The sequence below is a fragment of the Oryctolagus cuniculus genome, chromosome 7 (genome assembly GCF_964237555.1).
Source record: "Oryctolagus cuniculus chromosome 7, mOryCun1.1, whole genome shotgun sequence".
Lineage (NCBI taxonomy): Eukaryota > Metazoa > Chordata > Mammalia > Lagomorpha > Leporidae > Oryctolagus > Oryctolagus cuniculus.
Window position 1 is genome coordinate 58808794 of NC_091438.1, and position 71387 is coordinate 58880180.

Sequence of the window (71387 nt, forward strand, 5' to 3'; positions counted from 1 at the left end):
CCTGTCTGTAAATGGACACAGGCGAGATCAGGGCTCAACACAAGAATCTGGGGATGGGCAAGGGGACACAATTCAGTCCATGATAGGGTTGTCACTTTTCTTTATGGCTTTACCATTCAGAGTTCTACTTTTGGCTGAAAAACTGCACACCTTCAGGGAACACAAAATATTATCCTGAAGATGTTTTCTACATAGTGTTTAAGTAATCAGCACATCTTACACACACACCCCCCCCCAACACACACACCCCGCCGCACTAGGAAGATGCCCTTAGGTGGGTGTGTGGAGTGTCTCTTTTCTCTGCACCCGTATCCTCTGGGGGCGGAGCTCTCTCATCCTTGCACTGGTAATGTAACTTCACAGTGACCTGTCTGCCTGCCTCCTCCTCTAAGGGGGCTTTCTCGAGGGCAGGACCAAGTCTGCTTTCATTCCTGTTTTTTCCCGGTGCCCTTCTCAGTTTCCGTCCGTAAGCCGTTGCATAGTTGGTACATGTTTGATGGATGGAGACAATGGCCTCCTGAAACTACTGATACTAAGCAGATCTAACATAAAGATAACGAAGCTTCAATATCAGGGTGCCTCACTTGCATGAGGACCTGTTTAGTAATTTTGATCTTCAAAATTTGGTATTCTTTTTCTTAAAGAGATCCTCCCCACCCCCTCTCAAAGTAACAACCAACAACTGCATAAATCATAAGCTGGCTATGCCTCCAGGCTGCTGAGATGGAGCCTGGCTTTCTCCCGTATTTCATATTCCTTTCCTGTGTGCGCTGTAGGGAGGGAAGCACCTCAAACACATTGCTCCTTCCCTGAGACTATTTTGGAGAGATATCGTCTTGTCACTCAGCCATCCTTTGAGCGGAAGAGCTGGGTGTCTGACAGCAGGGAACACACCGACTTCCAAAAACTCATGGTGATGAAGACAAAACAAGACGCTCTAGCGTGATTCCGGGGGGGTTTTCTTCCCGGCGTCTCTGACTGGTAATCTTTACAGAGAGCGGAAGCATGGCCGCTTGGGTCAGTCCTTGGAGCCCCTGTTTCTTCAGGAGCTCAGTGGTTCACCCAAGCACTCCGCTCTGGGGGTGGGGGTGGGGCAGTGGTTTCTGCCCCGCCAGGGCCTGCAGCAGCAGGGCTGATGGGAAGCCCTCCTTTCGCCCTTGCCCTGCTCTCCTGCTCAGTACTAAGGCTGCCAGCCTGTGCACTTGGTAAAGTCTCTCATGAGCCCACTCCCCTCGTCCACTGCCGCTGGACGCCCGCCTCCTGTCTTTGCAGCCAGGGCTCACTGGTGCTCCTTCTTCTTTCCTGCTGTGCTCAGCTCTTGCCGAACACAGTAGCCAGAGCAACCTTTCCAACAGTTCCAGCTGACCAGGTAGCTCCCTGGCTTGGATCCCGCAGTAGCTCCTCATCTACGCATGAGAAAGCTCAGTGCGTGGTGTTCTACCCGAGGCCCTCACATCTGGCTGCGGTTTGCCTTTCCTTCTCCTCTCCTCTGGCCCATGTTTGCTTCCGGACTCACCACACTGAGTAACTTGTGATTCCTTGAAGCTCTCTCTATGACCCGAGTTCTCGCTCGTGCAGCTCCCTCTGCCCAGATGCCTCCTGTGCTTCCCATCTCTTCCACCTTTGGCTTAGGGCAGTGCTGTCTAATAGGAAGGTACGAGACACACACCTGTGAGTCTTCTAGTGGCCACATAAAAAGACACAAAACACTCGAATATCACAAAACAACGACAAAATCTTACATGACACAAAGGCAAAAGGACATGTAGTCTTACCAAAATGGTAGGCTTGTGTTTAATGGAAAACTGTTTTATATTTAAATTAATTAATTTTAAACATTTGGTTCCACAGTCAGACTGGTCACATTTCACACCCTTAGTAACACCATTAAACTAGTGACCACCCTATTAAATAGCACAGGTTTGGAGAGAGAGAGAGCGAGAGAGAGAGAGAGAGAGAGAGCTCCCCCTCTTGCCAGTTTACTCCTCACATGCCTGCAACGGCCGGGCTGGAGCTGGGAGCTGGGAACCTGATCCAGGCCTCCCCTGTGGGTGGCAGGGACTCAACCAATTGAGCTACGACCTGCTGCCTCCCAGGGTCCACACCAGCAGGAAGCTGAAATCAGGAGCTATGGCAAGGACTCCATCCCAGGCACTCTGATACGGAACACAGGCATCACAAGTGGCATCTTAACTGCTAGGCCGAGCACTTCTGCTGGATAGCAGTTCTTGGACCTCCTCTGACTGCATTGAGTACCCTCTGTTACGTCGCTACACTGTTCTGGGCTTAACCTAATCCCAGTACTTAGTACTGTGTGATACAGCTGCCTGCTTATTTGCTTCTGATCTTTGTTAGACTCTGAGTTTCTCGATCATGAAGGCTTGTTCTTATTCATCTCTGCTGTCAGTGCCCAATGATTCTAGCCTAAAACAGTTTCTTGGTTTGTTTGGATGAGGTTGCAAGCCTGAACAGCAACAATCCTCTATGGGCCTACAAGGCACACAAGATCGGCTCAGCTCCTCACTGTCTCTGATCTTATCTCCTATCACCCTTCCCCTTGTTAACTCTGCTCTAGCCACACAGCTTTCCTTCCTATTCCTTAAATAGCCTGAACCACAGCTAACCTCAGGGCCTTTGCACTATGTTCTTCTTTTTTTTTTTTTTTTAACCATTTCATTTGAGAGGTAGAATTACAGACAGAGAGAGGGAGAAACAGAGAGAAAGGTCTTCCATCTGCTGGTTCACTCCCTATATGGCTGTGGCCAGAGCTGGGCCAATTCAAAGCCAGGAACCAGGAGCTTTTTCCACTTGGGTGCAGGGGCCTAAACATTTGGGCCATCTTCCATTGCTTTCCCATGTCATAGCAGAGAGCTGGATTGGAGGAGGAAGAGTCAGGACTGGAACTGGTGCCCATATGGGATGCAGGCACCGTAGGCAGAGGCTTAGCCCACTATACCACAGTGCCAGCCCCACACTATGTTCTCTGTGTCCAGAAAGCCCTTGGCTTGGAGAGCCAATTGGCTTTGTTTGATCTTTCATTGCCTTTTGATACTTAATTAAGCTTCCGTCTCAGGTCAACCTTTCTAAAACAGACCCCTAACTTACCCCTTAACTTTTTCACAGAGTGCCTATCACCATTTGGCAAGCTATTTATTTATTGTGACTCCGCCCACCAAGATGCAAGATTCATGACAGCGAGCACTTCTGCAGAGTTCAGTGACATATACTCTGTATTCAGCATCATCCCCAACACCTAACAGGTGCTCAATATTTATTGCCTGCAAGAAAGTTAGACTAACTTAGAGAAGGGGAAAAAGCCGGCGCTGCGGCTCACTAGGCTAATCCTCCGCCTAGCGGCGCCGGCACACCGGGTTCTAGTCCCGGTCAGGGCGCCGGATTCTGTCCCGGTTGCCCCTCTTCCAGGCCAGCTCTCTGCTGTGGCCAGGGAGTGCAGTGGAGGATGGCCCAAGTGCTTGGGCCCTGCACCCCATGGGAGACCAGGAGAAGCACCTGGCTCCTGCCTTCAGATCAGCGCAGTGCGCCGGCCGCAGCTCGCTCGCCGGCCGCGGCGGCCATTGGAGGGTGAACCAACGGCAAAGGAAGACCTTTCTCTCTGTGTCTCTCTCTCACTGTCCTCTCTGCCTGTAAAAATAAAAAAAAATAAAGTAAAATAAAAAAAATAAATAAAAAGAGAAGGGGAAAAGACACCCAGATACTCAGAAGCAAAGTTCCAAAAATTTCAGCATTTACCCCATTTAGAGTTCCACCATGTCTACATAGCTTGGAAAGTCACCCAATGACCAGCTTTTCTCAGTTTATGGTGCATACGTTGCTGCAGGAGAGAAATAGTAACCATGAGTTTCAGGAGCTTGAGGCTTCATGAGTCCATCCAATTCTGTGCCCCAGAACTACAGGATGCCTGATTTTCTCAAGGTAGGAGGATGGGGGAGGGGTGGAATGCGGCTCCTGGAAGCTTCCATGGCAGTTGGTAAAGGCACCAGTTGGACTGATGGCAGAGACTCCAGCAGGACCTACTGAACAGAAGGGACCAGGTAGGGAAGCTCCTGGGAAGAGCAGCCAGACTGGACGCTAGGCTGCTTGAGTTCAGAGTGTAGGGAGTCACCGAAGGCAGTGTAGGGGCTGGGAGGCAGAGACCCCGGCCTGAGTCTGTCTGCTGATCACTTTGCAACATCACCTGGTGATGCAGGCCCAGTTACTTAGTCAAAGCTTTGTCCTCACTTATAAAACAGTATTTTGTATTTGTATTTCCCAGGGATGTTGTGAAGATGTCATGACATATATACGTGTACCAAGAAGTGTTTGACAAACACAAGTTATTAGCTCTGGAGGCATTTTCCCATGAGTTTTCTTGTCTGCCCACCCTACACCTTCAATCATTGAATTTATTGATTACATACACCTCAGGACTCTGGTAACTTCTGTTTCATTATAAAACTCAGGTTCATTCTTTCTAAATATCCCTCAGGCTTCAGGAAAACAAATCTCATTCTGACTTTGGAGAACCACCATAATTTGTGGCTTAATGATCCACATCTTGGCATCTCAATGAATACTGTTTTCTGATTAGTTCATACATGAGTCTTATCTCCACGGACAGTAAACATCTTGTTGTCGAGAGCACAGACTCCTGAGTCATTTAGTACTGGGTTTAAAGCTTGGCTTTGATGCTTACTTACTAGCTGTGTGGGAGTTTGGGTAGGTGACTTAATCTCTTTAAGCATTAGTCTTCTCATCCACAATATTGACATCATAATAATATCATCTGTAAAGGGCTATGAGAATTAAGAGACAATTCGTCCGACATTCATAAGCTAGGACCTGGTCCTTCGTAAGACACTAGCCAATTGTACCTTCTTAACAATAGTTGCCAGTGCAAGGGTAGACATACACCAGTCTTGGTTTTCCCAAGACACTTGAATGATTGAGCACTGGGAATAAAGCAAAGAAGGCAGAGCAAATCCAGCCCAATTCTGGTTTCAGTCTCCAAGCCTACCAGTAGGCATTGAAAGGTTTATGGCTTGCTGACCCAAGCAGAGACTTGAACAGCAATATAAAAGCAATCTGTTTCATTGTCTTGACAGCTGACAAATATCATTTAGAAATATGGCAGCAGGGTTAGGTAGAGCAAGGGGATATTGGCAATATTAATCCTGAAAGGTCGATGGTGTGGTGTGGGACACAGGTCTGGGGCAAGCACGACACATTTTCTAGGACATTTCCCAGTTTCAAATTCTCTGCCCCACTTCCAAACCACATATTGATTTTTGCTCAGAACATTTGACACGAATATAGGTGTACTCTTATGCAACGCTAAGCTTGAGCAGCATCCTATTTATTTAGTTAGTTAATTTATTCACATAGTCAGCAATTTTTAAACTCATGCTAGGCTCCGTGCTAGGTTCCAGGGGTCAAAGATAAGGCACAGTTCTTGATTTCAAGCTCTGACTGTAGAGACAGACGCATCAACAACTGTACTGAAATGCTGACTGTGCTACTGGTATACAAAGTAATGTGGAGTGTGGCATATGGGGAAGGCAGAGAAGGCATGGCGAAGTCGGGACAGACTTCCCAGAAGAAATGGCCAACGTGAAGAGTCGCCAAATTTTGTCATGTTTCCAGGAGGCAAAGACAAGCTCATTGGGAGGAGCTGGTACCAGCAGAGGCTCATGGGATGCTGTTGAATCTCAGGGTGGGTAGGTTGTTGGGAAAGAAGACCAAAAAGTTAATTTGAGTTCAGAATGTAGAGGGTCTTGAATTCCATCCCAGGCAGAACTCGACTCAGAAGGCAACGTGAAACTGTTGGTGGATTTTAAACTGGGGATGGCCAGTTGCCAAAGGAGGTGTTGGGAGTAGTGAAGAGAAATGGGGTGGGAAAGGCAGGTGCAGGGAGTGTATAGGGGGAATGGGAAATGTCGAGGCCAAGGAGCGCTGGCTCTGAGTGAGGACTGTGTGTATCCATGGGATGGAGACAGGGAGTCAATTTCAAGACATCTTTCTGATAGAATCAACCTAACTCAGGGTCCCTTTCAAATTATGTACATATAGACACACACCCGACACCCCACACATGAGAACAAGTCCACTCAGAAAGAATTCTGTAACAATGAGAAGCAGAAACCACAGAAATTGCAGCGGTAGTGAGTGGTAGGAAAGAATAGTAGCGGTCTATGGTCTATGATTGAATGCAACTCCCCGAGCATCTGTTCTGTCTTTGACCTGAACACAGTGGCCTTGATAGGGAGCCCATAACCTCTATTTCCCTCTCTCCCACCCCCAGCACACTCACAATCTGCTTCTCTGCCAGATAGGAAATTAATAATAGCAGCCAGCTGCTCACCAGATCGTCCATCTAAAATTAACGATAGGGTAGGGAGGAGCTCTGAACAGGGGAAGTCCTGTCATTTTCTCCTTTGAGGGTGTGGTCCTCTTCCAAGTCAGCTTTGTACGCCGTACACAAGGCAAAGCTCAGCCTAGTATGGGATGGGTGTTTAGAGGCTGACAGAGCTCTGTTCATGTGGCTTCTGGACCAGTCTGGGACCCAGTGCTGATCTGACAGGGGGAGCACAGGGGAGATAATGGGGCCAAGGGTCCTGAGATAGGAGAGGGAGGCCTGGCAAGAGTTTGGTAGGGTGGAGGGAAGCTGGCTACATTCAATATGTCTTCTTTGGTCTCCAAGGCAAGCAGTGTTTACCAGGAATTGTGTTCCTGCTACCAGGGCCTTCTTTCATTATGATCTGCATGACCCATGTATGCATTTGCTTAGCAAGTATTTGTTAAGAACCTGCGGAGCAGCAGACCTGCGCAGGCTTTAGGAACATGGCAACAGTAAATGAAACAGCACTGTCTCCATCTGCCCTGCTTCTCTTTGTTAGTTCTACTCCCAGTCTGGTAAACTTGTGCGAGAGAGCGAGAGAATGCTGTGGGGCTTGATCAGCCTCGCCCACGAAATTGTCATCTCTGAGCTTCCGCTGCTTAGATTATTGCCTAGCACTAAGAAATGCTCAGCACGGGCAGGTGTTGTGGCCCAGCAGGTTCAGCCATTGCCTGGGACACCTGCAGCCTGAATGGGGGTCCTGGGATGGAGTCCTGGCTACTCTGGCTTCTGATCCAGCTTCCTAATAATGCACCTGGGAGGTAGTGGATGATGGCCCAAGTACTTGGGTTCCTGTCACCCATGTGGGAGATTCAGATGGAGTCCCTGGCTTCTGGCTTTGTCCTGGCCCAGCCCTGGCTGTTTCAGGCATTTGGGAAGTGAATCAGATGGAGATACCTCTTTCTTTCTCTTTTATTTTGCCTTAAAAATAAATGAAAAATCTTTTAAAAAAGAAGTGCTCAGTGAAAGAATGCCAAATCAAAAAATTTACATTTTCTGAGAGGTATTTTTTAACCCAGTGCTTCATGTACCAAGAATCTTTGATCTTGAAGTGAGGGACAGGGCAATTGACAAGTGTGTTGTAGAGCTGGGAGAATCACGCTGGTCAGAGTCGAGGACATAGGCGGCACACGTGAGAGCAGATTTGGTCATTTATGCTGTGTCTTTGATTCTGCAGCATCAGGTAGCCAAGCACCCAGTCTCTCCCAGCATCATATTTAAAGATGTAATTATTTATTTGAAAGGCAGAGTCACACAGAGACAGACAAACAGACAGAGACAGAGATCTTTCATCTGCTGGTTCACTCCCCAAATGTCTGCAGTGGGCAGGGCTGGGCCAGGCTGAAGCCAGAAACCAGGAGCTCTATTTGGGTCTCCCATGTTGGGGCAGGGCCCAAGCACTTGAGCCATCTTCCACTGCTCTCCCAGGTGCATTAGCAGGGAGCTGGATCAGAATTGGAGGAGCTAGGTCTTGCACTGGTGCCCATGGGGGATGCTGGCACTGCAGGGGTGGCTTAACCCACTGGCCACAAGATGGACCTCTCCTAGCATAAGGATTTGCTGAGAGACCGCTTTGTACAAAGACCCATTTCATGGCCTTAGCCAACAAAGAAAGGAGAATTTTAAATCAAGCTGGCATTGTATTTCTCCAAGACCAAGAAGACATTGATAGCAAATGGAATGTGGATGTTTTAAATATAAAAAATAATCATTTTATATGTGTACTTTTGTATATATAAATTGTATATTCATTATATTTATATTTATGCTTATACTTTTCCAAAGCATATGGTTATGGATAGGATAGATATTATGATCTCCTTTCTAGATAAGGAAAGGGAGGCTAAGTGAGAATAAGTGATTTACCGAAGCTGCACAGCTGTTTGCTGGGGAAGTGGAGACATAATCCCTTGGCCAATATTATGCTCATTCCCACATTTAGTGACAAAGATTCTCGTTTAGGTCACTGCTACGTCTACAAAGCCTAACGTTACATGGCCAGTAAACATCAGCTTAATTAACTGATAAATTATTTCCTTCTGGCCGGCGCCGCGGCTCACTAGGCTAATCCTCCGCCTAGCGGCGCCGGCACCCCGGGTTCTAGTCCTGGTCGGGGCGCCGGATTCTGTCCCGGTTGCCCCTCTTCCAGGCCAGCTCTCTGCTGTGGCCAGGGAGTGCAGTGGAGGATGGCCCAAGTGCTTGGGCCCTGCACCCCATGGGAGACCAGGAAAAGCACCTGGCTCCTGGCTCCTGCCATCAGATCAGCGCGGTGCGCCGGCCGCAGCGCGCCGGCCGTGGCAGCCATTGGAGGGTGAACCAACGGCAAAGGAAGACCTTTCTCTGTGTCTCTCTCTCTCACTGTCCACTCTGCCTGTTAAAAAAAAAAATTATTTCCTTCTGACTCTTTGAATCTATTTTAATTGCTGTGTTTCTAACTTCTTAAAGTAGTTGACTAGCTCATTAACTTTTGCCTTTTTCCCTCGATAATCTGGGCAATTAAACTGTACATATCCTGCTAAATATTGATTTAGTTGAATCTAACAAATATTGTTTATGTTTTCATTGTTAGTTTTATGTATCATTCTAGTTTAAACATTTTCAAATTCAAAACTTCAAATACATGATTAAAAAAAATTTATGTGTGATTAAATCATATTATGTTCAGAGAATTTGGTCTGTATAATATTGATTATGTAAAATACATTAGTACCTAATTTATGATCTAGCAAGCAAATGCTCAATTTTTATAAAACTATAATCTTTATTTACTGGGGCTGTTTTTAAATATATAATAATTTGTTTAAGCTTATTGAGTTGTTTGAATAATCCCTTATTGGTATTTTAGTCAGCTGTTCTATTGGTTACTGTAAAAAGTGTATTAGGGGCTGGCGCTGTGGCGTAGTGGGTAAGACCTGCAGTGCTGGCATCCCATATGGGCACCAGTTTGGGTCCTGGCTGCAACACCAGATTCCCTATGGGTGCTGTTTGTGTCCCGGCTGCTCCACTTCCGATCCAGCTCTGTGCCATGGCCTGGGAAGGCACTCAAAGATGGCCCAAGTCCTTGGTCCTCTGCATCGGCGTAGGAGAACTGGAGGAAGCTCTTGGCTCCTGGCTTTGGATCTGCCCAGCTCCGGCCACTTGTGGCCAATTAGGGGTGAGCCAGCAGATGGAAGACCTCTCTCTCTCTCTCTTTCTTTCTCTCCCTGCCTCTCCTTCTCTCTCTGCGTAACGCTGACTTTCAAATAAATAAATCAACTTTTTTTTTAAAGATTTATTTTATTTATTTGAAAGACAGAGTTACAGAGAGAGGTGGAGACAGAGAGAGAGGGAGAGAGAGAGAGAGGTCTTCCATCTGCTGGTTCACTCTCTAGATGGTTGCCAACAGCCAGAGCTGCGCCGATCCTAAGCCAGGAGCCAGGAGTTTCTTCCTGGTCTCCCATGCAGGTGCAGGGGCCCAAGGGCTTGGGCCATCTTCAATTGCTTTCCCAGGCCATAGCAGAGAGCTGAATCAGAAGTGGAGCAGCCGGGATTAGAACCAGTGCCCATATGGGATGCCGGCGCCTCAGACCATGGCTTTAACTCGCTGCGCCACAACGCTGGCCCCAATAAATCGATCTTTGGGAAAAAAAAAAAAAAAGTGTTCTAGACTCTGTCACTAGTGGCTTTGTCCAGGGTGTTTTTTTTTTTTTTCTTTATATAGTTAGAAGTGATGTTGTTAGGTACATAGAGTTTAGAAGTTTATATCTGGCTGGCGCCGCGGCTCACTAGGCTAATCCTCCGCCTTGCGGCGCCGGCACCCCGGGTTCTAGTCCTGGTCGGGGCGCCGGATTCTGTCCCGGTTGCCCCTCTTCCAGGCCAGCTCTCTGCTGTGGCCAGGGAGTGCAGTGGAGGATGGCCCAAGTGCTTGGGCCCTGCACCCCATGGGAGACCAGGAAAAGCACCTGGCTCCTGGCTCCTGCCATCGGATCAGCGCGGTGCGCCGGCCGCAGCGCGCCAGCCGCGGCGGCCATTGGAGGGTGAACCAACGGCAAAGGAAGACCTTTCTCTGTGTCTCTCTCTCTCACTGTCCACTCTGCCTGTCAAAAAAAAAGTTTATATCTTTCTGAGAAATGGAAATATTGATGATTTGGTAGTGATTCCATTTATTTTGGTGGTGTTTTGTCCTCTGATAGTACAGCTACACCAGCTTTTTTTAAGTTTCAACCTTTCATTGTCTCTGTGTTTCAAGCATTTACCTTATAAACAACAAATAAGTGGGTTTTAAAAAATACTTGAAAAAATTCCTTTCATATTGACTTTTAACCTACAGAGTTTGGTCTGTTTATTGGAATTACTGTTATTTTTAGATTCATTTTTACTTATGCTGCTTTTTCTGTTTCCTTATTCCCACTCAATTCTTGCTTTTCTTTGAATTGAGCCTCTCTCCCCACTGCATTTTTCTCCCTTTAGTGGAAGTTCAATTCTAGACCTGCATTTTTACATGCATAATTTACTTGATACAGATTAAAACTAATTAATAGGTTTCTCCTCCCATCTAAATATAAAAAAGCTTAGAGTGTTGTTACTTCAAATCAGTCTCCCTTACTCATGCTATGAGTTTACATTTCTGTTTAATTGTTTTATCTCATAAAAATTCTCTTTATTATTGTTTTATAGGGTCAATTGTTGTTAGACTTACCTACATATATGTCCGGTTCTTTTGCTTATCATATCTTCTGGCATCTCAAATCTATTTTTCTGATATTCTACTTGTTTTCAAAGTGTGTATGTGTGTGTGTGTTTTTTTTTCCTAAAGATTTATTTGTTTGAAAAGCAGTGTAGCAGAAAGAGAGCAAGACAGAGAGAGAGAGAGAGAGAGAGAGAGAGAGAGAGACAGAGATCTTCTATCCACTACTTCACTCCCCAAATGCCCACAACAGATAAGGCTGGGCCAGGCAGAGGCCAGGAGCCAGCAACTTCATCTAGATCTCCCACGTGGGTGGCAGGGGCCCAGGGACTTGGGTCATCATCTGCTATATCCCAGGTGTATTAGCAGGAAACTGGACCAGCAGCGTAGAGTTGCCAGAACGCAACCTCAGGCACTGATACAGGATGCAGCATCCCACGCTGTGGCTTAACATCTATGCCACGACATCTGCCCTCAGAATGTGTTATTCAAAAGTTCACTTGGTGCTTGTGGGTACATTTCCAGTGTTTGACTACCTGAAATTTTCTTTATTCCCCCTTATTTCTGTTAAGTCTTTTTTTTTAACAAGATATACATTTTTGGATAGACTTGTTTTTCATTCAGTCTTTTTTTTTCTTAAGATTCTTATTTATTTGTTTGAAAGTCAGAGTTATATATATATATATGTGTGTGTGTGTGTGTGCATATATATGTATATATATATAGAGAGAGAGAGAGTGAGAGAGAGAGATTTTACATCCTCTGGGTCACTCCCCAGATGGCTGTGACAGCCCAGGCTGGGCCAGGCTGGGCCAGGCTAAAGCCAAGAGCCAGGAGCTTCATCCAGATCCCTGACATGGGTAGCAGGGCCCTCAGCAATTGGGCCATCCTCCGCTGCCTGCGCAGTCCATTAAGAGGGAGCTGGATTGGTCGTGGAGCAGCTGGGACATGAACCAGAGCCCATATGGAATGCCAGCAGTGCGGGTAGTGGATTAACCCACTAGGTCACAATACCAGCACCCATTAAGCCTTTTTTTTTAAACTTTTACTTAATGAATATAAATTTCCAAAGTACAGAATATGGATTACAATGGCTTCCCCCCCATAACGTCCCTCCAACCCACAACCCTCCCCTTATCCACTCCCTCTCCCCTTCCATTCACATCAAGATTCATTTTCGATTCTCTTTATATACAGAAGATCAGTTTAGCATACATTAAGTAAAGATTTCAACAGTTTGCTCCCACACAGAAACATAAAGTGAAAAATACTGTTTGAGTACTAGTTATAGCATTAAATCTCAATGTACAGAACACTAAGGACAAAGATCCTACATGAGGAGTAAGTGCACAGTGACTCCTGTTGTTGACTTAACAAATTGACACTCTTGTTTATGGCATCAGTAATCACCCTAGGCTCTTGTCATGAGCTGCCAAGGCTATGGAAGCCCCCTGAGTTCACTGACTCTGATCATATTTAGACAAGGCCATCGTCAAAGTGGAAGTTCTCTCCTCCCTTCAGAGAAAGGTACCTCCCTCTTTGATGACCCATGAACACTATGAGAAACGGTGACTTGATCAGCCCTCACCCTGACTGTCGATGAGCAGCTTAATATGTTATCCCTCTTAGTATTTTTTTTTGTTTGTTCTACTTAATACTTTTGGTTGAATACTGTAATCAATACACAATTCTTCTTAAGTGCTGAAACTTAACTGAAAAGTGATCGCTGTTAAATATAAGAGTGGGAATAAGAGAGGGAAGAGATGTGCAATTCGGGACATGCTCAAGCTGACTTACCTCAAATGGTAGAGTTAGAAACATACCAGGGGATTCGAATTCAATCCCATTGAGGTGGCATGTACCAATGCCATCTCACTAGTCCCAGTGATCAAATTCTGTTCACAATTGATCGTAATGATAGGACTAGAACCAAAGGGATCACAGAAACAAGACTAGTGTCTGCAAATACTAGCTGATAGAATCAAAAAGGGAGAGAATGATCCAACATGGGAAGTGAGATACACAGCAGACCCATAGAATGGCAAATGTCCTAACAGCACTCTGGCCTCAGAATCATCCCTTAAGGCATGTGGATCCGGCTGAAATGCCCATGAGAGTATTTCAGGCATGGAAAGCCAAGACACTCTGGGGGGAAAAAAAAAACCTAAATGAAAGATCTCCACGAGTGAGATCCCAGTGGAAAGAATGGGCCATTAAGTCTTTTGAAGAAATTAAGCTTCTTTATTCTGCCTTCTACTGTGGTGTCAAAAATCAGTGGTCAATTTTAACAATCATTCCTCTGTAGGTTATATATTTTGCTTTGTCCAGTCTTGGCTTTTTTATATCATAAATCTGTGGTTTTGCTCCAGTGTGTCATCATCTTCTTCTTCTTCCCAAGATTTATTTTACTTACTTGAGAGAGAGAGAGAGAGAACTATCTTCCATCTGCTGGTTCACTCCCCAAATGACCACAATGGCCGGGGCTGGGCCAGCCCAAACCCAGGAGCAAGGAGCTCCCTCCGGGTCTCCCATGTGGGTGCAGAGGCCCAGAAACTTGGGCCATCTTTCTCTGCTTTCCCAGGCACATTAGCATAGCAGGGAGCTGGATTGGAAGTAGAACAACTGGTGCTCATATGGAGTGCTGGTGTTGCAGGTGGAGGCTTAACCTGCTGTGCCGCATGCCACCCACCCCACCGGCCCCCTGAGTGTATTCTTTTTATTAGGGAATCATTGTGATTCCTTATATTGAATATTTGTGTCTCTTATTGGACTGGAACTTCTCAACTATTGTCTATCGCCCCCAAGCTTTAAAAAATTGTGAAATTTAGCATTTTAACCATTTTCTGTGTACAGCTCAGTGGCATTAAATACATTGTGTGCAGCCATCACCACCACCCATTTCCAGAATTTTTTTCATCTTACAGAAGTGAAACATATACGATAACTTTTTCCTCCTTCCCGTTCCTCATCCCCAATTTCCCCACCAGATACCTTTCTGTCTTTGACTCTGACTACTCTGAGTACTTCATATAAGAAGAATTATATAGTATTGGTTCTTTCATTCTTGGCTTATTTTACTTAATGTAACTCCTTCCAGTTCCATCCATGCTGCAGGGTGTGTCAGAGTTTCCTTCCTTTCTCCTGGGGAGTAATATTCCATTTTATGTGTATACATATGGTGTTTATCCATTGATTTGTAGGTGGGCACTTGTGTTGCCTTCACTTCTCAGCTGTGGTGGATAATGCTGCAACAAACATGGGTATTCAAATATTCGTTCAGGTCCCCACTTTCTTTTTCTTGTTTTTAAAATATTTATTTATTTGAAAGGCAAAGTTGCAGAGAGGGAGAGATAGAGACAGAGAAAGAGACAGATCTTCCACCTGTTGGTACACTCCCCAGATGACCACAACAGCTATAACAAGCTGAAGCCAGGAGCCAGGACCCAGCTTCTTCTGGGTCTCCCATGGGGGTAGCAGGGTCCCAGGGACTTGGGCCATCTTTTACTGCTTTCCCAGGCACATTAGCAGGGAGCTCGATCAGAAGTGGGGCAGCTGGGACTTGAACCGGCACCCATGTGGGATGCTGGCACTATAACCATGTGGCAGCTTAACCCCCTGTGCCACAAAGCTGGTCTCCTAGGTCCCTACTTTCAATTATTTTGGGCAGATGTCCAGACATGGAAATGCTGGATCATAAGCTACTTCTATCGGTAATATTTTGAGGGAATGCTATGCGACTTTCTATAGAAGCAGTACCATTTTGCATTCACATCAGTCGATATAGAAATGTCCAATTTCTCTTCATTCTCTGTTCTCGCCAAAGCTTATTGTCCATGCTTTAAATTTTTTTTTATTTATAGTCACCCCAATGGGTATGAAATGGTATCTCGCTGTGGTTTTGATTTGATTTGCATTACCCTAATAAGTAGTGGTGAGCACTGTTTCCTGTTCTTGTGGGGTATTTGTATTCCTTCTTTGGAAAAATGCCTACTCAAGTTCTTGGTCCCTTTTATTAAAATCAAGTTTTATTGTTATTATTGAATTGCAGGAATTCCTTATATATTCCAAATATTAGTTCCTTAAAGATAGATGATTCGCAAATTTTTAAAAAAGATTTTATTTATTTGGGGCCAGCGCTGTGGCTCACTATGTTAATCCTCTGCCTGCGGCACCGGCATCCCATATGGGCGCCGGGTTCTAGTCCTGGTTGCTCCTCTTCCAGGCCAGCTCTCTGCTATGCCTGCGGGAAAGCAGTGGAAGATGGCCCAAGTCCTTGGGCCCCTGCACCCACATGGGAGACCCGGAAGACACTCCTGGCTCCTGGCTTTGGATCGGTGCAGCACGCCGGCTGTAGTGGCCATTTGGGGAGTGAACCATCGGATGGAAGACCTCTCTCTCTCTCTCTCTCTCTCTCTGTAATTCTGACTTTCAAAAAAAAAATAAATCTTTATAAAAAAAGATTTTATTTTTTTGAGAGATAGAGTTACAGACAGTGAGAGGGAGAGACAGAGAGAAAGGTCTTCCATTGCTGGTTCACTCCCCAAATGGCCTCAACAACTGGAGCCGCGCCAATCCGAAGCCAGGAGCCAGGAGCTTCTTCTGGTCCCCCACGTAGGTCAGGGGCGCAAGCACCTGGGCCATCTTCTACTGCTTTCTCAGGCCATAGCAGAGAGCTGGATCAGAAGAGAAGTAGCCAGGACTAGAACTGGCACCCATATGGGTTGCCAGCACTGCAGGCAGAGGCTTAACCTACTGTGCCACAGCACCGACCCCACAAATATTTCCTCCCATTTTGTGGCTTGCCATTTCAATTTGTTAATAGTATCCTTTGGTGCAGAATTGTAAGTTTTGATGTAGTCCAGTTTATCTAGTTTTTCTTTTGTTGCTTGTGCTTTTAGGATTATATCCAAGAAACTGGTGCCAAATACAGTGCCATGAAGCTTTTCCTCTATGTTTTATAGTCTTAGCTTTTTTTTTTAAATAGGTTTTTGATTCATTTTGAGTTTGAACGCTTTCACAAATGGTACAGGAAAAGGGTCCAACTTCATTCTTTGTGTGTGAGTATCCAGTTTTCCCAGCACCATTTGCTGAAGAGACCGTTACCTCTTTGAAGAGTGCAAATCTTTTATGGGAAGTTTCTTTGGCTCTCTGACCTCATCTTCCATGGTTCTTACTGTTTCTCACTTTCCGTTTCATTATTTCTCTAGACTGAATGCCATATATTTTCTTTAGCTCTGTTTTCAAACTTCTAACTCTTCTGAGTCCATCTACTAGTTAAGCTGACCACCAAGTTTTAAATTCAGTTACTACATTTTTCCCCATTTCTAGGACTTTTCAATTCTTTTACACATACTTCTGGTTATTTTCAGTAATCTGTTATTCTTTTCTCATTTGTTCAGTTCTGTTACTTTTAAACAATTATATAGACTAACTTAATATTCTCAGCAGGCTATTTTTTTCTTACGTGTTTTTCTGCTCTCTCTCGGGGAATGTTGTTTATTTACATATATCGTGATTTATGGTTCTGAATTAATATTCCTTGGGACTTTGTGGGAATTCTCAGAGGCCTGAGTGGGGAGAATTTGTGTTGGCATTTGCCGGACTTGGCCAGTACTCTGAGACAATGTTTTACAAAACTTGTGATTTGGATTTTTGGGAACATGCAGGTCCCAACTCTATTTTAAAAATCTCATATGGTTAAATATTGTCAGAGTGGATGTTTTTACACTGTACCAAGGGCTGTGACCAATACATAAATAATTTTCCTCCTATATTCCTTTTAGGGTTATATGTGTATCTCTCTTTAACTATTTACTGAACATGTAAGCCTTTGAAAATCCTGGATTTGTGTCTGTAATCTTACTTTTGAACTTGCGTGCCCTGGAGTCACAGTGACCTGGGCGTTGGAACAAACGCTTAGTCCAGGCTTTGGTACACAGATTAAGATCCCCGCTGGGATGTCGGCACCCTATGTCAGAGTGCCTGGATTTGAGTCTTGGCTCTGCTCCTGATCCCAGCTTCCTGTTAACGTGCACCCTGGAAGATAGCAGGTGCTGGCTCAAGTTCTTGGGTCCCTGCCACCCTTGTGGGAGACCCAGATTGAGCTCTAGGCTACTGGCTTTGGTCTAGGCTCCACCTGGGCTGTTTGGGGAAGTGAACCAGTGGAAGGAAGATCTCTGTCTGTCTGCACATCTCTCTCTCTGCCTTTCAAATAAAGTGAAAATAAATGAATAAAACGCTCTAAGATTATCATGGACCAACAAACGTCCTAGAATAGCTATCAGCTGTAATGTTCACCTTCTTTAAATTAAGGGTGTGGTTTCACCTTTGACCTTTGAGTATTCCCTCACTAAACAAGAGATGTTTGTTAAATTTCATCTGTTTTTTTTTTAAATATTTATTTATTGATTTATTTGAAAGGCAGAGTTACAGAGAGCAGAGGCAGAGAGAGAGAAAGGGAGTCTCCCATGTGCTGGTTCACTCCCTAAATGGCCCCAATAGCTGGAACTGAGCTGAGCCGATCCAAAGCCACGAGCCAAGAACTTCTTCCAGGTCTCCCATGCAGGTGCAGGGGCCCAAGCACTTGGGTCATCTGCTGCTGCTTTCCCAGGTCATAGCAGAGAGCTGGATAGGAAGTGGAGCAGCCGGGACTTGAACCCGTGCCCATCTGGGATGCTGACATTGCAGGCGGCTACTTCAACCACCACAACACAGCGCCAGCCCCTCATGTGGTGGTTTTGCAAAGTTTATAAGGAAGATTTTTCAGATGTAGAACCATCTATAGTACCACATACCTACAAGGCTCTCCCTGCTCTGCAGTCTGTGAGGTTTCTGATTGATCTTTGATGCTAATTTTATGTGTATTAACTCAGTTCTCACAGGTCTGCAAGACATGTGTTATTGTTATCATTATTCCCAACTTAAAGATGAAGAAATGGAGGCACAGAAAAAAGCACTATGCCCCAGGGCACTCTGCCAGAATCGGAGAACTCTGGCTTCAGCCCATCTCATTTAACCACTCCAGTAAATCTTACTCAGTTTCTGTTTTGTGCCCAGCACTCTTCCTGGCTGCTTATGATCAGAATGGGGAGCAGTGATACCCATATGACGCCAGGATCACACAACTAGGGTAGCACAGACTCAAACTCTGTGTTGTGCACAGGTTCTCAAGTACAGCAGATGTTTGCAGAAAGGGTGGAGAATGGGAAAGTTTGCTGTCAGATTGGGACCTGAAATAGGTCTTTGAAAACGGATTTGAATCGACTAAGTAGGAGAAAAAGTAAACGGGAAGGAATTACAACAAGGGGGCGGAGAGGGGCTCAGTGCCAGAGGTGGAAACGTGTGCAGGAGAACCTGTGTGACAATCTTCGCCCGGGGGCAGGCCTTCCTCAGGAACAAACAGGCGTTCAGCTGGGTGTGCAGGGAGGAGCCTGATGTCCAGACAAATGAATGTAACCGATGGAAATCAGGTTTAAGGAAGCTACATTGGCCACAGCAACCTGGATGGAAGTTGTCAGAACCCGTGGCGCCATGTTTAGGAGCTGAAAAGTCCTTTGTTTCATGGACACTGGCAGAAGGCGTGAGACTCCCGGGATAGTGACCAAGCATTTTATTACTCAGAACACAACGAGCGGCACGGATGTCCGTTTCACATCCCCTCCCCTCGCTGCTTCCATTGCACGGAGGTGATGCAGAGTGAGTCCTGGCTGAGGAGGGGTTTTTGCCAGAGCCGAGGAACCCCGAGCCTAGGAAACTCGAGTCTTCCAAGCTGAGCTACGAGAGTACCTGCCTGACCTATGCCCCAGAGGAAGCCTTCTTTATCATCTTAGTCAATGAATAAGCCTGTTCCATACTCTGCAGAGAGAGTGTCAGAGTCTAAAAATAAGGCCATGTGTGCCTTTGCTTACAAAATGGGGATAAACATCAGAAACTCAAGAAAACTTGTTTCCCATCAGAAATCCTCTGAGAAATGCAATCTGAATCTGAAGTACTGGGGACATTCCACATAAGCCCCACAACGCTAGAGACCTTGGGGACCGGAACTGCAGTGCAGCGGGTAAAACGTCTGCCTGCCATGCTGGCATCCCGTGTGGGCACCTGTTCATGTGCCAGTTGCTCCACTTCTGATCTAGCTTCCTGTTAATGGCCTGGGAAAACCAGTGGAAGATGGCTCAAGTGCTTGGACCCCTGACACTCAAGTGGGAGACCTGGATGAAGCTCCTGGCTCCTGGCTTTGACCTGGTTCTGCCTTGTGTTGCAGCCACTTGGGGAGTGAACCTGCGGGTGGAATTTCTCTCTCTGTAACTCTTTCAAATAAGAATCTTTAAAAAAAATAGATACTTTTATCACCCCAATTTATGGATGGTAAAAATGAGGTACAGAAAGTTTTATCCAACTAATTATAATCAATACATATAGGAAGTGACGTTGTTGGGATTCCAACACCAACCTGAGTGGAGAATCTCTGGTTTTTAACTAGTATGATGAATTCTCTCTCAAGGCCTACCTGGTGGTGGTGCTGCTTACACCACCATTATTTATTTTTTTATTGTTTGACAGGCAGAGTGGACAGTGAGAGAGAGAGACAGAGAGAAAGGTCTTCCTTTGCCGTTGGTTCACCCTCCAATGGTCGCCGCGGCCAGAGTACCATGCTGATCCAATGGCAGGAGCCAGGTTCTTCTCCTGGTCTCCCATGGGGTGCAGGGACCAAGCACTTGGGCCATCCTCCACTGTACTCCCTGGCCACAGCAGAGAGCTGGCCTGGAAGAGGGGCAACCGGGACAGAATCCGGTGCCCCAACTGGGACTAGAACCCGGTGTGCTGGCGCCGCAAGGCGGAGGATTAGCCTAGTGAGCCGCAGCGCCGGCCACCACCATTATTTTTCTTAATAGAAAAACAGACAAAGGAAACTTCTAAAGGAAAGTTGGCTGACTTTGGTGAATTTCTGGATATAATGGAGAAAAGAAAAAGGATGAGTCGTGATCTTAGCGAAAATAGTGGAGTAAGATATTCAAAAAGCTGGGGTAGTTAAGATGCTCATGTTGGCATTGGGATACCCATATCCTGTATCAGAGTGTCTGGGTGCAAGTCTCAGCTCTGCTTTTAATTCAGGCTTTCTGCTAATGTGTTCAGCAGGTGCAGCAGGTGATGAATTAAGTATTCGAGTCCCAACCACTCATGTGGGAGGCCTGGATTAAGTTCCCTTCTTCCAGATTTGGCCTGATGCAGGTCTGGCTGTTGCTGGTATTCAAAGAGTAAACCAGTGGATGGGAGCTCTTTGTTAGTCTGTCTTTGTCTTTCACATAAATGAAATTTTAAATAAAGATATGCTAATGGCCAGTGCTGTGGCATAGCTGGTAAAGTCACCACCTGCAATGCCGGCATCCCATATGGGCTCTGGTTCGAGACCTGGCTGCTCCACTTCTGATCCAGCTCTTTGCTATGGCCTGGGAAAACAGTAGAAGGTGGCCCAAATCCTTAGGCCCTTGCACCTGCGTGGGAGACCTGGAAGAAGCTACTGGCTCCTGTCTTTGGATTGGTGCAGCTCCGGCCATTGCGGCCATCTGGGGAGTCAACCAGTGAATGGAAGACCTCTCCCTCTCTCCACTTCTCTCTCTCTCTGTAACTCTGACTTTCAAATAAATAAATAAATAAATATATTTTAAAAAATACACTAAAAGTCAAGTTCTCCATAAAACACAAACCATCAGGCAAAACCAAACTGAAACAAAACAAAACAAAAACACATGAGAATCAATTTTTTAAGAACCCTGGAAACTCATTAGAAACTTGCAACAACCCAGGGAATTCGGGAAAAAGCCGGAGCTTGGTAGGAGAACAAAGCTTGTGGCATTTTCACTTGCTCTTGTCCCAGCTCACTGGTAACCCTGAACACAACAGTCTGCATTTTAGTACCAGTGACAGGGGAAGTAGAGTGAATGTCATTTGGAAGTCCTGGTCCTCAGTGGATGTGTCTGGTGACTTCCTAACTGATCAGCTCAGCAGAAGGTGTTTCCTTTTGCTTCAGAACTTCCATAACCTTTACGCCCATTACGTTGGGCCACTTGATGAAAGCACAGGCAAGTGTTTTAGGTTCTGTTGCTGAGGCAATGGCTATGAGTCAACCAAATACCTTGGGAGGAAAGGCTGGGGAATGAAATTCTTTGGGGAACAAGCTCTGACGTTTCTGGGAATCCCAAAGTCTATTTGCATCCTCAATGCTGTCCACCTGTTCAAGAAAGAGTGGATCAACTCTCCAGCTTTTCCCTATGATTGATCTTCACAAACAAGAAGTGAGGGCTAAGGCAGAGCTTTAAACCCTCTGGCTGAGTGTTGAACCCATGCTCTAACAAAGAACAGACTCCCTTAGCAAAGACGGAGAGATCTTTTGTTTCAGGCGCTTTAAGAAAATATACGTCCAATCACTAGCTGGCCACTAAGTTAACAGAACAGACTTTAGTGGCTGCACTTGACAAAGAATACAGACTTTTCTGCAAAATTATCCCGGAGAAGTCACTAAACAAATTCTCACAGTAAGCAGCAAAGCCTGTGGAGGGAGTAGCATCTGATTTCCAGAGTTGCTAAATTAAAATATTCAAAACATCTAGTTTTCCATACACATTCTGAGGCATGCACAGAAGCAAAGTGTGTCTCATTCACAGGGGAAAATTCAATCGATTCAAAGTGTCTGTAGACCTGTTGGGCATTTGTGCAGTGGTTAAGATGGTGCTTGGCATGTCTGCATCCCACGTCTGAACACCTGGTTCTGTTTCTCTTACCTGGTTCTGCTTCTTACCTACATTTCTGATAACCCACATCCTCAGAAGCAGCAGGTGATGGCTCTAGAACCTGGGTCCTTGCCACCCACATGGCAGATTTGGATGGAGTTCCAGGCTCCTGGCTTTGGTCTGGCTTAGCCCCAGATGTTACAGCCTTTTGAGGAGTGAACTATTTGATAGAAGTTCTACCAGCGCCGTACCTCACTAGGTTAATCCTCCGCCTGCAGTGCCGGCATCCCATATGGGCACCGGGTTCTAGTTTTGGTTGCTCCTCTTCCAGTCCCACTTTCTGCTGCAGCCCAGGAGGGCAGTGGAGGATGGGCCAAGTGCTTGGGCCCCTGCACCCGCATGGGAGACCAGGAAGAAGTGCCTGGCTCCTAGCTTCAGATCAGCGCAGCGCCGGCCATAGCAGCCATTTGGGGAGTGAACCAATGGAAGGAAGACCTTTCTCTCTGTCTCTCTCTCTCACTGTAACTCTACCTGCCAAGTAAATAAATTAAATAAAAAAGTTCTCTCCCCACCCTTCTCTCTCTGCTTTTCAAATAAATAAAAATAAAATTAGTTTTAAAACTTTTTTTTTTTGACAGGCAGAGTTAGAGAGAGAGAGACAGAGAGAAAGGTCCTCCCTCCATTGGTTCACCCCCCAAATGGCTTCTACAGCTGGCGTGCTGCACTGATCCGAAGCCAGGAGCCAGGTGCCCCCTCCTGATCTCCCACGTGGGTGCAGGGCCCAAGCACCTGGGCCATCCTCCACTGCCTTCCTGGGCCACAGCAGAGAGCTGGACTGGAAGAGGAGCAACCGGGACCAGAACCAGGGGTGCCGGCGCCACAGGTGGAGGACCAGCCCAGTGAGCCATGGCGCCGGTCTTAAAACTTTTTTTTTTTTTAAAGAAAGTATTCTTGAAGAAGCCTAGACCTATAGCACTTACCAAATATAGTCCAGACATATTACGTATTACCAAACACGTCCAGAGACCTAAAGGAAGCCATTCCTAAGGAACTAACAAGAAATTGGAAACCCTACATTGCCTCACCAAATAGAATAGCAACACAGAGATAGAAGTTACCAGAAGAAACCAAGTAGAAATTCTGGAATTGAAAAGTATAGTAATTTAAGTGAAAAATTCACTTGAGCAGCTCAATAGCAGATCCGAGGAGGCAGGGAAATCAGTTACCGGAGGACAGATGAATTGTGATTATCCAGCCTGAGGGACTGAAAGGAAAAAGAATGAAGAAAAATGAATGGAGCAAAAGACCCTGATGGGACACTGTTAAGTGAACTAAGTTATGATGAGTTCCCAAAAGAAAGGAGAGATAGAAGGGAGTAGAGAGAGTATTTGAATAAATAACGTCCCCATATTTCCCAGATTTGATGAAAAATCATATTAGTTCACATCTTCAGGGAGACAACAAACTGAGAGAGAGCCACACACAGACACTTCATATTTTTATTGTCTGAATATGATTTGGCTCCCCCAATTAAACCACTAAGTCTTATGCTAATGGTTAATGGTGATGAACTGCTGTTGGAGGCCTGATCCAGTTATGGTGTCTGGGAGGTGGGCCTATGGGAGATCTTCATGTCATTGGGGGCTTGCCTTCAGAACACTGCTTGAGAGAGGGTTGGTTACATAAGCCAGATCACCATCTCTCTCTGCCTCCTCCCTCACCATGGAATCCTCCCACTACCCATGCTCTGCCACGCACTGCTCTTGTCAGTCGTCAGGCTAGGTGGGTTGCCAGATCTTGGGCTGAGTGTCCAAAACCCTGAGCTGAAAACAAGCCTTCCAGGTGTGGCACTGTGGCACAACAAGCTAAAGCCCCGGCTTGCAGTGCTGGCATCCCACATACAGTTGCCAGTTTGAGTTCCAGCTGCTCTACTTCTGATCCAGCTTCTTGATAATGCACCTGGGAAAGCAGTGGAAGATGGCCCAAGTCCTTGGACCCCTGCATCCATGTTCGAGACCGGCTCAGCTCTGGCAGTTGTGGCCATTTGGGGAGTGAACCAGAGGATGGAAGACCTCTCTCTCTGTCTCTACCTCTCTCTGTAACTCTGTCTTTCAAATAAATAAAATAAATCTTAGGAAAAAAGAAAGAAAGCCTTCTTTCCTAAGTAGCACTTTGCAGGTATTTGTTATAGTGACAGAAAGCTGATTGATACAATAGTCAGGCTGTTGAAAATTCAAGTCAGAGAGACTCTTGAAAGCAACAAGAAGCAATTCATCACATACAAGGGATGTTTAATAAAATTGAGAATGGACTTCTCATCAGAAACCAGAGGCCAGAGCAGCAGCAAAACATATACATGGCAAAAATGTTCTTCAGAATTGGAGAAATTAAGCCATTCTCAGATTAAAAACAAAACAAAACACAGTTTGTTGTTAGCAAATCTACCCTAAAAATATTATGAAAAAGAGCCCTGTAGGCTGGAATCAGAGAATACTAGGGTAATTCAAATCCACAAGAAGAAATAAAGAATGTCAGTAATGGTAATTATGTATATAAATATAAAAGATAGTATTACTCTACTTTTTGTGTGTGCCTTCTCTTTTTTCTAATTTAAAATATATTTAAATGTATTTAAAATATAACTGCATAAAACAATACTTATAAACTTGTGTTACTGGTGAAACATACAGATGAAATCTGTGGCAATAATAGCTTACAAAAAGACGAAGAAACTGAGCTGCATTGGAGCAAAATATCATATACTGATGAATTAACTTAATATTAGTCTGGATTAGATTGCAGTAAATTAAGGCATTGACTGTAATTCTCAGGAAAACTACTAAGAAAAGAACTAAAATATATACAGTAAAGGAAGTGATAATGAAATTAAAATAGCACCTTAGAAAATTACTCATTAAAATAGTAATGGAGAAATTGAGGAATGACAAGAAGTATAAACAACAGCAAAATGGTGGAATTAACTCCTTCCTCATCAGTTAACTTTATTAAATATAAATGGGTTAAACTCTCCAATTAAAGTCAGAGATTGGCAGTAGATTTTAAAGAAACATGATCCAACTATATTCTAGAATTAGATAGTGATGATGGCAGTACAACGTTGAGAATATACTAAAAATTATTGTACACTTTAAAATTGCTAAAATGATGAATTTTGTATTATAGGATTTGACCTCAAATTATTTATTTTATTTTGAAGATTTATTTTATTTATTAGAAAGGCACAGTGATGGGGTGGGGGGAGATCTTCCATCCATTGATTCACTCCCCAAATGGTCCAACAGCTGGGGCTGGGGCAGGCAGAAGCCAGGAGCCAGGAGTTCTATTCAAGTCTCCCACATGGGTGACAGGGACCCAACTACTTGGGCCATCTTCCGCTGCCTTTCCAGATGCGTCAGCAGGGAGCTTGATTGGAAGTAGAGCAGCCAGACTCCACCTGATGCTCATATGTGATTGCCAGTGTTGCAGGTGGCAGCTTAACCTTCTGCGCTGCGACACTAGCCCCGGCCTGAATTTACAGAGTGGGTAAATCAAATATGAGTGACCCTGCTTGAGCTTCCATGGCTGGGTAATTTAGAGAATGATATCCCACCGCAGAGAGGAGAGTGTCAGAGGGGGCGCCTGATGCTTGAGGACAAATGGCAAATCTCACTTTCAATATGTTGGCTTCAACTTGGAGACTTTATTTGGTTGGTAATTATGACCTCACACAGGTGTCTGGTGAGAATTCAAGACTGGAAATAGAACTTAGGACCCCTCAGCATAGATTATGATAGGGGTTAGGAGTGTGGGACATTCCCTGAAAACACGGCCCTTTCTTTGGAGGTCATAGCCAATTCTCTGTCTGCGAAGGCCCAGAGCTTTAAATAAGGAAAACTTGCACCAGCTTGACAAATGGCCACCCTGGGGGCAGGACGAAGGGATGACACAGAAAGGAACAGGGGGAACTCGATTTCCATTTGAAGTTTCTCTATCTGTAGTGGGGCTTCTTCCCTCTCCTGCTCAAGGCAGAGCCAGGTCTGGCAAGGAGAGAAACCCACCTTTCATTTTCCCAAAGCCTCATGGCACCGAGAAGTGAGTGTGTTAACATTCCAGTGATAGTCCCCCCAACCCCACTGTTGAAGTTGATTTCTTCTGAGAGGATTCGTTCTGAGAAGAGGAGCGTGGTGGGGGCAAGAGGCACGGAGCCACCACACAGACCCCGGGAGTCGGGTGAAAGCGGGCCAGAGGCTAGCAGCCCTCAGACTCATTTATTTCAGTTGCTACAGCTGCTTAGATAGCCAAGGCAGCCAATCTGGTCAAGGGGCGGTCTATTCCCTAACCAATCACAGCCTGTTGCCAGGCAGTTTCCAAAGCCATCCAATCATAGCCTGTTGCCAGTCAGGCTCTGTTGTCATGTGGTTTCCGAAGCCATCCAATCATGCCTGTTGCCAGGCAGTTTCTGTTGTCAGTGGCCATCTTGGCATGACCTTCTCACCTCAGCAGCCATCTTGGCATGACCTTCTCACCTTCTCATTCCACCACACCCCACCCCGCTCCAGGAGGTGTGAGCAGAAGACGTGGTCCAGGTGTGTTTCTAAGAGCCTGCCCCGCTTGCTGTGTGGAGAAGGGGTGGGAGAAGGTATTGCAGTGAGAACAGGGAGGACAGTTTGTCCCTTTTGGCAGTGACTCTTCCTTGGGAACGAAAGGTTCACAAAACACAGACAACTGAGTTCACATAGAACTACTTTCGTCTGAGGATTTGGGGTTCATCCGTGAAAAGATCCACACAAGTCGACATTTCACATCCGGGTTACCAAAGGACTCTCACCTCTGCTGTGTGAGTTTAGGAGAAAAGAACTCCTCTGGACTTGGTCTAGATACTATAACCCGTGGGACAATGTACAAACAGGCTTTTGATTTCAACTTCTCGTTGCATTTCACGTGCTGGCTTTTCTGTCTTCTTTTATCAGGAGGGAGCTGAGCTTGTGAAGGGGCCGCCAACCACAGCTCCTTCGCGTAGTTTCTTGCCTGGCATTGCAGCAAGCCTGGCTGCATTTCTCCTTGAACAAAGTCCAGAAGTTTCCAGCAAAAGAAACAGAAATCTGCAAGTGAAACTTGGGTAAGATATTGCGGGAGTCGGGTTAGGTGTTCTGTTGAGTGTTCCAAGTCTTCAGAGGCCCAGGAATTGAAATGGATGCTCTCAGGGCTATCAGAAGCTAGGAAAAGCTTTATTTATTCATTTATTATCTATGGTTACTGAAAGAACTAGACATGGCAACTTTTGAAGGTAGGAACTGATCTGGAAGTAGACAACTATGTCTGATACAGGAAGTTGACAGAAAAGCGCAATGCCCCCTTCACAATAAAAACACGAGAGAGGAGGCCAACATCGTGGTGTGGAGCTGTTAATGCTACCACCTGCGATACCAGCTTTCCTATGGGTGTTGATTTGTGTCTTGGCTGCTCTATGGCCTGCGCTGCGCTGATCCGAAGCCAGGAGCCAGGTGCTTCCTCCTGGTCTCCCATGCGGGTGCAGGGCCCAAGGACCTGGGCCATCCTCCACTGTACTCCCGGGCCACAGCAGAGAGCTGGCCTGGAAGAGAAGCAACCAGGACAGGATCTGGCACCCTGACCGGGACTAGAACCTGGGGTGCCGGCGCCACAAGGCAGAGGATTAGCATAGTGAGCCGCGGCGCTGGCTAGGCTGCTCTACTTCCAATCAAGCCCCCTTGTATTGGCCTGTGAAAAGCAATGGAAGATGGCCCAAGTGCTTGGGCCGCTACACCCACATGGGAGACCCAGGTGAAGCTCTTGGCTCCTGGCATTGGCCTGGCCCAGCCCTGGCTGTTGCAGCCATCTAGGGAGTAAACCAGTGGCTGGAAGATTCTCTCTCTCTCTCTCTCTCTCTCTCTCTCTCTCTCTCTCTCCCCTGCCCCCATCTCTTATTCTCTCTTTTGTAACTCTTGACTTTCAAACAAATAAATAAAACTTAAAACAAAAACAAAAACAAAAACAAACACACAGGAGAAAAGGCATTCAAATGGCTGTGCGGCCATGGAGTAGGCACGAGACTTCCCCCGGTCAGCTGTCTCTTCTGAAACTTCACTCTTCCCCTACAACTCCCTCCACAGCCCCCAGCTTCCTCCCTCAGTGCTGTGCCGAGTTCTTCACCAGATCCACCGGAGGCCACCAGGCAGCTTCCTGGTGCTCTTCCTCTCAGCGCGCACAGCCCTTTCACCCACAGGAGAGGGAGCCATGGCTGCTTCTCCTTTGCCTCGTCCCAAGTTAAACCCCTTGAAAGAGATGTTATCGTTTAGATAAGGGAATACTTGTGGAGTGACCTGTGGTCTTGGTGACACAGGCCTTACAAAAATTCACCGTCTCGGAGTAGGCATTTAGCACAGGGCTTGACACCTGCATCTCACATCAGAGGCCCTAGGTTCAGCTCCCAGCTTTCGATTCCTGCCTTTGATTCCACCTTCCTGCTGATGCAGACCTGGTAGGCCCTAGTGATGGCTCAAGGCATTTGGTGTCAGCCACTCACATGGGAGACCTGGACTGAGCTCCTGGCTCCCAGCTTGGGCCCCTCTCTTCTGAGTTCCAGTGGCGCCCAGGCTGCCAGGCTGTTTGATGACAACCCACAGCAATGGTCTGTGAGCTCTTCACGCAAGAACCAGGTCTTTTCCTTCTCCTTTTCCTATTCTTGTTTTTCTTTTTAATTCACAGTAGCTAAACACAAGATCTGGCATACAGATAACATCTGTTAAACCTAATTGAAGGGAATACGAGGTCTCCCAGGCAAGAGTCTGCTGCTAAGGGTGGGATATCAGTGCCATTGGCCAAGGGAAGTTCAAATGGGAGAGGTCCTCTAGTACCAGGTCTGGGGACCAGGCTTGCTGGAGGGTAGCATATCTGACCCCTTGCAAGGGAACATAAGTATCAGATGACTTCCATAGAGCAGCCTTCGAAAATTCCCCTGCTGCCTGATGCCACAGGGCATCTATTCAGAACAGTATATAAAGTTCAGGTCACTCCAAAGGCCACTCACTGGGCAACAATCCAATTCCTCTGGGGTGTAGCAGTCCTTTGCTGGAGGCACGCCAGAGGCCCTGGGAACCCTTTTATTCTCCAGTACATTTAGACAGAAATACGCCTGCTGAAACGGTAGTCCCGAGTTCCTGAGAATGTTTCTCCCAATGCCGTTCGATGACTGTAGATGCTGGGATTGTTTTGTACACAGCATGACTCTGAAGCCAAAGGAGACCCAGTGGGCTTGGTTCCTGGGACATCAAAGATGAACAAAGGCGTTTAGAACCAAGTGAGTAGTGGTAGGTGGCTACCCTGAAGGGCCAGACACGGGAAGTGGGGTGATTCAGCAACCACAACAGAAGAGAGGGACGCCCTCACCAGGAACCTCCTCCTCGTGTTCTGCTGAGAGCCGTTAGTCACAGGCAGACGTGTGGCACCAAGACAATGCGCCTGGCGAGAGGAAGACCACACGATTTCTGTAGATACGTGAAAGGAGTGAGTGACGAACTTCCCAGATCAAAGCCTCGTGCCATATATGGCAAACTTGATGTGTTAAGAAAATCTATTTTGGGGGCCGGTGCTGTGGCACAGTAGGTTAATCCTCCTGCAGTGCCAGTATCCCATATGCGCACTGGTTCTAGTCCCGGCTGCGCCTCTTCCGATCCAGCTCTTTGCTGTGGCCTGGGAAGGCAGTGGAGGATGGCCCAAGTGCTTGGGCCCCTGCACCCATGTGGGAAACCAGGAAGAAGCACCTGGCTCCTGGCTTTGGATCAGCACAGCTCCAGCCGTTGCGGCCATCTGGGGAGTGAACCAACGGAGGGAGGACCTTTCTCTCTCTCTCTCTCTCTCTCTCTGTCTGTAACTCTACCTCTCAAATCAATGGATAAGAGTCTTTAAAAAAATCTATTTTTATTTGAAAGAGAGATGCGAGAGAGGGAAGAGAGAGAGAGAGAAAGACAGAGAAAGCTCTTGCATCTGTTGGCTTACTCCCCAAATGCCTGCAACAGCTAGGACTGGACCAGGCCAAAGCCAGGAGCGTTGGAACTCAATCTGGGTCTCCCATGCAGGTGGCCTCCGTGGATCTGGTGAAGAACTCGGCACAGCACTGAGGGAGGAAGCTGGGGGCTGTGGAGGGAGTTGTAGGGGAAGAGTGAAGTTTCAGAAGAGACAGCTCACCGGGGGAAGTCTCGTGCCTACTTGAGCCATCACTTGCGGCTGTCGGGGTGCACAGTACCAGGAAACTGGAATCAGAAGCAGAGCCAGGACTCCAATCCAGGCTCAGTGTCTCGTCCGTAATATGTACTTGATAAGAGATCCAGTTCTAGGAGGATAAACTGTGCTTCTCCGTGAAAGCGAGGCAGTTCTCCGCATCTTACAGGAAGTGTATTTTTAGTGGCTGATACTGTCCACATCATCCTGATGTGCTTGGTTTTCTGACCCAACATTCTTTTAAAAATTGTGAAAATGCCATATGAGCTATTAAATAGCAAACAAATGGTCTGAAATCTTAAAAGCTTAGGTGTTTGAGGAAAGTATTTAAACAAAACAGAGGACTATTGTGGTGGAGAGGGCTCAGGGAGAAAAATAAATCTCCTTGAATAAATGAACAGTAATCAAAGTGGCTCCGCCAGAAAGATCACACCTACTATCACTCTGGCTATCCTGCCCTCCATGTGTCTCATGTTGCCAATGACGTTGCCTTAGTTTTCTTTAACATTTATTAATTCCAGATTAGATATGTCTTCCTTGTGCTTAGTGCAATAAGATTGTTTCCCTTGGAAACATAATATTTTTATCCCTTAACAATTTTGAGTTCATGCTACTTTCTAATTTTTTAAAATAATGTGTCAAGGAGGGATAGTTCTCTTTTAAAGAGGAATTCTCTAGGGTCCTAAAATAGTGTGTCCTAGGAGAAAGTTCAAAGTTCTGCTTGGATGTTCAGCCTCTTTGTCCTTGATTTCCCAAGAAGGGAAGTTTCCCATTTAAAAATAATGTCCTCTGAACATCGTGTGTGTGTGTGTGTGTGTGTGTGTGTGTGTGTGACAATTGCTTTTTTTTTTTTTACATACCTGCCTACACCATGGGTGATGTACTGATGTCAGATTAACTTCACCTGCTCAGCAAGTCTTTGCTGAGCGCCTGCAGAGGACTCAGTGCTGGGCCAGGTAGGAGTTATTTAAGTAATTCCATGCCTATGCGATGCTGCAAATTGGAATACAAACCAAAAGGATGATCCCTGTGTGTGTGGGGGGGCACCTTTGTTCAGAATCCAGGTGCGGAGACAGCCTATGAACACGTAAGCGCGCAGCAAGTCGTGTGCGCGTGTGCTACAGAGGAGTGCTTGGGGAGAAGGAGGGAGGGATCATTGTGCTGGGGCTGGGGACCAGGGACTTTTCAGGCCTCAAAGGGTGAGTGCAATTTCATCAGTTAAAGAAGAATTAGGTGAGAATCATGGAGGAAAAAAAAAAGTTTGGGTGGGTAAGGTGGTTGCAGGACAAGTGGCAAACCTGGGGGATGGCCGAGACCCTGAATTGGTGAGCGCGCAGGTCGCCATCAGCCGTGGACTGAGGAGCAGAAGGCTGGCATGGCCGGTGAGTCGTAGAGCAGTCGGATGCTCTATGATCAGCTGCACCGATCCGAAGCCAGGAGCCAGGAGCCTCTTCCTGGTCTTCCCATGTGGGTACAGGGGCCCAAGGACTTGGGCCAAATTCCACTGCTTTTCCAGGCCATAGCAGAGAGCTGGATTGGAAGTGGAGCAGCTGGGACTGGAACCAACACCCATATGGGATAACAGCACTGCAGGCGGCGGCTTTATCCACTACGCCACAGGGCCGGCCCCTGATGCAACATTTTGGAGACAGAGAGGCTGGGCTGCAAGCAACCAGGTCGTTGGTGTGGCACTAGTCAACTGGAGGGTGCACAAGCCTGCAACGGGGCTGAATGAACGAAGGGAGAGGAATGGAAGGGGCTGTAGCAGGAAGGGGCAGTGCGTGGCCCCCGGAAGGAGGAAAAGAAATGTCTGTTGACAGATGATTGAATATTTAAGTGGATAATGAACAGGACTAGCTGAGGTATCCAAAGTGTGTGTGTGGGGGGGGGGGGGACGGGACACGAAGCATGACTATGACTATAAAGATCTGAACCTAAAGGGACAAAAAAGCCCGGCTTATGATTTCAGTGGCGGGGACTGGGGAAATACCAGAGACGAAGTGGATTCACAGAAAAGGAACTGCACCGGTCTGTAGAAACTCCTGCGCGGTAGGGTTTTGCTTCCTTCTCCCAAGCACGGGATGTAGCACACAGCAGTGGAGCGGGAACCGCTAATGGGAAGGGAACAGTGCCGGTGAACCTGGCACAGGAGGGCACGGCCCTCAGCCAACTCCCAAGATAGGTGGGTGGGTCCTGGGGGGGGGTAGTCCCTTGCTCCAAGCGCCCCTCTGGCTGCCAGCCTCTCTGGCCTAAGTTTCTTTATCCGAAAGATGCAGAAGTTGAATTGTGGCTAACTAACATCCTGACCGTGTTAGTAATTAGAGACTCCCTTCTTTTTGCTGATATTGGTGGTTCTTCTTTTGGAAAAACAAAACAAAACAAAAAAAACAAAAAAAAAAAACTTAAAAGTTAAACCCTAGTTCTTCGGCCCTATCCTGTCCCTCTGGGGTGTCTAGAGGAAAGGAAATGGAGGAGGTCGGAGCAAATCCAGCGGCCTTGGGAGTGGAAGGGGGGTTCCCGCTGCTTTGGAGGATCCCCATTGCCATGAATGGAAGTGGTGCTTGCAGTGCTGTTTGCCATTTTGCTGGACTTAAATGGAACTAAATTCTCTCGCAGAGACGAGGGCGGCAGGGGAGGGGTGCCTGGGCTGGGAGCTGGCTGCTAGTCTCTGCACCGCGCCGGGCGGTTCAAGTTCAGCTATGCTTGCAGGAAAGCTTCAGTTCTGTTTCTCCCTGCATACAATGCCACTGTTGTGCGTGCAGAGGCTGTCAGAAGGCAGCTGGATTTCTCGAGCTCAGCGGCCAGCGTCGTTTTGATTCTGCTCTGTCGCGGACACACCCCACAGGACACACGTATTTCTGCCTTGGTCTGGAGAAGAAAATACTAGTGAAAAACATTGTGTGAACTCCAGCATACGAGCCATACATCCCGAGCAGGATCTGCCAGCCTTCATTAGCACACGGCCTTGGCGAGTTGCTGAGCAAAACGAGGTTTTCAGTAAACATCTTACCCTCACTTTAAACGTTTTCTCTGCCTGTGATGACTCCTAGATGCTGGACGGCTGGGTCCTTTTGCTGTGTCGGCTTAATTTTGTAAATGACCCCTACAGGAATGTGTTGAATAAATGCCCATCTGATTTCCAATGTCCAGAGGGACTTTTGTGCCTGCTGCTTACAGGATCTGACCAGATGGCTCCTGATAGGGCTCTGACCCCCTCTTTTGGAACCATTTCTGGAGTTCTATATACTTGTGCACTAAGCCTCTGTGTGATAACTTTCCTGTGACTTCTCTTTAAACAGAATGAAATGTAAGAAAGTTGGCACCAAAGAAAATGGAGGTTCAGAGGTGGAGATGAATTTAGTTTCAAGGATAATAGCAGGTGAATTTCTTCAGTGCTTACGTGGTGCCAGGCACCGTTAGAGATACTGTATGAGTCTGATGCCTCTAATCCTCAGTGTGGCTCCGTAAAGCCAATGTTGCTGATACACAGTTGAACCAGGCTCCCAAACCTGGTACTTCCAGCTGTTTCCTGTGCTAATTTTCTGTGAGTGGGCTGTTCACCTAACTTTTGTGCCTCCTGGTTTCTTGACAGCCATGTTGTACTTTAGTTCTGATTACAGTTCTTAGCTCTCTGTTGATTTTTATACTCTGATGCCCAGATGTAAAATGGGTAGAAAACAATAGGAGAGTCGACAGAGATGGAGATAAAGGGAAAAGTCATGGTGCTGAATCCACACCCAGGCACACACACACACACACACACATGCATCCACGCACACTCTGGCCCCATGATTTTATATTCGCATCACTCATATGTTCCCAGAGGCCCCTTTCTTGCCCGGTTATACATAGATCTTTCCTCAGGGATCAGTTCTTCCCACCCCAGGTCATGGGAAGGGGCAGGCAGGAGGTGACTTCCTTTCCAAGGGCCTGCCGGAGAACCATGTTTGGAGAGGAACACTTATGGAAATTGATCAGTGAGGATAGTAACTGTGCTGGACAGACATTTAGCTGAATGGTTAGTGCCTGGCTTCTTTTTTGGCTCTGGATCCTGACTCCAGCTTCTCAACAATGCAGACCTTGGGAGGAAATGGCGATGGCTCACGTAATTGGGTTCCTGCCACCCACGTGGGAGACCTAGATTGCATTCCAAGTTTACAGATCTGTCTCAGCCCAGAATGGCCATGGTGGGCATTTGGGGAGTGCATCAGCAAATAGGAACTTCCTGCCTATCTGTCTCTCTGCCTGTTAAATAAATAAAATAATTTTTAAAATTAATTAAAAGCAGCTTAAGCTCGTTTCTGGACTAGTGATTTATTTGCAATTCAGAATTACAGAGAGAGAGATAGAGAAGAGGGAGAGAGATCTTCCATCTGCTGGTTCACTTCCCAAATGTTCACAATGGCCAAGGCTGGGCCAGGCCGAAGCCAGGAGCCTAAAATTCCATCTATATCTCCCATGTGGAGGCAGGGACCCAAACACTTGGGTCATCTTCTGCTGCTTTCCCAGACACATTAGCAGGTAGTTGGATTGGAAGTGGAACAGCCAGGACTTGAACCGGTGCCCATATTGGATGCTGGTGCTGCAGATGGCGGCTTAACTTGCTGTGCCACAGACAACTCCATCTCTTATAGCCATACAATCAAATGTCATTGTTGTCATTACAATGACTGGGATCATGTTAATATCGAAAGATGCCTGTTGTACATTTATCAGGTGACACAAGCATGGAGAACAGTACACATATATGATCCCGTTTGTGCAACAGATGAAAATGCACACATAATAACAATCGTTAGCATGTACAATGATACTAGTGTTACTCTAAGTGTTTGCTAGCTATTTATTTCCTTATTAATCCTCAAGAAAAAAATCTCTAGGAAGTGGATACTAAAATTATCTCAATTTTACATGGAAAGATCCAAGTATGGTGAGGTTAACTCGCTGAGGGTTGCCCACCTAGCAAGTGGCAACACCAGAAATCAGAACCAGACGTGCTAGCTCTGAGCATCTATTAGCAGCCGAAGCACTATGCTATACGCTATTGTAAGTGTAGAACAATTCTAGACAAATACACAGCAAACTGCTAACAATGGTTGGCTGGGAGGTGTGGAAATGTTGGGTGGGCTGAAGGGCAGGAAGGGCTATTTTATTTTTATAACTTTTTAATACTTTTATACCTTTTGGTGTTATTCTTAAACTGTTTTATTACTTGTTTACACTTTCTCAAACCCACGAAGGGATGTGGCCAGCCATTGGGTCTGTGGCAACCTGGTTGAAAGAAGTGACCACACAGGTTCTGTTGGCAGAACTGGGCTAGGTTTATCAGTGGAAAGGAAAGAACAGGCCAGCACCTAAAGAAAAGGGGTCAAGGAGGGGGTGAGAGGACCAAGGAGCCAGCAGAGCCAGCAAGGAAGGGGGGAGAGTTGAAATCTGTGGATCAGTGCATGGTGAGGAATTTGGATAGCTAACGCTGTCAGAGTTAATGATTCACACTTAAATATAAAGTCTTAGTACAGAAAAAAAAAAATACCCTGTGTTCTCCATGGACAGAAACGAAATATTTCACGCATTTTAAAAGTTAAGTAGTCATTGTCCTGTGGGAGAGGGTCAGAGGCCCTTCTAAATTGATTTTATTTATTTGAAAGGAAGAATGACAGAGAGAGAGAGATCTTCCATCTGCTGGTTCACTCCCCCAAAAGACCACAACTGCCAGGGTTGGGCCAGGCCAAAGCTAGGCGCCTAGAACTCCATCTGTGTCTCCCACGTGGGTGGCAAGGGCCCCAGGGGCCCAAGCATTTGGGCCATCTTCTGCTGCTTTCTCAGTCACAATAGCAGGGAGCTGGATGGGAAGTGGACCAGCCAGGACTGGAACCGATGTTCCAATATGGAATGCCGGCATCGCAGGCAGTGGCTTAACCTGCTGGGGAGAACCCTAACCACAGCACACTGGCTCCAGCCTGAGACCAGATACTGGGGTTTGGAGAGAAAGCTGCTGTTATAAAGCAGGCGTGGGCTCCCTGCCTCGAAAAGGCCAATGCAGATCCATCATCCCCTCCACAGAGCAGTAGGGACCAGGACCACCCACAGCTGCACCAGGACCCGAGGCAGGGATCCTCTTTCCACTGTTGGGACACCTTGCCGGCTTGGTGACAGGGGTCCTCATTCCAGCAACCCCAGTGGTAGCTTTGCTAGGTCTGCCATCAGCTCATCCACCTCCCGCCTTGAGCGAGGCAGAGGTCTCTAGAAGCAGGAGTGTGCTTGTTGCCTTTCTTTCGTGTCTGATGTTCCTGGGACACGCTGTGGTCAGGCAGTGCTCAGCCGCGAGTGCTGTGCCCCAGGCTCTCATCTCAACCGCGTTCTCCTGGTAGGGGTGGCTACGAGAGGCACCGAGTCTCTGGAACAGGTCTAAAGGACTCTCAGCCAGGCCCCAGAACAGGCACCTTCACTTAGAATACTTCTGACAATTTGCATTTTCCGGAGTATGGATGAGATTGTATTCGGTGTTTTAAGGCTTGGATGGACTTCATTTCAGATGGCATGTCCTCATTTTGATAAGTATAAAGAGGTGCCGCCTTCGACTTCCTTCCTGTGGGCAAGGTTTCTTCCCCAGATGGCCACCGTAACAGTGGTTACAGCTCTGATGCTGAGTGAATGTCGTAGGCTGGGGCTCATATGAACCCTTTGCAAAAAGCTGCAAGAGAGAATGCTGTCGCCACTTTATATGTGGATAGAACTGAGAATTAGAGCAGTTAAGTGTCTTGTTCAGAGCCACTCATTGGCTGCAGAAAAGTGGGATTTGAACCCAGGTCTTCTCAACCTGAAAGCTGGTAAATTATACATTATGCTGTGTTGCCCTTTCAAATGTAAATAGAAGCTGTTTTCCAATCAAGTAGCTCCTAACAAATAGGAGGCTGGAGCTGCAGCAACAGCAGAGAGGGGTAGCTTGGCTGACCCAAGGTCTCTACCTTGCCAGGTGTGAATGGCACCTGTGGAGCTTTGGAAACCACATTTACTCACCTACTAAATACCATGAGGGTCCAGGTGAGAGATTGCATCCCCAAAGGGCCTCATTCATGCCTAGGGTTTCTCTCTTGCACTAAGAAGGATTTGCTCTGATCCGTGGAATGAGCCAATTAGACCCACCCCACCTCCCATGCTGAGGCCAGTGCCGGCCCTCTGAGGTCCTCACTGCCCAAGCAGAAGACTGAGCATTACTGCTCTTGGAAGAAGAATCATTGATTATCAGTGAGGGCTGATTGGCATCTGAGAATTGCTTCTCTGCCGATGATATCTCCTCGTGGGGAAGCAGATCTGGGTAGTCAGTCCTGGGCTCGATTTCCCATTATCTCTTGTACATGACCTTAATTATTTATAACACTTAACTTCAAGCTCAATCTTTATATAAGTTACAGCTTCTGCTAGAGAACTTAGGAGGGTTCTGTAAGAGAGGTAAATTGCTAAAGTTATTAAGTCTCTGCATGCCTATACTCTGCAGTGGGTAGAATTTTTATTCATGGAAAGGTTTCTTTCTTTTTTTTTTTTTAAAGATTTATTTATTTATTTGAAAGGCAGAGTCAGAGAGAGGCAGAGGCAGAGAGGGGCAGAGGCAGAGATGGCTGTAATGGCCAGAGCTGCGCTGATCCAAAGCCAGGAGCCAGGAGCTTCTTCTGGGTCTCCCACGTGGATACAGGGGCCCAAGGATTTGGGCCATCTTCTACTGCTTTCCCAGGACATAGCAGAGAGCTGGATCAGAAGTGGAGCAGCTGGGACTCGAACCGGAGTCCATATGGGATGCCGGCACTATAGGCGGCTTTACCCGCTACGCCACAGTGCCGGCCCCGGAAAGGTTTCTTTAAAGATGGTGTTTTTCATTATGCTGAGTGATCTAAGCCAATCCCAAAGGGACAAATACCATATGTTCTCCCTGATAGGTGACAACTAAATGAGCACCAAAAAGGAAACCTGTTAAAGTGAAATGAACACTATGAGAAACGGTGACTTGATCAGCCCTCGCCCTGACTGTTGATGAGCAGCTTAATATGTTATCCCTCTTAGTATTTTTTTTTTGTTTGTTCTACTTAATACTTTTGGTTGAATACTGTAATTAATACACAATTATTCTTAAGTGCTGAAACTTAACTGAAAAGTGATCGCTGTTAAATATAAGAGTGGGAATAAGAGAGGGAAGAGATGTGCAATTCGGGAGGGACATGCTCAAGCTGACTTACCTCAAACGGTAGAGTTAGAAACATACCAGGGGATTCCAATTCAATCCCATCAAGGTGGCATGTACCAATGCCATCTCACTAGTCCCAGTGATCCATTTCTGTTCACAATTGATCATAATGATAGGACTAAGAACCGAAGGGATCACATAAACAAGAATAGTGTCTGCAAATACTAACTGATAGAATCAAAAAGGGAGAGAACGATCCAACATGGGAAGTGAGATACACAGCAGACTCATAGAATGGCAGATGTCCTAAACAGCACTCTAGCCTCAGAATCAGCCCTTAAGGCATGCGGATCTGGCTGAAAAGCCTATGAGAGTATTTCAGGCGTGGAAAGCCAAGACACTCTGGGGGAAAAAAAAAACCTAAATGAAAGATCTCCACGAGTGAGAGCCCAGTGGCAAGAATGGGTCATCAGAGAAGGAGGTACCTTTCTCTGAAGGGAGGAGAGAACTTCCACTTTGACCATGGCCTTGTCTAAATATGATCAGAGTTGGTGAACTCAGGGGGCTTCCATAGCCTTGGCAACTCATGACAAGAGCCTAGGGTGATTACTGAGGCCATAAACAAGAGTGTCAATTTGTTAAGTCAACAACAGGAGTCACTGTGCACTTACTCCTCATGTAGAATCTTTGTCCTTAGTGTGCTGTACATTGAGATCTAATGCTATAACTAGTACTCAAACAGTATTTTTCACTTTATGTTTCTGTGTGGGAGCAAACTGTTGAAATCTTTACTTAATATATGCTAAACTGATCTTCTGTATATAAAGAGAATCGAAAATGAATCTTGATGTGAATGGAAGGGGAGAGGGAGTGGGAAAGGGGAGGGTTGCGGATGGGAGATACGTTATGGGGGGAAGCCATTGTAATCCATAAGCTGTACTTTGGAAATTTATATTCATTAAATAAAAGTTAAAACAAAATAAAAAAAAATAAAATTGATTAGATTTATGAGATGGAGACCACGCCCTCCACCATGCCCCCCCCCCAAAAAGATGGTGTTTTTTTCACAGCACCCCTCTTCCTCTACCACACTCTCAACCCACAGAAATACAATTCAGTTTTACTTCTGGCCAAGGTGGAGTAAGATTTACCAAGATGAAACCAGGTTTACCTTTCTGCCTGAAACAAGGAATAAACTGACCAGAACATATGAAGCAATGTTCTGACACTCATCAGGCTGTGCAGGAAAGGGATCCCAGAGAGAGGGAAATCAGCTGATGTGAGTCCTACAGTCACCCCAACTTTATTCTGGAGACGAATTCCCCATTGCAGTGAAGGGAGGGGAAACGATTGAGAAGACGGACATGGGAGTTCAGGGAGATCTAGATTTCTAGAGTTTGCAGAACAGAATGCCAAACAGGAGAGAGCTGTGTCCAGAAGGGTCCAGTCCTGAGGATCTGAAGAGGGTCTCCCTGAAGTCTTCAGCTGAGTGTGTGAGAGGAAAACTACAAGTCAGGGAAAGAATTACCCCCAAATGAGCAAAGGACAAAGTCAGAAACATTTGCATTCCAGTCAGATAGGGTGGGATCTTTATAATGAATCCTTAAAGATTTACTTATTTATTTGAAAGGCAGAGCAGTGTGATGGCAGGTGGGGAAGAGATGGTTGCATCACTGGCATCCTATAGTGGAGCAGTGGTTTGAGTCCAGATACTGTGCTTCCAGTCCAGCTTGCACCTAGGAAGGTAGCAGTTGATGGCCCAAGTACCTGAGCCCCTGTCACCCATGTGGGAGACCTGGATGGAGTTCCTAGCTCCTGGCTTCAGCTTGATCCACTCCTGGCTGCTGCTGCCCTGTGGGGAGGGAATCAGTGACTGAAAGATCTCTTTCTCTCTCCCTCTCTCTCTTTCCCAGTCTCACCCTCTCTCTGTCACTCTGCCTTTCAAATAAATAATTTTTAAAAAAAAAATTTTCAGGGTACAAGGTAAATGTCACAAAAGTCAATTATGTTCTCATACTCACAATGAAAAATTGAATTTTGATGTTAAAAAACACAACTTACATTAGCACACCCCACAGTGAAATACTTAGATATAAATCTAACAGCACATGTATGAGGAAACCCACAAAATTCAGGTGAAAAAATTTTAAAAGCGTAAAGAAATGGGCAGTTATTCCATGTTCATGGATAGGAAGACCAAGTGTTGTCAAGGTGACAGTTCTTCCCAACTAGATCTATAGGTATAGGTTCAAAAAAAAAAAAAAAAAAAAAAAAAAAAGAGAGAGAGAGACTCAATGAAAACCCTAGCAAATTATTTTGTACATATTGATAAACTGATTCTAAAGTTTATGTGGAGAGGTAAAAGACCAAGAACAGCCAGCAAAACACTGAAGGAGAAGAACAAAGTCAGCACTGATGCTACCAGACTTGAAGACTTATTATGAAGCTACAGTAATCAAGACTGTGTGGTATCGGCAAAAGAACAGAAAAATAGATCAATGGGCTAGAACAGAAAGTCCAGAAATGGACATATGTAAATATGGTAATTGATTTTTGACTAAAGAATAAAAGCAATACAGTGGGAAAAAAGAGTTTTTTTTAAAAAATCATGAGCAACTGGATATCCATATGCAAAATTTAGAAAAAAAAAGCAGAAGAGGAAGAAGAAAGGCAGACTTTATAGCCTTCAAAAAATTAACCCAAAATGGATCGTAGATATAAACAAAATGCAGAGCTCTAAAACTCCTAAAGGTAACATAAGAGAAAATCCAGATGACCTTTGGGTAGGGCAGGGACTTCTTAGATACAATACCAAATGCATGGCCCATGGGAAAAGAATTGATAGACTGAAGCTCATTAAAATGAAAAATCTTTGCTTTGTGAAAAACAATATAAAGAAAATAGAAGGCAAGCCAGAGACTGGGAGAACTTTTTTTTTTTTTTGCAAAAGAGATCTAATCAATGATTGTTGCTTAACAAAAAGACAACTCAACCACAAAAGGCAAAAGACCTGAAGGGACATCTCAGCAAAGAAGATATTAGTGACAAGCATACGAAAAGATGCTTCACTTAAACTGCTATTAAGGAATTGCAAATTAAGAAGAGAATGAATTAACAATACATAACTATTAAAATGCTGAAAATCCTAAATACTGACACCACCAAATGCTATTGAAGGTGAAGAACAATGAGAACTCTCATGCATTGTTGGTGGGAATGCAAAATGGTGTAACTACTTTGGAATACAGCCTGGCAGTTTCTTCAAAACTAAGTATACTGTTATTGTACTATCCAGCCATCATGCTTCTTGGTATTTACCCAAATGAGTTGGAAGCTGTGTCCACAGAAAAACCTGCACATGAATGTTTGTAGCAGCTTTATTCCCAACTGCTAAAAACTTGAAAGCAACCAAGACCAACTTCGGTAGGTGGGTAGGTCAACAAACTGTGGCCCATTCAGATAATGGAAGGTTATCCGGTGTGAGAAGGAAATGGGCTCTCAAGCCATGAAAAGACACGGAGGAAAGTTAAATGCATATTACAAAATAAAAGCAGCCAATTTGAAAAGGCTACATACTATACGATTCCAACTAGGTGACATTCTAGAAAAATGAAAACTACGGGAAACGTAGAATGAACCGTGGTTTCCAGGGGTTGGTGGGCAGAGAGGGATGAATGTGTGGAGGCCAGAGGGTTTTTAGGGCAGAGAAACCATTCTGTATATACTATGATGGTGGAGACTTACAAGTATACATTTGTCAAAACCCAGGCCACGAGTGCTGCACGAGTGAACTCTAATGTGCGGTGTGGGCTTTGAATGATAATGACGCCTCAATGTAGGCGCTCTCATTTTAACGCATGTACCATGCTGGTGCTAGATGTTGACAGTGGGAGAAGTTGTGTGTGTGTGCAGGAAAGGGGGTAAAAGGTGCACACTGTACTTTCTATTCGGTTTTGCTGTTAACTTGGAACTGCTCTGAAAATATGTATATAAAAAAAGCCTAACTACTCAGTTCAGGAGGCTGGCGCTGTGTTGTAGCCGGCATCCCATATGGGCACTGGTTGGAGTCCTGGCCTCTCTACTTCTGATCCAGCTCTCTGCTAATGGCCTAGGAAAAGCAGTGGGAGATGACTCAAGTGCTTGACCCCCTGCCACCCATGTAGGAGACCTGGAAGAAGCTCCTGCCTTCAGATCAGCTCATCTCTGGCTATTGCGACCATTTATGGAATGAACCAGCGGATGGAAGACCTCTTTGTCTCTGTCTCTTCTCCCACTCCCTCTCTCTAACTCTGCCTTTCAAATACATAAATACATCTTTAAAAAAAAATAAATTCAAAAGAAGACATAGAGGAAAAAAGGGAACCAAGAGCAGATAGAACAAATAAACAGCAAGATGGCAGTTTTCAGCCCCACCATATCAACAATTACATTAAGCAGTTATTAAAAAGAGATTGTCAGATTAGATAAAAGAACAAGAATCATATGTTGCCTGCAAAGAAAATCACTTTAAATATACAGACACAAATAGGACAAAAAGTAATGGGATGGAAAATAGTACTCCACAATCACACTCATCAAAAGAAAATTGTAGGGGCTCTGTTACTACCAAACAAGGTAGAATTCAGAGCAAGGAACATTCCCAGGGACAGAGAGGGCTATTTCATAGTGATAAAAGGGTCAGTTCATTAGGTGGGCATGGTAATCCCAAACAGTTTTGCACCCAATATTAGAGTTTCAAAATACATCAAACCAAGACTGCTAGAAGTGCAAAGAGAAACAGGCAAATCCAGTTATAGTTGGAATTTTAACTCCCTTTTTTCAATAATTATTAGAACGCATAGATGGAAAATCATCGAAGATATAGAAAAACTGCATAACACCATGAATTAACTGAGCCTACTTTGGCATTTATAGAACTCTCCACCTAACAGTAGAATGCATATTTTTTAGGAGCACAGAGAACATTTACTAATTAAACATAAAACACAAGTCTCAATAAATTTAAAAGGGTTTAACTCATGCAAGTTGTTCTTTTATCACATGGAATTATATTAGAGCTTGATAATAGAAAAACATTAGGAAAATCCCCAAATACTAGAAACTAACACATGTTTCAATAATCTGAGATGCAAAGAAATCTAAAAGGAAATTAGAAAATATTTTGAAATATATGAGAGTAAAAATTTAACATTAAAAATACATAACATCTGGGGCCAGTGCTGTGGTGTAGCAGGTAAAGCCGTTGCCTGCAGTGTTGGCATCTCATATGTGAGCTGGTTCAAGTTCCAGCCATTCCACTTCCAATCTAGCTCCCTGCTAATGAGCCTGGGAAAGCAGCAGGGGATGGCTCAAATACTTAGGCCCCTGCACCCACGTGGGACACTTGGAAGAAGCTCCTGGCTCCTGGTTTCAGGTCAGCCCAGCCTTGGCCATTGCCACCATTTGGGGAGTGAACCAGTGGATGGAAGATTCTCTCTCCCTCTCTCTCCCCCTTTCTCTCTTTCTCCCTGCCTCTGCCTCTCTGCAACTCTGCCTTTAAAACAAATCTATATATATTATATATATTTACATATATATTATATATAAAACACATCACAAAACACAGCTAAAGCAAATCTTAGAGGGAGATTAATAGCATTTAAATACCTATATAAAGAAAGGTCTCAAACAGATGACCTCAATTTTCCCATAAGAAACTAAAAAAGAAGGGTAAACTCAGTGCAAGCAGAAGAAAGAAAATAATAAAGGTAATATCATACATGTATGAAACAGAAAAATGAATCAAAGAAACAAAACTGGTTCTTTGAAAATGTCATTAAAATTTGCAAACCCCTACTTTTACTCAACATGGAAAAAATAGACAAAGTTAGCAATGTCAAGAATAGAGTAGCCAGCGCCATGGCTCACTAGGCTAATCCTCTGCCTGCGGCGCCGGCACAGCACCCCAGGTTCTAGTCCCGGTCGGGGCGCCGGATTCTGTCCCGGTTGCTCCCCTTCCAAGCCAGCTCTCTGCTATGGCCCGGGAGTGCAGTGGAGGATGGCCCAGGTCCTTGGGCCCTGCACCCGCATGGGAGACCAGGAGGAAGCACCTGGCTCCTGGCTTTGGATCGGTGCGAACGCTGGCTGCAACGCACTGACCATAGTGGCCACTTGGGGAGTGAACTAATGGAAAAAGGAAGATCTTTTTCTTTGTCTCTCTCTCTCTAACTCTGCCTGTCCAAAAAAAAAAAAAAAAAAAAAAAAGAATAGAAGACATCATTACAGCTGCCACACACATTAAAAAGATAAGTGAGTACTAATCACAACTGTTTGCCAATAAATTAAACAATTTAGATGAAATAGAAAAAAATGTTTTGAAAGACATAGAATCTTAAAGCTACAAAAATCGAATTTATAATTAAAAATCTTCACATAAACTCCAGCCCATATGGCTTTCCCACTGAGTTTTATCAAACTCTTAAGATTATTACCAACTCCACACAGACTCTTCCAGATAATTGAAGAAAAACCTTCCTAACTGATCCTATAAATCTAAAATTGCTTTGAATCTGAAGACAGATATTACAGGGGAAAATTATAGACATATATTCTTTTTTAAATGAATGTAGGGGCCAGTGCTGTGGCATACAAGGTTAAGCCATTGCTTGCGATGCCAGCATTTCATATGGGCAGTGGTTTGAGTCTACTACTCCACTTCTGATCCAGTTCTCTGCTAATGCACCTGGGAAAGCAGTAGAAGATGGCCCAAGTGCTTAGGCCCCTGCGCCCACGTGCAAGGGGAAGAAGCTGGAAGCTACCCACCTAGAAGAAGCTCCTGGTTCCTGGCTTCAGTATGGCCCAATCCTGCCCGTTGTGGCCATTTGGGGAATGAACCAGCAGATGGAAAACCTTTCTCTCTCTCTCTCTCTCTTTTCCCCCACCCCGACTCTGTAATTCTGCCTTTCAAATAAATAAATCTATTTTTTTAAAGGAAGCAGTTCCTGGGAATGCAACCAGGTGACTACAGTCTTTTTTTTTTTTTTTTATGTTATTAGCTAAAGAAAAATGGGGCCAAAGTGGGTTTTTTTTTTTTTCCAAATAAAATTTGAAAGGGAGAGAGAGAATCAGAGTCAGAGATTTCCCATTCATTGGTTGACTCCCCCAGTTACCACACAGCTTGGATTTGGCCAGGCTGAAACAAGGAGCTCTGAACTCAATTTGAGTCTCCCTATGGTTGTCAGGAGCCTGAGCACTTAAGCCATCACCCGCCGCCTGCCAGGGTGTGCATTAGTAGGCAGCCAGAATCAGAGGAGGAGCCTCTTTAACCTAGGCACTCTGATGTGGGATACAGGCGTCCCAAGTGGTGTCTTAATAGTTGTGTGAAATGCTTGCCCCTAAAGACTTTTTAAAATGTTTATTTCTTTGTTTTCATCTACTTGAAAGACAGAAAGAGAAAGAGAGAGAGTGTGTGTGAGAAAGCGATATCTTCCATCACTGGTTCATGTCCCAAATTTCTGCTACAGTTGTTGAATTTGCAGTTCTTTCCCAAACTGATGTATCAATTTAGCACAATCCAATAAAATGCCTAAAACAAATGCCTAAAATTTTTTGGGGAAAGATTTGAAAGTTGATTTTAAAATGTATTTTAGAAAATTCAAGGGGCTGGCACTGTGGCATAGAGGATCAGCTAGTGCCTGGGATGCTGGCATCCCATATCGGCATCAGTTTGAGACCTGGCTGCTCCACTTCCAATCCAGCTCCTTGCTACCATGCCTGGGAAAGTGGTAGTGAATGGCCCAAGTGGTTGGGCCCCTGTTCCCAAGTGGGAGACCTGGAGGAAGCTTGGGGCTCCTAGTTTCAGCCTGGCCCAGCCCCGGCCGTTGCAGCCATTTGGGGAGTGAGGCAACAGATGTAAGATTTCTGTCACTCTCTCTTTGTAGCTCTGCCTTTCAAATAAATGATAAATAAACATTTAAAAAATTTCAAACAACTTAGAACAGCCAAAACAACTTTGAAAAAGAAAAACAAAGTTGAAATACTATAGTACTTGATCTTGAGACTTACTATAAAACTACAGCAGTCAAGATGAGGTGGTATTGTATAAAACTAGAGAGAATGATGGAACAGAATAAAAGTCAAAATAGAAGTAGACCCACACACATATGACCAACTGACTTTCAAGAAAAGTGCTGGGGGCCGTTGCTGTGTCATATCGGGTAAAGCTACTGCCTGCAGTGCCGGCATCCCATGTGGCCGCCAGTTTGAGTCCCAACTGCTCCACTTCTGCTCCAGCTCTCTGCTATGGCCTGGAAAAGCAGTAGAAGATGGTCCAAGTCCTTGGGCCCCTGCACCCACGTGGAAGACCCAGAAGATGCTACTGGCTTCCGATTGGTGCAGCTCTGGGCATTGTGGCCATCTGGGGAGTGAACCAGCAGATCTCTCTCTTTCTCTCTCTGCCTCTCTGGAACTCTGCCTTTCAAATAAATAAAAATCATAAAAAAAAGAAAATTGCCACAGCAATAAGTAAAGAACAATTTTTTTTAATTTTTAAAAAAGGTGTATTATTTGAAAGGCAGAGTCAGACATAAAAGGACAGAGAAAAAGAGCTTCCATCTGCTGGTTCACTCCTCAAATGGCCACAGCGGCTGAGGCTGGGCCAGGCTGAAGCCAGGAGCCAGGAGCTTCTTCTAGGTCTCCCACAGGGGTGCAGAGGCTCAAGTACTTGGGCATCTTCCACTGCTTTTCCAGGCCATAGCAGAGAACTGCAATACAAGTGGAAAAACTGGGACTGAACCAGTGCCCATTTGTGATTCTGGCTTCCCACAGAACAATCTTTTGAACAAATGCTGCCGAAACAATCACATAGCCCTGTGCAACAAAATGAACCTCAACTCCTACCTCACAATATAGACAGAAATGAACTTAAATAGACATAGTCTTGTATATAATGTTAAATTATAAAATTTCCAGGAGAGGGGAAAAAAAGGGGGAATGTCTTACTGGCCTTGGGTTTGGCAAAGGTTTCTTTCTTTCTTTTTCTTTTCTTTTTTAAGATTTATTTATTTATTTGAAAGTCAGAGTTACACAGAAAGGAGAGGCAAAGAGAGAAAGAGAGAGAGAGAGAGAGAGAGAGAGGTCTTTCATCTGCTGGTTCACTCCTCAACTGGCCGCAACAGCTGGAGCTGGTGCCAATCTGAAGCCAGGAGCCAGGAGCTTCTTCCGGGTCTCCCACACAGGTGCAGGGGCCCAAGGACTTGGGCCATCTTGCACTGCTTTCCCAGCCCATAGCAGAGAGCTGGATCAGAAGTGGAGTGGCCCAGACTTGAAATGGCACCCATATGGGATGCTGGCATCATAGGTGTTGGCTTCACCTGCTACGCCACAGCACTGGCCCCACAAAGGTTTCTTAAAAATGACACAAAAATTACTAATTATACAAATAACATTAAATAATCAAAATGAGATCTTCTGTCTTCAAAGTCACTGTTAAGAAAATGAGATTAGCCACAGACTGGGAGAAAATATTCCTAAATCATAAATCTGCTAAAGGATTTGCATTGAAAATACATAAAGAACTTTGACAACAAGGTGAATAACTCCCTGTCTCTGTGTCTCTGCCTTTCAAATAAACAAAAAGTAAATTCAACTTTTACAAAGGAATAATTCAATTTTAATTTAAAAACAGGCAAAAGCTTGACAATCATTTTTCTAAGGATGATACATGATGATCAAAAAAGCACAGGAGGAGCCAGCATTATGGTGCAGCAGGTGAAGCTGCTCTGCCTCAGATCCAGCTCCCTGCTAATGTGCCAGGGAAAGCAGTGATGGTTGCCCCAAATGTTTGGGTCCCTGCCACCCATTTGGGAAACCTGGATGGAGTTCCAGGCTCCTGATTTTGGCCTGGCCCAGCCCTAGCTATTGTGGATAGCTGGAGGAGTGAGCCAGTGAACAGAAAATCGCCTTCTCTCTTTGTTTCTGCCTCTCTCTTTCCACCCTCTGCCTTTCAAATAAATAAAAGGCACATGAAGATATGCTCAGTCTCACTGGTCCTTAGGTATACACGACTTAAAACAGGAGATACTGCTACATAACCACTAGAATGGCTAAAATGAAAGCAACTGACTTTTCCAAGCAATGGTGAGGATCTATGTAAAGGACCCGGGAAGCGCATTCATGACTTGTGGTGATGTAAAATGGTACAATCCTTTTCCAGTAAGATGTGGCAGTTTCTTACGGAGTTAAGCACACAGCAGCCATATGACCCAGCCATTAGATAGCCAGGTATTTATTCAAGAAAATGTTTGTCCACCTAAAGACTTGTACATGAATGTTTATGGCAACTTTATTTGTAACAGCCCCAACTGGAAATAATCCCGATGTCCACCAATAGGTGAATGTATGAGCAAATTGTGGTAGATCCATACAATGCAAATTTTTCAATAAGATTTATTTATTTATTTGAAAGGCAGAGTTAACAGAGAGAGAGGTGAGATGGGGAAGGGGGAGAGAGAGAGAGATCTTCCATCAGCTGGTTCACTCCCCAAAAGATCGACAAAGGGCCAGCAATGTGGCACAGCAGGTTAAAGCCCTGGCCTGAAGCACCGGCATCCCAAATGGGCACTGGTTTTAGTCCCGGCTGCTCCTCTTCCAATCCAGCTCTCTGCTGTGGCCTGGGATAGCAGTAGAAGATGGCCCAAGTCCTTGGACCCCTGCACCCGCGTGAGAGATCTGGAAGAAACTCCTGGTTCCTGGCTTCAGACCGGCACAGCTCCAGCCGTTGCGGCCATCTGGGGAGTGAACCAGTGGATGGAAGACCTCTCTCTCTGTCTCTACCTCTCTCTGTAACTCTGTGTTTCAAATAAATAAAATACATCTTTAAAAAAATAGAAGACCAGGGCTTTTAAAAAAATAAATCTTTAAAAAAAAATACCGCCAAGACCAGGGCTGGGCCAGGCCAAAGCCAGGTGCCAGGACTTCATTTGGATCTCCCACATGGATATAGCAGCCCAAGAACTTGGGTGATCCTTTGCAGCTTTTCCCAGGTACATAAAGCTAGATTGGAAGTGGAGCAGCTGGGACTGGAACCGACGCCCATTGGGATGCCGGCACTACAGATGGAGGCTTTACCGGCTGTGCCACAGCACCAGCTCCTTACAATGCATTCTTACTCAGCAGTAAGAATGAAAGCCTGTAGATGTCTACAACAACATGGATGAATCTCAAAATTACACTGAGTGAAAGAAGCCAGATGAATAACAGTACATACATAGTACGGGACCCAATTTCTATGTTTTAGAAAATGCAAACTTAGCTACAGTGACAGAGAGCAGACCCGTACGTAGTTCCAAGGTGGGGTGGGGAGAAGAGGAAGGGAAGGATTGCCTAGGGGCAGGAGGAGTCTCTGGGAGTGACAGACACGTTGATTGTGGCAGTGGTAGGTTCACAGGTGTGCACATACGCCCACAAGTATCAGCCTGCACACTTCAAACGTGCAGTGTGTCGTATGTCAGTTACACTTCAATAAAGGCATAAGACAAAAGGAGGTATTTCAAACTGCTACCTGTCAACACACAAGTGCATCACTGGAACAAAAACACCCTTACTATACGCAGCATAATCTGACACACACGTTTCTTCCCACTGCATTGATTGAAAGCATACTGTGGTCATGACCCACAAGCTGATTCCACAAGTCACTAGCATGTTGACATGTGTAGCTTGAAAAAGCCTGTTTTAAGATGTATTTGTAAAATGAGTGACTCGCTCCTGAAACAGACATAGTTACTTTTCTCCTCTTAGGCACTTTCTGTATCTTTACCACTTGGTTTCACCTCCCCTCCTGATCATGTGGTTAGCAACTTGTAGTCTTAAAGAGAAAGCCTGCATATTTTACATTCCTGCATTGATTTCCTATCACCCCCCCTTTGCCACCATCTTCCCACTCACTTGTTTGGGGGGCGGCTGATTTTACAATCTCATAATGAAAATTCTTTGGTGATGACTCTATGGGGAATTGTGGACAACTCTGATGTGGCAGATTCTGGACTGCACAGTTACTGAGGCTGCCAAGGCTGCTGAGTACTGGTTACATACCTGGGCAGTAACAGCTGTCAGCTAGCAGTTCTCCTGCAGAGGAGAGCATTCCGGGCTTGGGCATGGAAGATCCAATGGAAAGGAGGTTCTGTTTGCAAATGTGCAGTGCGTTCACCGTGTTCACTGTCTGTGTACAACCTGGCCCAGCAAAGAGGAGGAAAAGGCACCAAGCTGGAGGGTGAGAGTAGGGCACTAAAATATGATGAAAGAAACCTTGGCCTAGGCCGGCGGTGCGGCTCAATAGGCTAATCCTCCGCCTGCAGTGCCGGCACACCGGGTTCTAGTCCCGGTTGGGGCACCGGATTCTGTCCCGGTTGCTCCTCTTCCAGTCCAGCTCTCTGCTGTGGCCCGGGAGGGCAGTGGAGGATGGTCCAAGTCCTTGGGCCCTGCACTCGCATGGTAGACCAGGAGGAAGCACCTGGCTCCTGGCTTCAGATCGGCGCAGCGCCGGCCAGAGCAGCTATTTGGGGAGTGAACCAAACGGAAGGAAGACCTTTCTCTCTGTCTCTCTCTCTCACTGTCTAACTCTGCCTGTCCAAAAAAAAAAAAAAAAAAAAAAGAAACCTTGGCCTAGGGTCACTTCCATTCTTCTGTGAATTAATGTTCCTGTATGCAACTTGGTATTTATGTGCCGGGCACTGTGTCTTCAATTTCACACCTGTGTAGAGGCAGAGGTTTAATTCACAAATTTGGTCCATTTTGTGTCCATAGGGATTTTAGTAAGTTAATCTGGAACTAAACAGAGATGCAGCACAGGCAGAGGTTTGAGCTGTGATTCTGGTCTCAGCGCTTTTCACACAGTGGCTGAAGGCAAGCCATGGGAACAGCTGCCGTTGTGTTTCAAGAGCCCAATGTTCCCAGTGGTTCCACACCCAAGGGACACAGGTGTGTAACCCAGAGTGCAAATTCCTAGGCTTAGCAGAATGGCCAGGGTCACAGTCGATTTAGCTCCACAGATCTTACATCTAGGTGTGCTCTAATAAGTGGCAGTCAGAGGTTGTTAAGCATAGAATTTGAAGTTTTGGGAAAAGGGAATTGGAGTGGATTGATGCTACTGCTTCGGGACAGATGGATTTCAGTATCCCATTCCCAGCTTCCTCACTTAGGAACCAGGAGACAGTGTGAGGTAGTGATAAATACTTGGGCCTTGATGTTAGGCAAACTTTGGCTCAGATTCTGTCTCTTTTGTTTGCCAGCCTAAGCCCTCAGAAAATTGCCTAACCTTTCTGAACTTTACTCTTGTCACTTGGAGCAGAGGCTCGCCACTGGGAGTGGTGATCTTCGCCCCCTAGAGAACATTTGGTAACGTCTGGGGGACAGTTTGGATCATGTGACTTGGGGCTGGGGTTGTCCTGGCATTGGGTGGGTCGAAGCCACGGGTGCTGCTGAACATTCTTTAGTGCATAGTCCTTCCCAGTCCAAAACGTTAATAGAGTTGAGGTGGCCGGCGCCGGATTCTGTCCCGGTTGCTCCTCTTCTTGTCCAGCTCTCTGTTGTGGCCTGGGAAGGCAGTGGAGGATGGCCCAGGTCCTTGGGCCCTGCACCCGCATGGGAGACCAGGAGAAGCACCTGGCTCCTAGCTTCAGATCATCGTGATGCGCCGGCCACAGCGGCCATTGAGGGGTGAACCAACGGAAAAAAGGAAGACCTTTCTCTCTGTCTCTCTCTCTCACTGTCCACTCTGCCTGTCCAAAAAAAAAAAAAAAATAGAGTTGAGGGTGAGAGCCCTGGTTTTGAGATAGAATGTGCAAAGTGCCTGGCATAAGTGGTGTAGCTGCTGAGTCAATGGTAACTGTCATTACCAAAACACCAATTCTTGTGGCTAACTGAAAATATTCCAAGGAAGCAAGGACCATCCATATCTTCCCTAGGTTCAGAAAAAGTCAATATTAGTGGTACTGCAGTCCATCAGACTGCACGGGTGCAGCAAAGAGGTTAAAGGCTGTGGCTCAGGAGCCTACCTGCCTGGATCCAAATCCTGGACCTACCATTTATCACATAGGTATTCTCAGTAAAGTCACTTAACCTCAGGCTACTTAGCTATATAATGGATACAATAATGACCTCTGCATCGAAGGAATGTGAAAAGGCCCACAAGAACCAGTCTGCATAGCGTATCAGGTACTCAACCATCATTCACTGTTACAACAGGAGCTAATGCTGAGAAGGGTGCTTTTTTTTTTTTTTTTTTTTTTTTTTTTTTTTGACAGGCAGAGTGGACAGTGAGAGAGAGACAGACAGAAAGGTCTTCCTTTTTCCGTTGGTTCACCTTCCAATGGCCGCTGCAACCAGCGCACTGCGCTGATCCGAAGCCAGGAGCCAGGTGCTTCTTCTGGTCTCCCATGAGGGTGCAGGGCCCAAGCACTTGGGCCATCCTCCACTGCACTCCCTGGCCACAGCAGAGAGCTGGCCTGGAAGAGGAGCAACCAGGACAGAATCCGGCGCCCCGACCGGGACTAGAACCCGGTGTGCCAGTGCCTCAGGCAGAGGATTAGCCTAGTGAGCCGCGGCGCTGGCCAAGGGTGCTGGTTTTAATAAGAGGCTCTGGGGGCCGGCACTGTGGCTCAGTGGGTTAAAGCCCTGGCCTGAAGTGCCGGCATCCCATATCAGCGCCAGTTCGAGACCCAGCTGCTCCACTTTCAAATAAATAAATAAATCTTAAAAAAAAAAAAAAAGAGGTTCTGAAGGGGAACACAAACAGAAACAGGTAATTCACACAGCAATAGAAAGTGCGTCAGCCCACTAAGAACCTGCGATGAGCTGCCCGAGCAGGGGCCAGGTGTTTATGAATGCCATCTCACTAAATCCTGACGATGTCGTAAGGTAGCGTCCGTTAACCCACTTCAGCCTCATTTTGCAGGTGCAGAAATAGGCTCAGAACAATTAAGGTCACTTGCTCCAGCTCAGGCAGCGTAAGTGGCAGGGCTGGGGGTCTGAAGCCTGGTGTGACTCCAGCCTGTGTTTCTGTGGGCTGAAATTCAGAAATGCTCTACTCCGGGTAAATTCCCAGAATAGAAATTACAGAAAACATTCGACGAGCCGAAGCTTTCTATGTGTGAGGAAGGAAGACAGTTTTAAAGCCAAGCTTCTGTCTCTGGCGGGGACAAATGGCCTGGGTTATGTGGAGAGGAGCCCAGGGGAGCAGGACGCAGTTGACAGCAACTGTGACAGCCACGGCTAACCGTAGAGCACTCCCCCCTCCGCGGCCACAGCTGCCCACAGGCAGTGGGACAGAGGGCTGCTCGGCCATGTCTACGCCTCCCAGACTAGGAGGGGAACCGTGCGCTGTCAGACTGCCCTGTGGGTGCTTGCTTCCACGAGGAGGGGTCTTCTAGAAGATTCTTAGGCATCTGTCCTCCCATCACATGTTTCATGAGGCTACGTCGTGTGTATGTGTGGGGTAGGAAGGCAGAGACAGGGAGGCGGGTAGGAACCACCAATACCAGGGCTGAGGGACCGGCAGAACTGAAAGTTCTAAGGTAGCCACGCTGCCTTTCTTCAAACAGCTCTGTTTAGGTAAGGGTGGAATGGAGCCTAAAAAGCTAAGAGGCCTAGGTACGTCCCAGGTGGAGCTGTGGGGAGAGTCTGCACCCAGGAGGGCTCTGGCCCAGGCCGGGAAGCAGGTGTCCTTTCTTGCGGCTTCTCCTCCCCACATCCGGTGTGGCGAGGCATCCCCCAGCCCCGGGGCTGACCACCCAGCTGCCCGTGGCCAGGGGCGTCCGCACACTTCCGCTTTGCTGCTCCCAGCACAGGATCGTGGGTCTGAGGCGCGCTCACCCAGCAGGGCTGAGGAGAGAGAGGGGCAGAGAGCAGGCCACAGCCCCGGCCTCATCTTGTGCCCAGTGTGTGCGCTGCGGGAGGCTCTGTGCTTCCCTGGCCCTCGTAGTTCACTAACCTGGTGGTTTAAATATAGGGGAGGAAACAGATGCCGGCGGGGCCGGAAGTCTCTGAGGAGGACAAGTTTGGCAGCGGCCTGGGAGGCAGATAAGGGCCTGGGGTGGGCTCCGAGAGCAACCCCTGCCGGTTTGCGTTCCGGGCCTTTCTGATATGGCCCTGGGCCCTCACCGACCCAAGTTGGCTCCTCCAAGAGCTCCTCCTTCCTCACGGCTGGCCCGGAGGGGTTATTTTTAAGCTGCTCTTTGTGACTTCCTTTGGCTGGCCGCCCAGCTCCCCTCTCTCCAATGCGCCCGGAGCAGCTTCCTGCTTAGGCAACTCCAGCAGAGAGAGAGAGGTGCGGTCTGCAGGGCCAGGGAGCCAAGGCCACAGTCCTGGAAGGCAGGTGCAAACCCCGTGGATCTCCCGGGGCCCTGGGCCAGGCCCACGGTGCTGGCCTCCGGGCGAGCGGGGCTGCAGATCTGTCACCCGGCAGGAATCCTGTGACCCGACCTGCAGCGTCTGTGTTACCTGGCAGGAACGCCGCGGTGGCGTCGCCGCCGAGCCGCTGCCGCCAGCCGCCGCCGGGGAGCGGCCCCTCTGTGGGCCGGGGCTGCGCGGGCCTCTGCGGTCTGCTGGGCGTCGTCCGCGGCTGGCGCAGTTCCGGAGGAGCGTGTCCGGCCGGCTGCACCGCCAGCATCCTCAAATTGTGTCGCGGGTGAATCACAGCGACAGCCGCCCTCCCCGCGCCGCGGCGGAGAGGGGGGGACAGGAGCCGACAGCCACAGCCAACGCGCGAAAAGCCGCCTCGGGGCCCTCCTCTGCCGCCTCTGGCTTCCTCCACTTCGGGGTGCCAGGGCAGGCATCCAGGTGCCTCTCACCGCTGGCGCCCTGCGCGCCCAGGGGACTCCTCGCAGGGACTGCTGGAACACCAACCCTCTGGCTTCTCAGATGCTTAGCTTTCTCTCGGGCTACCGCTCTCAGCTGGTGATGTCCATGGTCAAAGGAGCAGAGCTGAGCATGGGTAGGCCAAAGTTTAGGAAACTGGCGCCTCCTCTCCAAGGGCTCAGCGGGACCCCAGGCTGGGTTCTGACACAGGCAGTATCCTTTCCAGGTTAGGGTCTGGGTCAAGAAGTAGGTTTGGCTCTAAAGATTCCCTTTGTAGGGAAGAGCTGGCCCCCTGGGCTGTCTTTCTGCTGCATTCAGGATTCTCAAGTCCCAGGCTCTCTTAGTCATCTGCAGAAATGAGCAAGCGAAAGGCAGTTCTCCCATTGTAACGGATTAAATGGGCTGCTCTGGGCGATGGAACGCGGCAGCTGGGCGTGTGACTGCTGCAGGGAACGGCCCGCACGACTCTCACGGGCAGGGCAAGCTGGGGCAAGATACTTAACCTTGCTGGACGGGGGTTTCTTTCCCCACAGGCAGTAGCTGCGATGACAAGGACTGGCTGTGTCACAGTGCTGCACCCGGGGTCAGGCAGAACCTGTGACAGGGCAACTGGAAGGTGAATGGAAGCTTGGATGTTGTGCCAGCCTGGTGCCAGGCCCAGAGAGAGCCCAGAAGCCTGGGGAAGTCCCCAGCATGGCTCCTGACCTTAGGGAGAGCAAGACTTCCTTGAACAGGACGGGAAGGAGGCAGTAGAGTGTGTGTGTGTGTGTGTGTGTCCCGGCTGCACCCCCCCCCCCCCACACCTGCTCTTGGTAGGGTGGTGCTGGTGCTTGGATGAAGGTCAGTCTTTGGTTTTACCTTGCTCCGTCTCCTCCCTCTTTGGGCCTTTATTGTTGTCACCGATGAAATGGGAAGCTGGGCCAATAGCTTCCTAAGCTCCATTTCAGCTTTACCACAAAGCCTTCAACACCTGCCATGGAATTTATAAAAGCATAGTCACGGACTCCCTTCACTGGGTCAAGAGTTCATTTTCAGCAAGTACAAAGGTTGGGGGGGAACCCTGTAATCATCTTAGGACCTTATGCCAGGGTCCATCAGCCCGTTTCTGGGGTTCTGTTTAGCCTTCACCCCTTGCTGTCCTCCCTGAGGATTGGGGACCTTCCTCTTGTAGCTGCTCCTGCCTGCTCCCCCTCCCCAGCCAGCAGCTGCCCTTGCGCCCCTGCAGGTGCGTCCAGCCTGCACATTGCATGGAGTTCATGCTGCTCATTTGTTCCATTTGCTCAGAAACAACGGCCAGCTTTATTGGCAGGGGAAGGAGAGAGTGCCAACTCCAAGAAGACACAAAAAGCCCCAGTCATGGGCATGGGGCGGGGGCGGGGTGGGAGGGGGCGCGGGAGCACGGCCGGACCATCTGCAGTGACCTGCAGTCCCGTTGCCCCCGCTGAAGTCATGGTCAGTGAGGCAGCGTCTGGCTGTCTTCTGGGAATGGGAAGAGCAGCAGCCCAGTTGACTCATCTCAGAGGGACAAGGACAGAAAGCGATGCTATCTTGGAGGCCTGGGAGTGACTGGAGAGCCTGGCTCCCTGGCCCAGCCTTGGGGCAAAACTCTCCACCTAGAGCAAATTCTATTTCCTTGCCCCTTCAAATCAGGAAAGAGTCCAGAGCTAATGAATGATTAGAGGATGCTTGGTGTTTAGGGCCCAGAGCAAACACAAATAAATGTAATGCAAATTAAGTTACAGGCCCCCTGTTTGCCGTGCCACTGTTTTGGCAGGGCCAGGCCACCATATCTGCCGTGTTGCTGACATCCAGTAACCCTCACAGCCTGCCCAGGAGGCAGCTCTTCCAGCAGTGAAGAGTGCCTAGCCGTCTGCCCGGCCCCCCAGAATGAATGATTCACGAGAAACAGAATCCGTGATTGCGGCCCTGAATAATCAGGCTCCTGAGACCGGCCTCTCGGAGGACTTCAGCTGCAGCGACTTGGGGACTGGAAACTCACTGTGCCTTGGGCGCAGGAGCCAGCCCAGTAGGCCTGGTTGTGCGGCTGGGTCAGATGTCTCCTGGCAAGTGTGGAGCAGGAAGAGGAAGACCCTGCTGCCTCCTTGCAATCTCCAACAGGCCTTTCTGGCTCTGAAGCCTGGAGCACTGCTGGGGGGGGGGGGTGTCTGGAATAGTGTTCGAGCCACTCTAGCAAAAAAACCAAGAACAAATCGGCCCTGAAGAGACTTGGAATCCGGGGAGCGCATCCTCACAGGTTCCTAGCAAGCCCCCACTGCATCGTCTGGGGAGGAGTGGTTGATGTGGAATGACTCTCCTTTGGCTCAGCACCTGCCCTGAGCAGGACACATGGACCCTCCCGGTCGCAGCCACATTGCTGGTGACTGCCCGTGGTGCTGGGCAAGCCCAGTTCTGTGCCTATGTTGCATCAGTCGGTCCTCAGAGAAGGGTCTTTCACATTTATCAAAGGGGAAATGAAGACAGGGAGGGATTAAGCAACACAGTCAAGGCTATCCATTTAGAAACAGAGCTCCAAAGAAAGACACGGCGTGTCCTCAGACATGTGGCTGGAGCCTGACAGTGACTTCTCTGAAGTGTGTCGGGGAGGGTGGAGTGGGGCAGGCCCGTCGCCTGGAGGAAGAGGCACCGGGTATGTGCTGTGCAGCATGCCCAAATGACGGCAGATGTCTCACTGTAGCCAAAAATGCATTGGGCTCAGCACGGGGGTTGGTCTGGAAATGCACTGCTGTTGAGGGGTCATCAAGTTGATTGGCACCCATTACTGCACCCATAAGCCTGCTTGACAGGTACAAGGTAAAGGAGGAAGGGCCAGCTGGGTGCTTGGTGGGAGCCCTAGACGGTTTGGGCATTCAGGGAGGTGGGCACCATTATATCGGGGAACCAAAGGACCCTACTAAGAGACTATTAGAACTTGTAAGAGAATTTGACAGGGTTGCAGGATATAAAATCAACATATAAAAATCAATAGTATTCTTAAACACCAACAATATTCTGGTTGAGAAGAATTTACAAGATCAGTCCATTTACACTATCTACAAAAAAATGTGAATAACTTCGGAATAAATTTGATCAAGGATGTGAAAGATCTCTACAATGAAAATTATAAAACATGAATGAAAGAAATAGACACACACACACACACCCCCCAACAAAAAAAAAAAAAAGAAAACTCTTCCATGTTCATTTTTTGGAAGAGTATCATCAAAATGTCCAAACTACCCAAAGCAATTTACAGATTCAATGTAATCCCAATCAAAATACCAAGTACATTCTTCACAGCTCTAGAAAAAGCAATCCCCAAGTGCATATGGAAACAGAGAGATGGGGACCGGAGCGATGTAAGAGTGAGTGAGGGGCTTGCTAGTGAGCAGACCTGGTTATCTGTTCTGGTTGTGACCAGGTGTCGGCTGCTTTGGGTGTCACTCTTCCTCTGGTGCTCCATCCGCCATCCTGCCCCAAATCCATTGTGTCCCAGAAGCCTCATCCCGAGCACTGGTCAGTGGTCTGTGATCAGGGACAGTGTGTCAGGACAAGCTGCCCACCAGCCCCGGAGGGGATCTAGGAGCGTGAACAAGATCAGTAAGAGTACAGACCAAAGACAAGGAAATGAATGAAAGAGTTCTTTTTTTTTTTTTTTTTTTTTGAAGATTTATTTATTTATTTGAAAGAGGTGCACAGAGAGAGAAGGAGAGGCAGAGAGAGAGAAAGAGGTCTTCCATCCGCTGGTTCACTCCTTAATTGGCTACAATGGCCAGAGCTGCGCCGATCCACAGCCAGGAGCCAGGAGCTTCCTCAGGGTCTCCCACGTGGGTGCAGGGGCCCAAGAACTTGGGCCATTTTCTTACTGCTTTCCAAGCCATAGCAGAGAGCTGGATCGGAAGTGGAGCAGCCAGGATTCAAACTGGCGCCCATAAGGGATGCTGGCACTGCAGGCGGCGGCTTAACCCAGAAAGAATTCTGACTGTGCAAAGTGTAACACAAGAAATAAGCAGAGGGAAGTCATGGCCAGGGCATGTGTGTTGCATGCATGTATGGGGGCACCATTTTAGACAGACCACGGAGGTGAGAATGAAATAGGCTATTGTCAATGAACGTGCTGAAATTACAAAGTGTTGTGTAAATATTAGCCGTAAACTCTGGGCTCCCTGTAACTAGACCCAAAGATGTAGGTCCCATCTGTGCTGGTTTGGGATTGAGGCTAGAAGATGCAAAAACCCCATGTTTGTTGAGAGGGAGATCTTCCTGTAGCCCTCCTGATTCCTCATTGGCCGTAGGTGCAGGTGAAGAGAAGACAGACATGAGAGCAGTATGTACAACTCGCACACTCAGCTGGAATCTGTTCGGTCAGGCACTATATTAGGCTCTCGGTGCTTTGGGGAGGGAGATACAAAGATGAATAAGGCAGTATCCTCTCCCTTCAGGACTTCGCCAGCTAGTGGGAGAACCAGTCCTGACAATAAGTGTGGTCAAGTGGTGTACAAGGGCTCAAACAGGGGTGCGGGAGCTGACGTGGGTGTGTAGAGGACAAAGCTTTAACTCAGTCCTGTAGTGGCCTCAGTCCCTGGGGGAAATAGAGGGGGTGGATGGAAATTAAAACAGGTTCTACCTGGGGAATCAGGGCCTCGGGCTCTGCACGCCCCCACCGTTGGGGACACGGATGCCCGGCAGCGGTGCGGTCAGCCTGGGAGGGCATTTCCTGTCTCTTGGTTTCTGCTTTGCTAAATTGGAAATACAAAATGTGACTGTGGACCAGTTGTGGGAGACAGACAATCCTCACCCCTAGATCATGGGTGGGACTGCAAGTATCCCTGTGTGACAGACTGGAATGACCAACCTGTAGACACACCTGCAAAATCAATGCCAATGCCTTCTGATGTTCGTCCTAGGTACTTGTTATGACTTCCAAGAAGCATGCGAAGCTACTCTTCAAGGAAGGAACAGGGAATGACAGAATCACTAAAGCACTAGGAGCCAAGGGGTGAGCAGGGGCAAATACAAGAGCACCTCAAAAATTCATGGAAAAAAATGGAATTCAAAGATAAATTTATTTTTAGTGCAAAAAATTGAAATCCGTGCATTTTTCTCCATAGGATGCATTTTCATGAACTTTTTGCTCCCAAATAAACTTATCTTTTAATTCACCTTTCCATGGACATTTTAAAAAAAAAAGCTTTTTATTTTGTTTATGTGAAAGAGTGACAGAGAGAGAGGGAAAGACGCACAGAGAGATGGCTACCTGCTGGCTCACTCCCCAAATGGTCGCAATGGCCAGGGCTGGGCCAGGCTGAAGCCAGGAGCCTGGAACTCCATCTGGGTCACCCATGTGGGTGGGAGGGGCCGAGTACCCATGGCATCTCCCAGATCAGCTTCCTGCATTAACAGGGAGCTGAGACAGAAGTAAGGCAGCAAGGATTCGGAACTGGCATTCCTATGGGATGCTATTGTCACAGGCAGTGGCTTAACCCATGGCGCCACAACACCAGCCCCCTTCCACGAACTTTTTGAACCCCCTTTTATAGAAGTCCCAGAAAAGCTAAGCTGAGAACGAAGACTTGAGACCGAAACCGAACACCAGTTGTGAACCTGTGGGTAAAAACAAATTCAACCAAGCTCCCCTGCTCACCAGATGAACTGAAACAGGCTAATTGATTAAGAAAAGCAACCTCTTTGCAAGCCCTGGAGTTCTCAGGGAAGTGTTCCCCCAGGAAACTTTATGTGAGGGAGCCAGCCACAGATGCTATCTTCCGTGTGAACCTTTAATAAAAAGCAGAGGGAAGGTTATCTGGAAAGGCATTTCAGCAAGGACCTGAAACAGCATGGTTTCCTGAGGTTGGTGTGCCATGCGCTGGAGGCTCGGCTGGCTGGCCGCTCGCCACTGGCCTGCGTGGCAACCTTCCTAGCTGAGCTTTGATGGCAGCAGGAGGCAGACAGTGGACACCCAACGTCCTGCCCCCAGAAGCTCGCCCGATCAGTAAAACGAGTCGTACCCACTGGGATGCTGAAGACCTTCTACCCCAAATGGGCAATTTAGGTTTTGGGAGTTTGGCATAATTAATATTGGCTCATTCTCATGTAAAAAACCCCTGACTTTGGAGGCAAAATAGACTCGGGTTCAGGGCCCAGCACCTGCCATTGGCCAGCTGTGGTGCCCAGAACCGCTCGGTTCTCGCCAAGCCTCAGATTCCTCATCCGGGAAGTGGATCGGGTAGTTCTTCCTTGCAGAGGTGGGATGGAGTTAGTGATGTGTGTCCAACACCAGGCAGGGTGCTGGCGCCTGTCAGCTACAGCAGCAGTGAGGACAGTAATTCTGAAAGGGCCTCCTGGAGTAGGAGGGGAAGCCCCACGTAGTCACAGTGAGGGCGTTGCTTCTCCCCCGCGATGGCGGGATGGTCTGCATCCCAGTCACTTAGCTGTTTGCTGTCTTTGTCAAGTAGGTTACAGAGGAGAGGGTGGGAACACAGCTCGCTGTGCACTTTGAGGATTGGCCGTTGCTCCGTTCGGAGTTCCCTCCAGCACCTTCTGGTCTTTAGATGGAAGGTGTGGGTATGGACACCAGGTCCACAGGAAGTCAAGGGATGCAGCTAACACCTGATGGAGGCTGGGCATGCTCAGTGTGGCCGATTCGGAAGCGGGGGTCTTGATGAGGAGGAGGCCTGGTTGACAAGAGACGCAAGGGTTAGAGAAGACGGAAGCTCTCCAGCAAGGCCAGGAGAGCCGAGCAATGGGTCCCGTGCCTGCAGGGGGAGGATAGGCCAGAGACTGGCAGGCAGGTGAGAGGGAAGGTGCAAGGCCCACGTGTGTGGCGGGCTGCTCAAAGCCCAGAGAGACCCCCGCACTGGCAAGGAGACCAGGGGCTGTGCTCCCATTCCCCAGGCGGTCTCCCCTCAGCGGTGCAGTCCCAGGCAGATCACTCAGCCTCTCTGCCGGTTTCCTCCTCTGTGGGATGAGGCTGCTCACACCTGCCTTGTGGAGTGGTCGTGTTAATGTGACTAGCGGAGCGTGTGAGGAGCTTTGCCCGCTGCAGAGCAAGGCCGATTGGAATGCTGGCAAAACAAGCAGCCTCTCCACCAAGAGGGGTTGCATTGGGTAACCACCCAGGAATGCAGGAACTACGTGACTGCACTGAATGTAGGCAGTTGGCTATCTGTCCTTGTCTCTCATACCCTGGTTCCCACTTTGCACACCTGAGGTCTCTGGCTAAGCAGTGTTTCAATAGGGAAATCCTCGATCACATATTCTTGCTCAACCCAGCCTGGATCCCCAGTGGCAATGGAAACATGCTGCCATCTGGTGGTCACTACTAAGCACAGCGCCGCAGCAAGACCAGGAATAAACATTTCAGACCCTTGGAAGCTGAGGCTACCTCCCTAAGAATTCCTTACTTTCTGAATGCTTCGAACCTGGAGCAACTTTAGAGTTGGATAGATCCTTCTCTAGATTCTCCGCTCATCCCTGAGGCTTTCTGACACTCTTGGTGCCGGGTCTGGTGGGTGGGGCGTGAGCACCTGCAGCAGGTGCCCTGTTGCGGGCGGGACTTCCTGGTACTCCAGGGAGGTAACTTTGACCACGCTCTCCAGACCTCACCTCTCCTTCCCCCTCACACTGGCACAGAATGAACCTCCCCGTAGTTAGACCTCAGGCCCACGGGTCATGGACTCCTGGGTCGCAGCTGGCGTGGCAGAAATAGCTGGGCCCTAGGAAGAAGCTCTGGGGGACACGGGCTCCAGCTAGTGCCCAGGAGCCAGACACTTTCGGGGGCAACTCTGAGACTGGTCTTTTCTAACCCTTGGCTGGCAAAATAAAACCTCTGTGAAAAATAGAAGGCTTTAGGGAAGTGGCGATGGGGCCAAGAGGAAGTGAGCAAACCGATTTTGTGCAACTCTGCAGCAGCAGTGGAGTCAGTGAGAGAGCCCTGGGTGGAAGCTGCCGGCCGCCTGCCACCCATGGGAGCCCCTCTGATGGACGCTGGTGGCGGGGAGTTTTCCAGGCTCTCTGAGAAGCTGTCTGCTTGTCCAGCCTCTTGGGATGTTAAGCAGAGCCCGGAGGACAAGGCTGCAGCCTCATAGTTGAGCCGTGTCCTGCAGCATCAGGCCCTAGAGGCTCCAGGCCAGGGTTTGGGAAAGGTGAGACCATTCTACTGCATCCATTTCCCTGGGCTTCAGGCCCAGGGTATCTCCCAGTCCCTGCCTCCCTCATGGCATTCAGGTTCTTTTCTCTTCTCTTCTCTTCTCTTCTCTTCTCTTCTCTGAAAGTCTGCATTACAGAGAGAGATCTTTCATCTGCTGGTTCACTCCCCAGATGGCTACAACAGCTTGGGTTGGGCCAGGCTGAAGCCGATATCCAGAAGCTGCATCTGGGTCTCCCATGTGGGTGCAGGGGCCCAAGTAGTTGGGCCATCTTCTACTGCTTCCCCAGGCCACAGGCAGAGAGCTGGATCAGAAGTGGAGCAGCCAAGACTAGAACTGGTGCCCATATGGAATGCCTGCATCACAAGTAGCAGCTTAATCGGCTGCACTGCAGCACCAGCCCCTGGGCCCAGGTCCTTTCAGTGGGACTAGAAGTAGCCACAGACTCCCTTTTAGGTGGGAGCCACAGTTCACTGTAATTGATTTAACTACCTGCACAATACTTTTAGCAGCCTGGTGTAATGAATGGTTTGCTCTCTGGCCCAGAGCTCCCCCGGGGCCCAGCCCACCAGCGACCTGCTCCTGCAGTTGTCTCTCCCCTCTCTTCCCGAACTCCGAGCAGTGCTGCATCTTCAGCGCACCTGCGCTCTGTCCCCATGGTCTCGGAGGCCACTTTGTTTCCCAGATCTGAGAACACTGATTCCTACTGCTACTGACGAGTGGCAACATCAAACCCAGGCAAACTCTGTGCACTCGTATGTACTTCCTAGGTTTGTTCCTTCCACTCACTCACCGAAGAGCTTGAGTTCTGGAGCCAGGAGCCTGGGTTCGAATGCCAGCTCTGGCCCTTCCTAGCTCCGCAACCTTGGGCAGCTTACCCAGCCCTTTCAAGTGGCAGCTTGCTCGGCAGTAGTCATATTGCCTGTTCCATCAGAGACCGTGAAGGTGAGATGCTTACAGCCGTGGGTATCAATGGCGAGTGCATCACGGGTCCTGGCTGGTGCATTGTCCTTGTACACCCAGTGCCGAGTTTATGCCACCTGGCTCAGTGAGGTGCTTTCCCATTTGTTCATTCATCTGAACTGTACTGAGCGCCTTCCATCTGCCAGCCATCATGATAGGAGCTCAAAGTCCAGAAATGAGAAGTGGTGGTCTCTGCCCTCCAGGAGCCCACAGGATGACAGGGGAGTGGTGATGTCAACATAGTGCAGTGGGCCCACGGTTGCAGGCTGGGACTGGGACGCTGTCTTCCAGATCCTGTTTGAGAACAGTCTCAAAGGGAAAGTGTTCGTCTTCCAAGTGGCCGGTGGGGAGAAGGGCCCCCGTGCAAAGAGCCTGAGTGCAAGGGAGAGGAAGTGAAAGAGACCAACTCTGAGCCATGTGTGGTCAGCATGGAGTTTATGCCTGCTCTGTGTGGGAGGGGGCCGGGGCAGCAGGTGGCAGGAATCTGCAGAGGCTGGGAGGCCCCACCCACCTGCAGGATGACTCATCAGGAGCCATTCCGAGAGTCTGGACTTGATCCCACAGCAGCATGGATACTGAGTGGCTCATAAGCAGGCAGTGAGGGCCTCTTGGGGACTCTGGTGGCCTCCGGGCCCGGGTCAGGCAGCTGAGGAATCTTCTGCGTGAGAGGCGAGGGGATGGAGGAAGTCAGCCAGGCCTGGCTGTGGGCAGACGAGGTGACCTTGCACCCCGGCCTTTCTTTCTTTCTTTCTTTTTTTTTTTTTTTTTTTTTTTTTGACAGGCAGAGTGGATAGCGAGAGAGACAGAGAGAAAGGTCTTCCTTTGCTGTTGGTTCACCCTCCAATGGCCGCCACGGCTGGAGCGCTGTGGCCAGTGCACCGCGCTGATCCAATGGCAGGAGCCAGGTACTTATCCTGGTCTCCCATGGGGTGCAGGATCCAAGCACTTGGGCCATCCTCCACTGCACTCCCTGGCCACAGCAGAGAGCTGGCTTGGAAGAGGAGCAACCAGGACAGAATCCGGCGCCCCGACCGGGACTAGAACCCGGTGTGCCGGCGCCACAAGGTGGAGGATTAGCCTAGTGAGCCACGGTGCCGGCACCCCGGCCTTTCTGTCTTCTTTCCCAGGTTGCATTTTGGTTTTTGTTTTTCAAAAATATTCATGTACTTATTCATTTGAAAGGCAGAGTGACCAGGGAAGGGGGATGGCGGAGAGAGAGAGAGATTGATCATCCATCTGCTGGTTCACTCCTCAAACGACCACAACAGCCAGGTCTGGGCCAGGCTGCAGCCAGGAGTCAGAAACTCCACCCTAGTCTCCCACATGGGTGACTGGGACCCAAGCACTTGGGCCACCCTCTATTGCCTTTCCAAGCACATTAGCAGGAAGCTGGATTGGAAGTAGAGCAGCCGGGACTCGAACCAGCAGTCCCATATGGGGTGCCGGTGTTGCCAGCAGTGAATTAACCTGCTGCACCACAACTCCAGCCCCACCTTTTGGCTTCTAATCCAGAATGAAAAGAACACTCAAGGCCCAGCCCTGGGCTGCACCTTCCTGTGGTTCTGAAAGTGCCTGCCTTCACTTCTTGCTTCACCCTGGGCTGCAATGGACTCTGTCTATTCAGAACACATGGAAGAAGGGATTCCCTGCTTCTGAGAAAAGAAACCCCCCAACATGTGTGCCGAGAATTCTAGAAACAGAATTCGCAGGTGGGAAGAAGTGGCCTGGTTGGTGGCCCAGGTGTGTCCCCCGCCACTGTTCTCCCTATGATTGTCTTGCCTCCAGTGTACCGACACATACTCCTCTCCTTGGTTTCTCTGGCCCAGCCCAGACGAGCTAGTCCTACAGAGGAGAAAGAACCTGGATGCACAGGCCAGCCAGTTTCCAGAGCCAGCGTCAAACCCTTCCCTCCTGCCATGGGTTCACCACCAGCAGGCTGCATCCACTGTTTAAGCATGGTTCCTGGCCTCTGCCACCCTATCCCTCCCTGCTCTGGTTTCTGGGCACTAACTACACACGAGGCATCATCTGCTACTTTCTACTATGGGGGTTGCCCATTGTCCAAGCAGCTCTCCTAGGCAGAGCCAACATCTGTGCTCCAGCTCTGCCACCAGGCCCACACCGACCACCCTTGGGTGCACAGTTTATGTGTCTGGGGACGCCAGCCACCCCCTCCCCCACCTCGGCTTTTCGATCATCACAACATCCAAGCGACGTGACTTGCCCTGCACGCTAGGGTCCCTCTCTCACATAAGGCTTCATGGTGCTAGTGGGTGGTTTGGGATGGGGTGGTGGGGTGGGGTGGGGTGGGAGGGAAGGACCAGAAATTGTTTAAGTGCCAAACCAAGATTTGAAGATGTATCTGTAGTGAGTTTGGTTTCCCGTATGGCCTCTGAAATGCAATACTTGTTCCCGGTTACTTCCTCCTCTGGGGCAGAGATAAAGGTGGCAGTTACAGTAAAAACCATTGACCAGAGGCCACGTTGGTGGCTGACGAAGCTTTGCAAGGTTCTGGCAGTAGAGGGAGGTGGACACAGCTGACCCTGGGATGATGGAGATGCAATCAGAGATGCCTGCCCCCGGGTCCATGTCTGGGAGAGGTGATGAGGCCAGGAGGGATAAGCATGGGATTTGGTGAGACTTGGGCCAACTTGGGACCCATGCAGTGCAGGGGGGCAGTGGGTGCTGCCCAAGGGGGCTGCAGAGGAGGTGCTTAGCCGGCCCAATGCCAAGCCTACTCTCCAATGCCCGGCTGACACGTGCTGGCCAGGTGATGCCAGGACACACCGTCATCATCACTGACTTATATTTCTGAGCGGACATAGATAGGTAATTTTTACAAGCTCTTCAGTGTACTGTGCGGGCCTTGGTCCATATGTCCTCTCGTGGTCTCTCTAATCTGCCAGCTTACACCAATCTCTCTCTCTTTTTAAAGATTTATTTATTTATTTGAAAGTCAGAGTTACACAGAGAGAGAAGGAGAGGCAGAGAGAGAGAGAGAGAGAGAGAGAGGTCTTCCATCTTCTAGCTCACTCCCCAATTGGCCACAACAGCCGGAGCTGCACTGATCTGAAGCCAGGAGCCAGGAGCTTCTTCTGGGTCTCCCACGCATGGGACTTGGGCCATCTTCTGCTGCTTTCCCAGGCCATAGCAGAGAGCTGGATGGGAAGTGGAGCAACCAGGACTCGAACCAGCACCCATATAGGATGCCGGCACTGCAAGCTGCGGCTTTACCTGCTATACCACAGTGCTGGCCTCACACTGGTCTCTTTGTACATCACAGAAGAGCACCTGAATCAGGTGGTCCCCAAATAATAATTGCACTCAAGTGTCTGGTGCCCAGATGTTGGTGACCAGGTGAGCAACTCCCAGGAAAGGGGTCTGATGCCCAGAAAGAACCCTGTTCCCATGGAGTGGGGTTGGAGCTTGGGGTCTGGGGAACAGGTGTGGCAGGATATGCCACATGGTCTAGTGTGTGTGTTGTCCCCCCCCCCCCCAACACACACACAATGGGTGAGTGGCCAACTGTGGTCCTGTTGTTTCTCAAATAGTTTGCTGGTGTGAGGTTGTGGGGCTGCGCTGGGCGTGGGGCCGGGAGAGATGGAGCCTCTGCCAGCGTGATGCTAATGGGAGGTGCAGAGGGGCTGCCCTTCTGAGTGGGCCATCTTTGCTTGGCCCTCTGACAAAGAGTCTTTGCTGCGAACACGGTGGCCAGCAAGGAGACATCCCCATAGCCGAGTTCGCGCTGCTTGCTGCGGCGCACTAAGAAGGGGCAGGTTCTGGCTAAGCTCCGGGGGCTGCCATCAAAACCTACTGCTGTTCCTCCACCGCTCTCACTTGCTTCCTTATCATGGGCCCTGTGTGCCAGACCAGCAGAAGGCCGGAACACTAGGCGGTCAGCACTTCCAGCTCCTCTTCCACCCACTCTAGTCTCCGGTGGTCCCTGAACGAATGACTCCCCAGAGCCAGCCTCGCCTCGGGCCTTCCCCACACCTCCCGTGTACCTTGCTCTGCTCTTTCCATCTTTGGCGGGCAGTCGGAGGCTCTGCACTTCCTCTCGGCCCATCTCACTTCCTGAAACGCCCCTGGAGAGGGCTGCTTATCTCCCTGGTGCTCTGCTTGAAGAGCCCTCTGGGGGCAGGGGCAGGCAGGGGCCTGGACCGTGGCCGCCTGGGGAACTGGGAGCTGCTGCGCTCTCAGACTCAGCCCACGCAGACCCACACTCTGGGTTCTGGGCGGTCAGGAACGTGGGTCCTGCAGAGGGGCTGGAAGTGACCGGCTTGCGCAGGGCGCTGTTTGACGAGCCGGGTCTCCCAGAGGTCGTCCCCACCAGCGAAGACAAGGAACAGGCACGGTGTGACCTTTAGACGCTCTGCTTATGGACCTCGGGGAAGATGTCTGGCTAGAGCTGGGCGCTCTGGCACATCCGGATCCTGCTGGCTCGCCTGTCAACCGAGAGACAAGATGCCCGACAATAGCACCACCCTGTTCCTGGCCATCAGAGCCTCCTACATCGTGTTCGAGATTGTCATCGGGGTCTGCGCCGTCGTGGGCAACGTGCTGGTCATCTGGGTGATCAAGCTCAACCCCAGCCTGAAGACCACCACGTTCTACTTCATTTTCTCCCTGGCCCTGGCCGACATCGCTGTGGGGTTTCTGGTCATGCCTTTGGCCATTGTCATCAGCCTGGGAATCACGATCGGCTTCTACAGCTGCCTTGTCATGAGCTGCCTGCTGCTGGTGTTCACCCACGCCTCCATCATGTCCTTGCTGGCCATTGCTGTGGACCGGTACCTGCGGGTCAAGCTCACGGTCAGGTAAGCTGCTCACAGAGGGCCGGTCACAGAGGTGCCTAGAATATGGGGGCTGCAAAGTGCAGAGCTCCAACTTCGCCAGGGACAGTGACTCCAAAGTGACCCTTGAAGCAGAAAGAAGGCCACAGATGTGTTGTGATGCCGTGGTCAGGGAAGGCTTTATCAACAACCAGCTGAGACTCCGGAGCTGGAAGTCTCCCATCCTTGCTCCTTCAACCATGGGTGTGAGCTCAGTCACTCAGGATAGCGAGAGAGACTCGAGGCGTCTTTAGTGAAATGTGCTCTGGAGCTTTAGAAATGAGGGAAACGTGTTAGATAAGATTTCCTTCTTTTTTCTTTCTTTCTTGTTTTTTCTTTTTCGTTTCTTTTTTTTGTTTTTGAGAAGTGTACAGCAGATAAGAATAAGAAGAGATAAACAGATGATTCAACATGTTGCCTTGCAAATGTTAGTTTTTTTTTTTTAAACTTCATTTTCTATCCTGCACCCACCCCAATGTTGAGAGAGGGATTTTTCGGTATGAAGGGGCTTCAAAAACACTTAACTGACAATTTGTCCTTTTATTTTTACATTTTATGTATGAGTGAGAGAGAGAGAGAGCATTCCCATCTGTTGATTCCCTCCTGAAATGCTCACCATGGCCGGGACCGGGTCTGGCCCAGGTCTCCCACGTGAGTGGCAGGCACTCGGTCGCTGGAGCTGTCAGCTGCAGCCTCCCAGGATCTGCACTGGCAGGAAGGTTGAATTGGGAACCAGAGCTGGGACTTGAACCCAGGCACTCTGATACATGATACAGTACTCCAAGTGTTTTTTTTTTTTTTTTTGAAAAAAAAAATTATCTATTTTATTTATTTGAAAGGCAGAGACAGAGACAGAGAGACAGGCATTTTTTATCTACGGGTTACTCTCTAAATGCCCATGAATAGTTGAGGCTGAATCAGTCTCATGCCAGGAGCTTGGAACTCAATCTAGGTCTCCCATGTGGGTGGAGGGGCTGCAGTCCTTGGCCCTAACTCCCTGTTCTCAGCGTGCACCTCAGCAAGAAGGAACTGGAAGCAGAGTCAAGATTTGAACCCAGGCACTCTGATATGGGATGTGGGTGTCCCGAGCAGTGTCTTAACTGCTGAGCCAAACGCCCATACCCTGTGCTATCTTTTAAGTCAATTTTTCATGAACTTCTTGAAGCCCCTTTGTATACTCTTTTTCTTCTTTTTATGAGATGTGGGATATTTTCCCAAAAAACCCATTATCTGTTGCTTCAAGTGGAACCAAGATGGTCAAGTGGAGAAATCCAGTGCCCCAGGTATCCTAAGTCACATTGGGCCCACATTTCTCCTCTCCTCTGTGAGGGAGCTACAGACAAGCTTTGACTATAAAGAAGCCGGAGTTCAAATCCCTGATCTTTAGATCTGAGCTTGGGGAAGGTATTGCCCTGTCTCTGCCTCAGTTTCCTCATTACTGTGGCTAGGGCACTCTGAACTCAGACTTGCCTCCTCTCAGTATTTGCCCCATCGATTGTAGCTTGTAGCAGTTCCTGTCTGCATTTCATTGTTTTCAACCTACGAAATAGAGATAGTGATCGTACTTCCATCCACAGCATTAAATGAGTTGCCACATGTGACTCTCTTAGAAAAAGGGCACACATTTTTAATAAACTGGTAGCTATAATTACTATTATTTTCACCATTGCCCTCAATGAAATGGAGATTATTGAAAAATATCTCAAGTACCACCTTCACAACTCCACTGGATTCGTTTAACTCTTTTTTTTTTTTTTTTTTTTTTGGACAGGCAGAGTGGAGAGAGAGAGAGAGACAGAGAGAAAGGTCTTCCTTTTCCATTGGTTCACCCCTCAATGGGGTGAAAGAATCCGGCGCCCCGATCCGGTGTGCCAGTGCCGCAGGCGGAGGATTAGCCTATTGAGCCGCGGCGCGCCGGCCAAGGATTTGTTTAAGTCTTAACACTGAGCGTGGATAACAGTGCGGACAGAGACCAGGAGCAGGCACAGGCAGAGAGGCAGTGAGGGGGCAGGCAGAGTGTCAGTTATGAGTAGCCACATGGCAGTCACAATGACCCAGAGTGCAGCAGGCTTTGAGAGTGTGTCTCAGCCAGCGCTGCGGCTCACTAGGCTAATCCTCCATCTGCGGCGCCGGCACACCGGTTCTAGTACCGGTCGGGGCGCCGGATTCTGTCCCGGTTGCCCCTCTTCCAGGCCAGCTCTCTGCTGTGGCCGGGGAGTGCAGTGGAGGATGGCCCAAGTGCTTGGGCCCTGCACCCCATGGGAGACCAGGAGAGGCACCTGGCTCCTGGCTTCAGATCAGCGCGGTGCGCTGGCCACAGTGGCCATTGGGGGGTGAACCAATGGAAAAGGAAGACCTTTCTCTCTGTCTCTCTCTCTCTCACTGTCCACTCTGCCTGTAAAAAAAAAAAA

At 48.0% G+C, this 71387-nt stretch overlaps 1 protein-coding gene and 1 long non-coding RNA gene across 3 annotated transcripts in view; both read left to right on the forward strand.

Moving 5' to 3' along the window:
• The first annotated feature begins 3912 nt into the window (after positions 1–3912).
• On the forward strand, positions 3913–60079 carry LOC127493409 (uncharacterized). 2 transcript variants are annotated; one of them, XR_011390530.1, is made up of 3 exons: positions 3913–4052; positions 26758–26906; positions 59942–60079. It is a non-coding gene; the product is annotated as an uncharacterized lncRNA (long non-coding RNA). The 2 variants fall into 2 exon arrangements; XR_007923507.1 differs by lacking the exon at positions 59942–60079 and adding an exon at positions 30919–30937.
• Positions 60080–68382: 8303 nt separating this feature from the next.
• Positions 68383–71387, forward strand: part of ADORA3 (adenosine A3 receptor) — a 4025-nt gene continuing 1020 nt past the window's right edge. The window contains 1 exon segment of the mRNA NM_001082058.2: positions 68383–68961. Coding sequence (NP_001075527.1) covers positions 68609–68961 — 353 coding nt within the window. The 5' untranslated portion in view covers positions 68383–68608.